Source organism: Hirundo rustica, chromosome 4 (assembly GCF_015227805.2).
Source record: "Hirundo rustica isolate bHirRus1 chromosome 4, bHirRus1.pri.v3, whole genome shotgun sequence".
In the NCBI taxonomy this organism is placed as follows: Eukaryota; Metazoa; Chordata; class Aves; order Passeriformes; family Hirundinidae; genus Hirundo; species Hirundo rustica.
The window spans coordinates 61,561,490-61,632,329 of NC_053453.1; the positions used below are offsets into that span (position 1 = coordinate 61,561,490).

The window sequence follows — 70,840 nt, forward strand, 5'->3', positions numbered from 1 at the left end:
TTTCTCTTGGGCTTTGTCTGTCTGTTTTGGTTTTGTCCATCTTCTTAACAAAGTTTAAACAGGCTGTGTGTGCATGTGACTGTAGTTATGCCCCAGTGGAAGTGTCACTGGGTGATTCCAAGCTCTTGGCGATGATTGTTAAGGGATGCTGTAAGTGGCCAGCAGCTCCTAAACCCTCCCCAGGTTTTCCACAGTTTTGAAGGCCCCCCTCAATTGTCACAACTCCTCCTGTTCCTCATTGCACTCATCTTACCCTTTGGAATTAGTGACTGAAAAATTTCGTTGTTTGTCATATCTCAGTTATCCCTTTGTGTCTCTGTGCATTTTTCTTTCTATTTTTCCCTTTATTATCAACTTTCATAGAATCATAGATTCACAGAGTGGTTTGGGTTGGAAGAGACCTTAAAGATCATTTTGTTCCAATCCATGTCATGGGCCAGGGACTCCTTCCACTGTCCCAGGCTACTCAGAGCACCATCCAACCTGCCCTTGGACACTTCCAGGGATGGGGCAGCCACAGCTGCTCAGAGCATCCTGTGCCAGGGCCTCAGCACCCTCACAGGGAACAATTTCTTCCCAAGATCCTAGCTAACCCTCCTCTCTGTCAGTGTGAAGCCATTGCCCCCTGTCCTGTCACTCCAGGCCCTTGTCAAGACTCTTTTTGCATTGAAAGGGTCCTTGATGGGGATGCCTTAAAGAAGCAGAAGCTTTCTCCTTCCACATACCCTTACACGGGATATAAGGCACTGACCATTTCCTGGGCCCCTTAGAAAACCTTGCACCACCAGCTAAAAACATCAGAGGTGCCACTGGCAGCATGTACAACCTGCTCTTAGCCAGGACTCCTTGCAAGGGCATTCTGGACTTCAGTTAAAATAATTTTAAGTAATTTTCCTCTCTGTACGTTTGGAAGTGCTGGATGGGCATCCAGATGTAGAGGCACCAAATGCCACAGCAGAATTCTCAGGAATCTTGTCATTTTGGAAGCAATGCCTTTCTCTTGCATGGAAGCGGAGCTTCGTTGAAGTATTGGGGTTTTGGTGTGAGCCGAAGTTAAATCAAAGGATCGGGAGCAGAAGGAACTGGGAAAAGAGGAAGGATAGAACAGCAAACTGGAAAGGCTGGGAGAAGATAGAAAATGGGAAGGAGGATGGGACATGGACAAGGAGCTGAGGCCCAGGATGGAAGGATGAACACTTGGGACCACCTGAGGGCCTCTAGAATGGAAATAAATTAAAGAGTGGAAATTGAATGTTGGAGTGCAGGAGCAAAAGGGGTTGAACAGACCCACAAGAGGACAAAGTCCAGCCTAAGCGTGAACAGAGCTGTCAAAGCAGTTGCACCTGATGCTACAAAAGAGTATTTGTACACCTCAGTCATTTTAAGCTGCCTAGCAAAGAGTTGTGAAGCCCTCCATGTTTCCCTGGTGAGGGGTCTGCACAATGCTGTCACTGTCTGTCACACTCATTCATTTGTTCACACACCACAGGGTTGTGTTGTGAACCTAAAAACTATGACAGGACAGAATGTTTTTCCTCCTGTGATAAACAGAAACATGAAGTCCCTGAAATACATCTACAATGTCTCTCTGGGAAAGGACATCTGAAAAAACCAAAACAAACCACCCCAACATATTTACACAAGGGATTTTTTAAAAAAAAAGTTTAAATGTTATTCATCCATAGACAGAAATTTTGGGGGAAAACCCAAGACAAACACAGTAATAAAGGCACTTCAGATTAACAGAAGTACTTGAAAGCTAGGAAATATTTGTGTGAAAATTTCTGGTACAACCTGTTTCATCTTCCCCCCTCTTCCATTAATCCCAGTATTGTGACAAAATCTTTACTTATACCGTTATATATTTTTGCCAGTGGAAGTACCTGTCCTCACTCAACACACAGAAAGGTCAGTGTTCCAGGAACATTCCAGGTTGATCCAGGGAATGGGACCGTCACCTTCACTTCATGGAAGTGCACTTCTTCCTCCATCAGTCAGCCGTGGCACAAGCACCCTTTCCAGAAGGCTGGATAGAGGCTGCTCAAGGCCTGGCTGCATGGGGCTCTGAGCAAGCTGGGCTAGGGGAACATGTCCCCCCTATCCCTGGCAGGGCTTTGGAAGAGGATCGTTTTTAAAATCCCTTCCAACTCCGGCCATTCTGTGATTCTAGGACTGGGATGGATGGTTTCCCATCAGAGAACAATCAGGGATACATCTATATTGGAGAAAACTGGTAATTTTTATCCCTGGTTATTGTGGTGATGCATGAAGTCATGATGGATACGTGGGCATTGTTAGATGCCCCAACCCTTCTCACCTTGTTTCCATCTGGAGCTTTGAGAACTGCAGCTATACAAATTGAGAAATCTTTGTGCATTTTCTTCCCTGTTGGAGTGCAAGACAAACAGGAAAGCCAAGGTTTCATTGCCCATATGCAGTGAAATCACTGCTCTTTCCAATCCTAAGTGAGTCTGGCATTCTGTGAGATGCAGAGCAATGTTTCAAACCCGGCTCTTCACTTGGGCTAGAACAAAGGGGCTGAAGGCACTCAGGGATCCGACCACGAACATTTGATGCCACAGCAGTGGATTCTCTGATGCCTTCAAGGATGTTAATAAACATCCTTCAGGTTTCTCCTACTTTCCTGTGAGAGAACAAACCTGAACTCCTGTTTCCGAGCGGTACGCCTAACAGCTCCAGGGCTAAAGCTAATTCTGCTTCCCTACCCTGTTCAGCACTCTCATTTATAGATTTATGGCTCTGAGTAAGAAGGGAAGTATGAAACTGGCTGTAATTGGTACTGTGCGTAAGTGTAAATTACCATTTCAAATGGGGATGCACTGCCAGCTATTGCTTTTTTTTTTTTTTTTTTTTTTTTTTTTAAATTTTCCCTGTCTATTGCTCTTTTTAGACTGTGGGGATTTGTTTGATGTGTGGAATATTTTGGCTCCTGGGAAATGAATCCTACCCCAGGGCCTCCAGCCTGTGGGAGGTTCTGTTGTGCCTCGCAGGCTGTGCATGAAGCTGTTGACGGATGATTTTAGAGGTGCATTGATTGTGAAAGTATACTGCAGGTATGGAAGGTGTTCTTCCTCTTTTTTCATTTGGTGAGGGTGAGTGTTACAAGATGTCAGATGAGCAAAGCACGTCAAGCTGTTCTGCTGAAGGCCCAGTGGTCAGACAGCATCTCCAGCACTTATGGGGCAGATTCCAGTCCCAAAAGGAGTTTCTAAAAGGGATAGGAAAAGTATCTTGCTACTGGGCTGCAAGCAAGTGAAGAAACTATAGTAGGGTTATAGGGACGAGAAGCTCCGTAACTGGGAGAAGTGCCTAAATGTGGGAAGGAAAAGATAGGGGTAGCACAGGAGCTGTGGAGGAGGGAATTGGAAAGTCTAGGAGACAATGGGGTGTGGTGTCTCTCTCTTGGAGCCCCCTGGCTCCGTTTTTGCCTCGGCTAGCTTGAGAGACAAACCACAGTTGGAAGGATTTTTCCTCAGGGCCCTAAAGATCCCAGAGCGGCTGTGAACCTTTTCCTTTAGAGAGAACAGGTTTCTGTCATTGGCAAAAGGAAAGAGTCTGCACTTGATTCGGGGGAAATCAGGGCTTTATTCAGTCTTTCTCCTGTGGTTCTGCCCCCACCTGGGTCAGGAGCCCAGTCCCTGTCCCAGAGCCAAGAGACATTCCATGTGCTTTTCTTGGCTTATATCCAGGGGGAAGAGCTAGAGGTGGGGACAAGCCATTACCCAGGCAGGGATAAAGTGGGAGTGGAACAGAATTGGATTATATTCCAGTGTGGGAGGATCGGCGGGGAAAAGGAGAAGGGAAAAGCCTTGTGATGATACATTTTCCAGGGGAACAGGAGAGTACAGAAGAAACCATTACAAAACCCAATATAAAAATGAAATACAATATAAACCCAAATAATACACAACAACAATGGGGTAACTGGGAAATGCAGGAAGACAAGGATGTGGCTAAGAACTTTTGCATGCCCTAGCCTCAAACCTGGATTCCCACTTGGGATATCTTAGTTTTGGAGCAAGGGTCTCTGGGTTTGGCTTTCCTGATAAAATGCTACATAGACACGACTTTTTGGCAGCTGCAGTGCTGATCACATCAAATTCTGCAAAAGGGAGCTAGAAGAAATCCAAAGGGTGGCAGTGTTACCCAAAATGCTGAGACACATTTGGGGGTGCATCCAAGGGAATGGCTGAAACTGAACTCCCGTGCTGCAGATTGGCAGTGCCTGTGTGGGCCAGGCCTGGAAGGACAATGTCCCTCCAGTTTTTGGAGCAGTACGAGGGCCCAGAACTGGGTGTCCTGTGCTAGTCAGAACGATTTTCCCCATGAATCCCTGAAGGGATTTTTGTGCACCTTGGCATAAATAACCAATACAGCCTCCAGGAGGATGCGGTCATCATAAACTCTTGAAGCACAGCGAGGTGCCAGACCTGGGTTCAGAGATGTGATCACAGCCACAGCCTCGAAGAGGAGCTTAGTGGCACCCTGAGGTGGCACTGGCCTCGTGGTGTTGGCTTCTGAGCCAGCACCCAAATCTCTCTCTCGAGAGCATTATGGCGCAGCAGCGTGGCTTCTGGGAACTGCTTGGGGACTGTTCTTGTCCCTCCCGACATCTCCGGCTCTCCCTTGCCTCCAGCTCTGCAAATTGTGTGCCATGGGGAGCTGCTGGCCCAGCAGGATCCGCACGGAGGCTGGATTGTGGCAGCTGGCATCGCCTCTTAATATAGAAGTGAGGGGTGTGGCCGCACAGGCACCGCGGTGCAGAGCAGGCTGCGTGCCGAAGAGAGTCGTGCTGCACACTGCGAGGGCTTCTGGCTTTAATACCGAGCCCGAGGAAGGGCAGCGGCTGCGGAAGGGCTGTCAGGAGCGAGCCCGGGCGCTGCAGAGCAGCCCGAGAGCCTGCTCGGAGCTGGGCTGTGGCAGGAGGCTGGGGAGGGACGGGATGCGGGGAGCACCGGGCTGTCTGGAGCGATGCTCGCCCGGGTAACGGGGAGCCCGGAGCTGTGGCAGCGTGGAATGTTCTGTGTGGGCTGGAAAATGGTCCTGCACACCGTGCTGGAGCTGCACGCTGCCTCTGCTGCGCTGAGCGAAGCTTGCTCCTTCAAACCCCGCGTAGGGTGAGCTCCATCATGCAGACGTGCCCTGTGTGTCCTCTTGGAAAACTCGGGAGCTTTCCCATCCCCCCCAAAGCTGTTTTGAAGGGACTTCTCCATAGTTAACCCTGCGAATGAATAAATCATAATTATGATTCAAGTAATCCCGGGAATGAATAATTCATTGTAATAATTGAAAAAGAAATTTCAGCAAGAAGCATTTTACTATTACAAAACCAAACATCCACTAATTTTTTTTTTTTTTTTTTTTTTTTTCAAATAATAGGTATATTCTCCAGCAAAGTCTTTTTCATCTGGCTACCATACCCCAATTATGTATAGCATGAAAGAAAAATGCGCTTCCTCGTGTGACAGTCATCACCCCATTAAAAAAAAAAAAAAAAAAAAAAAGCGCTTTCTTTTGCAACAGCCGTCTTCAATGCTAATGAGTAAGAAAGGAAAGGGGATTAAGTGACATTTAAATCACATTCACCTCCGTCCTGAGAACAGGGCCAAAGAAAGCAGCCAAAGTCAGCTGGTCAAAATGTCCAGAGCCTGAACCAGAACTCGCCAGCTAGTTAGGAGGGAGGGGTAGAAACGGGAATGTTTTCCTCTAGATCCGTGCTGCTAAGAGATGGTGTAGGTTAAGCACATGGCTTGCAGCCAGCAAGACATCAGATGCTGCGATGATAAAAGCCTGGTTAATAACATTTAGCACCGACAAAGGGCTTTCAAGGGAAAGACAGGCTTTTGTCCTGGGCAGGATGGAAGCGGAGTCGCCTGTTAGCCCCATTTTCGGGTTGTTTCAGGAGAAAGTGCAGTTTGTGAGTTTCTCTGCGCTTTCGAATGCCGAGGGTGGCAGGGACGGGGCAAGCCACAGGTTTCTAAAGCCCGAAGAGCTGGTAGTCTGATTGCTTGTGAAACGCAGATTGTGATTTTGAAGGGACTTAGTGCTGTGTGCTGTGTGGCGGTGGACCAAAAAAAAGAAAGAGCAAGCTCACGTGTTTGGTATGTGGTAAAAGAGGCAGACTCGATCCACCCCAAATGAGGAGAGAAACTGCGTTTACCTGTGTCTTTTCCCGGTTGCACTCTTTACCGTGACAGGTTGTCTCCGTCTGTGGATGGTCCGATGCCGCCGTCGTGCTTGCATCATGGCAGTGACATTTATAAATGGAGGTCCGCGAGCCACAGGCATGGAGTGACTGCCTCAAGGTCAACTCCAGCCTGCGGCGGGGACGGGAACAACACCGAGGTCAGCCCGGTCCCACGGCCGAGCTCTGAGCCGTGCCCGGAGCCGGCGGTGCTGGGCAGCCCCCGGCAGGGGCTCGCCTGAAGGGACAAGGGCAGGATTCCAGGGGAGAGGTGGGCGAAAGGAGGGCGGCGGCGGTGCCGCCCTTTAGACCGGCTGTTGCGAACCTCCTGGTCGGAGAGCTGATCTCCCAGCGGCTTCCCCTCGGGGGTCTCCCCCAAAAAGCCGGCGCCCCTGGGCTGGGGCTGCCGCGTCCTCCGCGGCGGGGGGAGAGGTGGGGCGAGCATCCCCCGTCGGCGGGTGCGCGCATCCGTCTGTAGCTGAGCGTGTCGGCGCTGGCGCGGCGTGCGTGTCTGTGTCTCCGTGTCTCCGTGCGGGTGCCTGCGTGTGGCTGCGTGTGCCGCTCTCCCCGCGTGTGACACCGTGCGCGTGTGCTGGTACACTTTCCTCCCCCGCGTGTCTGCGTGTCTGTCTGTGTCCGCGTGTGCGCGGGGAGCGCAGCCGGGCTCGGCGGCAGCGCGGTGCCCCGAGCCCCGCGGCCGGAGGAGGAGCGGCGCCGGGAGCCCCGCGGAGCCGCCGGGCGAGCGCGGCCGCAGCGAGGCGCAACAGGCGGATGGCGGCGGGCGGCGGGCGCTGAAGGCGAGCGGGGCGAGGCGGAGGGACAGGGAAGGGCAGGCGGGGAAGGGCAGCGCCGGGCAGAGCGGGCGGGATGCGGGCGGAAGAGCCGCTGGCGCTGGCGGCCCCGCGGGCGGGCGGCGAGGCGGAGGCGGAGGCGCCGGGCGAGGAGCGGAGCGGCGGCAGCTGCTGCAGCAGCGAGCGCCTGGTGATCAACATCTCGGGGCTGCGCTTCGAGACGCAGCTGCGGACCCTCTCCATCTTCCCCGACACGCTGCTGGGCGACCCCAGCCGCCGGGTGCGCTACTTCGACCCGCTCCGCAACGAGTACTTCTTCGACCGCAACCGGCCCAGCTTCGACGCCATCCTCTACTATTACCAGTCCGGGGGGCGGCTGCGCCGGCCGGTGCATGTGCCCCTCGACATCTTCCTGGAGGAGATCCGCTTCTACCAGCTGGGCCAGGAGGCTATCGAGACCTTCCGGGAGGACGAGGGCTTCATCCAAGAGGAGGAGAAGCCCCTGCCCCAGCACCACTTCCAGCGCCAGGTCTGGCTGCTCTTTGAGTACCCCGAGAGCTCCGGGCCGGCCCGGGCCATCGCCATAGTCTCGGTGCTGGTCATCCTCATCTCCATCGTCATCTTCTGCCTGGAGACCCTGCCCGAGTTCCGCCAGGAGCCCAAGGGCCCCCAGCCTGGGTTCGGGGAGGCCGCGCAGCTCGGGGACGAGGCGCTGCTGCTGCTGCCACCGCTGCCACCGCCGAGCGGGACCCCCCCGCCCCTGCGTCCTGCCGCCGGCTCCGGCCCCTTCTTCACAGACCCCTTCTTCCTCATCGAGACCCTGTGCATCATTTGGTTCTCCTTCGAGCTCCTCGTGCGCTTCTTCGCCTGCCCCAGCAAGCCCGAGTTCTCCCGCAACATCATGAACATCATCGACATCGTGGCCATCATCCCCTACTTCATCACCCTGGGCACCGAGCTGGCCCAGCAGCAGCAGCAGAAGCAGCAGCCCGGGAGCAGCAGCAACAACGGGGGCCAGCAGCAAGCCATGTCCCTGGCCATTCTCAGAGTCATCCGCCTGGTCAGAGTCTTCAGGATCTTCAAGCTCTCCAGGCACTCCAAGGGGCTGCAGATCTTAGGGAAGACTCTCCAGGCCAGCATGAGGGAGCTGGGCCTCCTCATCTTCTTCCTCTTCATCGGGGTGATCCTCTTCTCCAGTGCTGTCTACTTTGCAGAGACTGATGACCCTGACTCGCTGTTCACCAGCATCCCTGATGCTTTCTGGTGGGCGGTGGTGTCCATGACCACCGTGGGCTATGGGGACATGTATCCCATGACCATCGGGGGCAAGATTGTGGGCTCCTTGTGCGCCATCGCGGGTGTGCTCACCATTGCCCTGCCCGTCCCTGTCATCGTCTCCAACTTCAACTACTTCTACCACCGAGAGACTGACCACGAAGAGCAGTGCCAGTACACCCACGTCACCTGTGGCCAGCAGCAGTCACCCTTCTCTGAGCCCAAGAAGGGGGACAGTAACCAGTCCCTCAGCAAATCTGAATTCCTGGAAGCGGAAGACCTGGAGTCCATGAAGTACTCCAACTTCATTCCTCCTAATAACCAGGGATATAAAGAGAAGAAAATGCTGACAGAGGTGTGATGGGTTTTGTTGTCCTGGGTCCAGACACAGAGCTGCAAGCTGCTGTTACAGTTGTCTTCCTACAAGCAGCTGGATCTATTCAGCATTTCCATGCCAGACTGTGAATTGTGATACCGTAAACAGAATGATTGTGATAATGGGCTCTTCTGGCCTGATTTGCTGTTTCTCATTACTGCGTGCAGCCAGAAATGTTCTTGCTTTATTCCGTGGAGTGCTAGCTGTCATCCCAACTCCCTTGTGCTTTTCTTTCTCTGCTGTTGATGACTGCTTTAATCCAACATTTGCTCCGAAACCAAGTCTTGTTACTCCACTAGCAGAGAAGCCCTTGCCACTACTTCAGCAGAAGCATTCAGCGGAGTAAACAGTTAAAGGGGCTCCAAACATCTGGCTGGAGCTGTGCTCTCAGTCCCTGTGCCAGCGCTGTGCCCTTGGCTGTGGCATCAGTCACGCCTGCCATGCCATTGCCTTTGAATAATGGAAACGCTGCAGCCAGGATCACAGGGAGCTCTGCAGCTGTAGGGGAAAGCCAGCAAGCAGATGCCTGCCTTCTTTGCAACACTTGGCATGCTAAAAGATCCTCCTGGTTTGTGTTTCAAAAAAAAAAAAAAAAAAGGTGCATAAATCCAAAACCTTTTCGCTATTTGTGACCATACATCGTGTATCAAAAACAGGCTTAAAGCAATCAACAGGCTTGGTGAAGATTCTCTGTGTTTTGAGCTTATCTCAGCCTTATTTATGCCAGTGCCCTGATGTTAATTGGCTTTTATAGTACCAACATAATCTTCATAGTGGTAAGTGCCTTCTGATGCAAGGCATGTTTGAGTAAATTCATTTGTTATCTGCAGAGTTCATCTTCACACAATAGCATTTAATGAGATGTGCTTTGTGCTTCAGAGACCCAGCTCTGTATTCGGGCATGTGAGAGCAGTTGACTCCACTGCTTTTTTTGATTGGGCATTTGTGTAGCTGAGGGGAGTTTGCATGCTGGCGTTTTGTTGACGTGGCAGAAAAATCCCGTCCACAGACAGCTCTGCACCTGTGCTGTGTGAGGATCGTGCTGGTTTAGCAAGTCACAGGCATAAAATGCCCCAGGGGGAGCGTGTCAACATTTGAAACTGAGACTGGCACAGACATAAACTTCCCTAAGCTGTCTGTGTAAAGCCAGCAGCATCCTCCAGACCCTTTGAAAGAGGGGAGAAACAGCGAGCCCTGAAGAGATGCTTTTGCTGTATTTATTGCTGGCCAAGCCAGTTCCTGGTATTTCATGGATAGGAGGGACAGCAGTGTTTTTGCACTTGGTTTTATGAGAGCGATTTGTGCCAGCCATTCAAAATATTCATAGCTTGGCCCGCAGTGCCGGGTTTGCCAAGGGACCAGAGATTTATATCTTCAAATACACGTTTTGCTTCCCAGATAATTTCATTAGTTTCAGTCAGCTCTGCCTTATACCTAACTTTAAAAATGTTTCAAGCTCTGCCAGCAGGTGAGAAAGGGAAATGGATGCTTTCAGATTCCACTGGCAGACTTTTCCTGCAAGGAGAAGTCCTCCTTGTTTTAATTCCAAGTGTTTATTCTGCATTCACACATCTGCATGTGTACGAAAGCAAAGGCAGCCATTAATGCCTTGCATCATACTGTAATAAATGCATATTGGAATGTACTACGTATTGCATGGGACACGCAAATTACATAAAGCAGACGTAATGCCAAGGTGCAAAAATACAGAGGATAGACTTTGTGTATATGTATATATTGTGTTTTTCAGCCATAAGACTAAGAATGCTACAGGCATATTATAGAATCATAGAGTGATCTGGGTTGGAAGGGACCTTAAAGGTCATCTCTTTCCAAAGAGGGACACCTTCTTCCACTGGACCAGGTTGCTCAGAGCCCCATGCTTTAATCTAGTAAAATATAGGTATAGAACTGGTTGTGAGGTGGGATCTGTTTGCATCCTTGTTACCCTGCCTGTGTTCAGCTGTCTTGAGGTATGGCTCCATGCCTAGAGTGCTTTTATCGTGGCCTCTCTCCATCCTGGCTCTGCTCTTGTGGTAGAAGTTGTTTGTGCAAATCCTAGCTACTCCATTTCTCCAGAGTCCCGTTGCCTTCTCAGATGTTTTTAGTGTGCAGGGCTCTCCCTTGAGGTCAGCACACAACCATTATATTAAAACCTCTGCTCTCTCTCTCTCTCTTGTTGAAATCAGTAGGAAAACGCCACTTGTCTCAGGCTGGGAGACACAAGTTTGATGTGGTGAGGGCTTATAGCTCAGAAGGGTTTGCCTGAATGAAGCCTAATTTCTCTTTGCTTCACGGGGCTGAGGCAAAGGTTTGTGAATGTCTGAGCCTTGGGGACCGTTCTGCATCCCTTGACACATGTAATCAGCTGGTGGGTAAATTGTCCTGGTGAATGAGTGGGACTGAGGGGCATGGTGGCATCTCTGTTGATTTTGAGTAAAATTTGTCCGGGTCTTAGTGTGTCTTAATCTTGGTGGTGTTCTTAGTTGTGTTTTGTGGTCACCTTAATGAAATCTTTACTGTGAGGTCAAGAGAGGGACTGGTCTTCAAATTTTGTGTTGCTAGAAACTAGCAAAAGAAGCTGCTGTTTAAGAGGGTTGCTTTGAGGCTGCAGCCCTCTCCCAGCAGAATGCCCATGTTTGGGGATATTTTATGCCTGAATCTATCAGCGGATAAAAGTTCCCCCTAAGTATGATATAAAAAACTCAGGTTGAACACAAGTTCAGGAGGAGTCATGAGACACGCTGAGCCTACGTCAGAAAATTCCTGTGCTCGTTTTCTCCCCCTGGGCCTGGCCCTGTTGGCCCTGCCAGGCAGGAGCCCTCCCTGCCCAGAACAGGTTGTTCTCCTGACCAGCACGACAGATTCCAGCAAGAAAAAAAGATGTGAGGCTGATCACCGGTAGCACAATCCTAGCATGTCTTACACAGATCCTCTTGCAAAGAGGTGTCCTGACCTTGGGTGGGATCCAGCAGTGAGTTTCCAGGTGGAATCCAGCAGTGACTTTCTAGTGGGTTTTGGAATCTCCCGCCTGCAGATCGCAGCCAAGGTGCGAAGGAATTCTGTGGTGAGCAAAGCAGCTCTGTGCAGTTTTTGTGAGCCATGTTTGTCAGTTCTGAAAAGAAAAGTGCATGTAAAAAAGCAGGAGTGGTGCTTGCTCCCTGGGTTTCCTGTGTTGGCTCTAAGAGAGATACAGAGCGCCTACATAAGTGTGGAAACTGTAACTTTGGGACTCATTTGGGGCATGTAAATCCTTCTCTAAGCACCTCCTGAAAAGCAGTGAAGTCCCAGAGTCATCAGTAATGCTACATGTTACAGAACTTGTGGAATTTGACCTTTTTTAAGGAGCCTTCAGATTTTTTTTTTTTTTTTTTTTTCATGTGACTGAAATGACACTGGGGCACCTGTGCCATTGACTTTACCGGAGGTCTCGTGCCACCGTATCACAGAGAAGCTTTCAAAAACCTTACCTCACGATCTCAGCCCTTAGCTCTCAAAATGCAAATCCGTTTCCTTCTGAAGGTAGAGCACATCCCTGTGAAGCCAAGTAGGTACCTCCAGGGACTCGTTTCCATAACAACCTCCCGGACTGTTTCTCTCCGTGCTGTGACTGTGGCTACAAGCAAAAAGCGCTCGCTGGATGTTTTGTGTTCGGATATCAGCACCTTATCTTTACAGATGTTTTCTTTGCTTATTAGAGCTGATCCCATCACCTTATATAGTGTACAGCTGCCCTGTCCAACTTGAGGTGAGCAGTCTCCAGCTTTTGAAAACAGGGAGTGCAAACCCGGAGATGGGAAGAGATTTTATTTGTCCATCCTTGCACGCACAGGGCTGGAGAGTGTGGAGGACAATGTGAGCACACAGCCAGGGAGCTGTGGATGTAGAGTCATCTGGGTACCTGGTGACAAGGAATGCAAGCTGAAGCCTTACATTTAAGACCCAGAAATTCCCTGGCAGCAATCTCACTAGGAATTAGTTTTGCAGTGGAAGACTATTGCTCCTTCCAGATCTCATGGCTGGTTTGTGAGAGTTGGTTCCCCTGATAATTTTCCCACAGGATGTTTTGCACCAAAGCAGGACAGGGCAGAAATCATCGCCTTGGAGGTGGGGAAGGAATGGGAGAATTTTACTGAGGACACCAATTTTTTATCCACACAAAGGACTGGAAGCATGAAAGGCATGAAGAAGACCTGTCCTGTGGTGTTTTACTGGTGGATTCCTGCTCTTACCTCCAAGATGAAATTCCTGTTCCTCTCCTTCTTGGAAAATGTTAGAATTTGGGATTTTTGAGTAATTTTCTGCTTGAGCCTTTTGATCCAGCTTTCATGGATAAAAATTCACTGCTACAGACACCATGGGGAAGAAGGTGACTGGACTTAGTCTTTTCTCCTGGGTCCTCTCATTCAGAGATCCCTATGGGATAAAGAAGAGTGAGTATAAAGAAAATTCAGGGCAGCAAGAGACTGCTTGGTAAGGGTAAGGACTGAAGTGTCTTCCACACAGTGATGGAAAGAACAACATCAACCATAAAAGCAAAGGAACAAACAGCTCCAGCATCTGCTGCTATTGCAGAAACAGGTAAGGTTTCTTTTTGTTCTGGGAGATTAACGACCAAGAGTTTCTTGAAATTAATGAGGAAGGATTTCCTAATTAAGATTTGCAGCCTAAAGGGAGAATCTGGTTCTAGGTGAAGAAAGAAAGATAATTATAAACTAAAGAAATGTAGTATGAGCCAGATCCTCACCATCTGCTGATTCAAGCTGGCAAAACTCCTTTTAGTAAAACTACCTTGGATTATATGAGACTCCAGCTTCAATCTTCTGCATCAAATCCAAGCATATGTACTGTTTGTTAAATTGCTTCTTCTTGTTTGTTCTTTTCTTGAGGTCCTGTTTACATCAGGGAAAGATCTGCAGATTACAGCAGGAGTCAACCACAGCTTTCCCAAAAGCTCTCATCTGACTCGAGTCCAAGTAAGTCCTACCAAACTTGGCAGAGCTAAGCTTAACTTTAAGTTTATACTGACAGAAATTAAGAGCAGCAGCATTTTATGCATTTATTTCTCAGTGGTGGAACGATATGGACAGATTCACGGGGAATTGGAAGATCCTGCCCTCCCTGGCAGCTCTGTGAGCACAGGATAGCCCTGCTTGTGCTGCTGTAACCAAAAGCACGGCCTTGAGCCCTCCATCGTTGCTCTTTGAAGTTTGCACTAGGGACAGATCCCTTCTAAAGACATTTACAGCCATGGTATCAGCAGGTTCGCAGGAGAACGCCTGAATTGCAGGCACCTGCTTTAGGCATAAGGAGGAGAGCAGGTGTTGGCAGGATGAAAAGACTTAATCCCTTGATGAAAGGAACCAGGGGATGCTGCTGAGTGTCCTTAGCTGCCACCAAAGAGCGGCTGAGGAAATTGCCTGCCAGTTTCAAGGAGCTCTCCTTGTTTCAGGCTGGGGTCCTACATAACACAAGACCCTATCCAGGGAGATAAATACAGAAAAATGTTTTTGGGGAAAGCAGACAGGAACTGTGCTAGTTAACAGGGCAGCATATGCTGTTAGTACATGTTAATTCCACTTGCTTTTCCCTCTTTGGGTGGGTTTTCCCTTGCTCCAGGGAAGTCTGTCTGGGGCTCGCTGGCTGGCACAAAAAGTTTGAATATCATAACATGGCTTTTCATTTTGGGAAGCTCATAGCTGAGGTCAGGGTGGGTTTTAAGTTCCTACAGCAGTCACTGATTAATCCTCACCACTGGAAATATCCAGGTTGTCTGTAGTGCAATTAATAGGAGAGAGCACAAGAGATAACAGAGCTTTGCTGTGTAAAACTTCTTAGTGAAAGGAAAGAAAGGATTTGCAGGAGGGAAAGTGCTCATCAATTTCTGTGTTCACTATTCACTGGAGACAAGAATTAGGGGAAACTTTTGTCTTCACACAAAATATCCTTGAAAATTCAGCAAGTTCTTCTTTGGCTTCATTTTCACTAAGTTAATATGAAGATTTTTTTTTTTTTTAGTGGTATAAAATTTTGGAACACCCTTAGTCCAAAAGTGCCATAAGTCACAAATTTGTCAATTTAATTACCAAATCTAGCCATTGTCTGTTTACCGAAATGAGGGGCCTCGATTCTGCTCTCTACCCAAGGTTAGATAAATGTTTCCTTAGGATTTTGGATGGCATGACTCCTTATTTAAAGGAGTGTGAGAGGAGAATCAGGCCCAAAGGAGAGGGCTGTGAATGCACATGACTAGACTGGATCGCTTTGGGGTGCTGCAGGTGCACATTGGTCCATTGACCTAAAAGGTTGTATACAATTTTACACCAACAAAAGGTTTAGCTTTTAGAGTACATATCAGTTGATTCTCTTACATTCTCTGGAGGGAAATCAAATGATATTTTACAAGAAAACTGGAACATTACCATCCCTTCTTGCTGCTCCTTGATGCATCTGTTGTTTTCAATTAGCTTGATGGCATCCATTTTCAGAAAGCAGATGCTGCCCTCTTTTACACTGGTGCAATTCTGGAATAACTCCACTGACGTCAGTGAAGTGACTCCAAATTTATCCCCGGCAAAAGCAGAATTGGACCACAGTCTCTTTGTCTGCCTCTCTGCTCTGGAGCCCTGGGGACAACGTGCCACTGCCACACCATAAGGTGAGGGCGAGTGCCTGTCTGCTGTGCTGTGCTTGGCATTTTTGTGTCCTTGACACCCCCACTCACGTGCCTGGCTGGAGCAGGAGCCAGGCTGGCCTGGGGCGTGCCTGGCCACCAAATTCCGCCTGCTGAATGAGCCCTTGCTGGCTCTGGATTCCTGACCGCTCTCCATCTTAGCTTCCTCTTGCCTGGACATGTTTCCCAAGGAGTTTTTTAAGCTGAAGAAATGTAGTTGCAATTCTTAAGTTGTAGAACAACAGAAGAGTGGCAGAGGTAGATGTGGAGACAAGCTCTGTGCTTCCTACATTTTTTTTTTTTTTTTGCTGTTAGGGCCATGTGAAAATCTTTGCAGTCCTGTTTTGTTGACTCTACATCAGCTGGTTTCAAAGTCTCCATTTGCAGGGAATTCTAGGTTGGAAAAAGTGGGGCTTTCCTGCTCTAACTCTTCTGATCTCAGTCCTGCCTTCCCAGAAAGTAGACAGAAAGCCTCGTGTAAAATCATCAGTTTGCTGTAAGGGAAAATACCACCGGAGATGGGACAGATCAGGGTGAATAGAAGGAATAGTTGTGGGATCATGGAATGGCCAGGGTTAGAAGGGACCTTTAAAGACCATCTCATTCCAACCCCCTGCCTTGGGCAGGGACACTTTGATCGCTCAGAGCCCCACCCAGTCTGGTATTGAGTGCCCCAGGGATGGGGCAGCCACAGCTTCTCTGGGAAACCTGTTCCAAGGCCTCATCACCCTCACTGGGAACAATTTCTTCCTGATTTCCAATCTCAACCTCCTCTCTGTCAGTGTGAAGCCATTGCCCCTTGTTCTGTCACTCCAGGCCCTTGTCAAGAGTCTTTTTCCATCTTTCCTGTGGGCTCCCTTCAGGCTCTGCAAGGCCACAGTGAGGTCACCCCAAAGCCTTCTCCTCTCCAGGCTGAACCATCCCAATTCCCTCAGCCTTTCCTCCCAGCAGAGCTGCTCCATCCCTCTGATCCCCTTGCTGTCCCTGCTCTGGCTCCAGCGGCTCCCTGTCCTTCACTCTGCCAGAATGCCAGTGTCACTGACTGAGCCACCAGAGTATTGCAGCCCTAAAAATCAAGGTGCAAGTCTTGGAAAATCTCAGGACAAACACATTCACTAACACCTGGGAAATGTTAACTCTGCAAGGCGTAATCTGGAATGCTGTGTGCACTGTTGATGACCTAAATTTGGTCAGCCAGGATGCACAGAAAAGCAGTAAGAATGATCAGGTGGATGGAAAGTGCTTTGCCAGTGGAAGCTGGAAGAGCCTGACTTTTCTAGGCCAGCCAAAGACTGACAAGACCTGTAGTTGGGAAACTACTTGGGGCCAAAATAACCAAAAAGGAGGAGAATAGGAGAGATTTTAACATCTTCCCACATTTCTTATGTCTCCCTGATAGTTTGCCATACCGGCACATTTGCCTACAAAACACCAAATCCTGGTGATTTTGCTATTAAATACTTCGGGTTTGTGGGTAGGGGGGAGGGTAGGAGAGGAATTGTGAGTCTTGGGACGTTTGGGTTTGTTTTTTTTCTGGAACTGAGGCGAGAGAGAGAAGAAAGTCCTAGGAGAGGGGTAGAATGGTGCAAGCGGTACCACAGCCCTCCAGGAGCTGGTCTGGAGGCAGAGAGCAAACTGACACCCTTTAAAAAACCCACCAAACTCTGTTCACTGCTCTTCCCCTCAACATGGAATGGCTGCTCACCTTGTCCAGTCCTTTCTCCCTATCCAGAGCTCTCCAGCTCTTTGCTGAGCTTCCTCTTTCCTCGAGTCTGTGGTCATTCCTCACTCCCATGAGCTCCCTGGAATCACTGGAACCACGCATTGCATCTAATGTCGGGGAAAGCCTTGACCCAGCTCTGCTGCAGCTCAGTTAGATTATCTGATTTAAGCAAGCTGCTCTGGTGGAAGGTGTTCCTGCCCTTCTGGTGGGAGAGTTGGAGTGAGGTGATCCTTAAGGTCCTTTCCAGCCCAAATCAGTCTGTGATTCTGTGTTTTGTTGCAGAAATAAGCAGTGAAGCATGGTCTTCAAGAGCTGCTGCTCACAGAATCATTGGAAAGATCAAGTCCAGCCTTCAGTGGAATATCATCATGCCCAGAAACCATATAATGGAGTGCTGTGTCCACTCATTCTTTGAATAGTTCCAGGGCTGGTGACTCCAGCATTTCCTTGGGCAGTCTGTTCTAATGCTTAATTGCTCTTTCAGTAAAAAAAAAAAAAAAAAAAAATCCTAATATCCAACCTGAACCTTTCCCGATGTGACTTCAGGTTCTTTCCTGTTGTCCTGTCCCTTGTTCCCTTGGAGAAGAGGCTGGCCAAACCCTCCTGTCAGGGAGTTGTTGGGAGCAGCCTTGTTGGGTAGGAGGTCAGAGCAGTGGATCCCGATGGCCACTCTGACCTGAAGAGATGAGCAGAATAATTTCCTATTGTATGCGCTGTTCTGACATAGAACAAAATTTCACATGTCCTCTCTTACCTCTCTCAAATCGTTTCTCCTTGTGGAGGTGAAGATCCCTTTAAGCTCAGGAGGCAGAAAAAATATTGACCAAAGTGGGAGCTTCATCCATTCAGCCAACTCTGTGTCACAGAAGTGCCAGGATGGAGCTGTCCTTAGACTTTATCCTTGAGCTTTCCTGGTCCTTGATGCTCTTTGTTCATTTCAGTGAGGAAACCATTGTCGTGCCATTTCCATCTCTGTTTTGGCTAACCAATTCTGCTCTTTAGCTTTTCTCCTGTGAGTAGAAAGATGGTGAAGGGCCTGGAGGTGAAGCCACATGAGGAGTGGCTGATGTCACTTGGTCTGTTCAGCTGGAGGAGACTGAGGCCAGAGCTCACAGCAGTTCTGCAGCTTCCTCACAAGGAGGAGGGGCAGACCCTGAGCTCTGCTCTGTGTGACCAGGGACAGGACCCAGGCACAGCTGGAGCTGTGCCAGGGGAGGGTCAGGGTGGATATCAGAAAATGTTCTCCCCCCAGAGGGTGCTGGGGCACTGAACAGGTTCCCAAGGAATGGTCAGAGCCCCAAGGCTGCCAGAGCTCCAGCAGAGTTTGGACAACGCTCTCAGGCACAGGGTGGGATTGTTGGGGTGTCTGTGCAGAGCCAGGAGTTGGACTCAAAGATCCCTGTGGTCCCTTCCTACAAAGGCTGTTCTGTGATTCTGTGATTCAGTGAGGAAAAAAAGAAAAGCAAGGCAATGGAAATGTTGTGAATATCCACACACATCACAAAAGCCTGTGAATATGGACACCACTTGTCTCTATCAGTGGCATTGGCAGGATGGTGCACACAAGTCTGGTGGCCCCTAAGATGTCTTAAAAACCTGTCCCAAGAACTTGGCATCATTTGAGTTATGGCTACAAGGCACATTAGAAAGGAGATGTAAGAAACACAGATGTAAACCAAGGAGTTTGATTTGAGCCATGAACACAATGTTGCATTTCTTTCTGATCTCAGTTTACTCACAGAATTATGGAATAGCCCAAGCTGGAAGAGACTTTTAGCAGTGTGTAGTTCCCAGGCTCTGAATTATTCTCATATTTTAGCGTGTCAGAAATAGCACTGTCTGGCACATTCCTTTGAGAACTGTGGTCTATGGCTTTTCATGCTTATGACAAAGCAATTGATCTTTGTAGTCTGTCCTTGGAAGTGACTTTCAGAAACGTTTTGGAGAGTATTCACTGCCTCATTAGCCTGGTATTTGATGATCTGCTACAGTTTTCAGCAGTGGACTGCAAACATTTAGTATTTCCCTCAAAAGGTGCCCCTTCCTCAAAATCAGCAATATTTGTGAGAGAAGTTTCATTCCAGTTCATTTTGGTATTCTTTACGAAAGGCACCTTTGGAAAATTTTATAATGTGCACGATCCCTTCCTTAATATTCTAAATATTTTTTCCTTTTTCTTTTTGTAAAGAAAATGCATTTAAATGAGGTAAAATACAAAAATTTGCCTTTTTTTTCCCCCTTGGTTTGATTTTTTTTTTTTTTTTTTTTTTTTGCAGGGGGGGGTGGTTTGTTTTTTTTTTTTCCTATCTTTGATCTGGAATGAAATATATAACATGCATTTGGGGTTTGTCTTTTTTTTTTTTTTGAAAGAGAGAGGATTCTCCTTGGTTTGGGGGAGCTTATTTTTAATAAACTTTTTGTTGTTGTTGTTGTTGTTTGTTTGTTTTCTTTTTTTCTTTTTAGCAGTGTAGTGGTAGACATTGGTTGTTCGTCTTCTTTACCAGTGTGGCTCCAGTGTCAGCTCCAATACTTCCTTGAATTCAGTTATGTGATAGTCAAACTCTCCAGAAGAGATGGGATGACAGCCCAAACCTCATGGATACTACAGCATGTATTCCCAGTGACAGAAGGGATGTTCCAGTGCTTTGGCTATGGCTGAGCCAAGCCAGTTGTTCTTTTCTGCAGCTGCAACACCTGTCCAGGTGAGAAAGCTTTTTTTGATGAGACCGAGCTGCTTTTCCAGTGCTGTCTGACTTGTCAGAACATGTCATTCTGGATTGTGAGCAACTCCTCTTCCCACTCAGCTGGTCAGCTTTTAGGATCTGTCTACTTCAAGATTATGTAATTTAAAAAAAAAAAAAAAAAAGTTAAAAAAGCTACAAAAAACTTGTTACCAAAATCTTCTGGGTGAAATGAGAATGGGAGGAGAAGGTGTTATCTACAGAGGACTGTAGCTTCCCCATTACTTACTTTTTTCTTGGCTCTTTAAAAACCAAACCTTTGCAGATCTGTGAGCTGCCACTAACACTTAGCTAAGGGGATTTCAGAGATGAGTTGGGAGTTCCTTGCACAGTAACCACTAATCAGCATCCCCATAGAAGAGGTCTGAATACATTTTGATCAAGCCAGCTGCAGCTGGGAGGGGTTCTGGAGGCTGATGCAGCTTTCCTTTCCATCCTCCACCATCAGTCATGGAAACTGTAGAAAAACCACCCACTGGTACTTCTGGCCCTGGCATTTCTGCTTGTTGTAATTACATCAAAAGGTTGTGTGGGGTTTTTTGATAGTTAAGAGACTACTTAGGAAGGAAGGTGATTAAATGCTGGGCTTGGAGTCAAGGGGAGAGTCCCCACTACTGTCACTTATCCTTTGGATGTCCCCCTCATCTCAGTGCCTCAGCAATAAGATGGGGGAGTATAAAGCCATTGATTTCCTTCTTTTCCCTAAACCTTTTAGACAGGGGGAGCTTTCTGAGTGTTCCTCGTCTCCTCCCTGACACCTGGATAATGTCAGGCACAGCTGGGGACCTCTCCTCCCTCAGGACACGGTGTTGTGCCACTGTCACAACAGCTGTAGCAAACAGATGGGCAGTGAGGATGCAAAAAAACCCAGGAAAATGTTCATCCCTGTGCATGGGGCTCATGGAATACCCAAACGCTGACAAGTCCTGCTGTCACCTGGCTCTGTGTTGGGCTTGGCTGATCTGACCCCTGTTTTCCAGGCTCAGGCACAACACACTCAGAGCAGGCTCCTCGTTTGTGACTCTCCCTTCCCTTGCAGGCTGCCTGATAATTAAAAGTGTGCAAAAATATTTCTGTCTGACAAAGCCCAGAGCTGACTTAACTGCAAGGTAAATTGAAAGCTCCTGGAATGCATGCTCCATGGAGATAAGAGGCTGACATCACTTTTCACAGCTAGTCCAGAGGAAGGGAATTGAAGCAAGTTCTCCTCTCCTACCCCCTGAGTTCCCCTCAGGGACCAAGGTGTTAAAACAGCAGAAGAAAAATAAGCTGGAGGTAGAAGGAGTTCACCATCTCTTTCAGAGATTTGTGTCACCTCTCCAAGAGTGAAGGACTGGTACTGAGCAAACAAATCTGCACTTTGAACCTGTCAGGATTTTTTTTTTTTTTTTTTTTTTCTTCCAGATTTTCACTGGCATTGTTAGGAACTAATCCTCCTAAATGATTTGGTAGATTTTCTTTCTTTATGGTATTTCAGAGGGATATGAGGGTACATTGAATAGCAATTACAGCTCTTCATGGTTTATATTTAGTCATATATTGGTGATTCAGAAGCAAGCATATGCAAAAAGGCCCAGATGAATCCTCTTGCAAATTCCTTCCTGTGCTACAGCACATTTAGGTGCTGGAGCCTTACAAGCAATGCATGAGTTTTACACAAACCTTATGTTTTTGGAGAGGGAATCTTGCCACGTCTTTGTGTCCACCATGATGCATGAAGACTTTTTTTTTTTTGGTTTTTTTTTTTGATGGCTGGAATGTTTTAGCAGCCCTCCTGATAAAGAGACTTGGTTTCAGGCAAATGGAGCCAAATTCTCAGCTGGTGTTTGTACATCAGCACATTTTTCTTGTGATGCCAACCATGCAGTGTGGTACAGTGTGCTTTACAAAGCTTTTTTTACCATTTAGGGTTGTGGGGGTCCATTTAGTGTATTATTGGGAAGTAAGACCCATTTAACTTGAAAATTCAATGTTTTGAAGTGTAACTACAATTCCCATTTGAATGTTTTTTGAGTTCTGACTGCCGGATGTGCCACAGCACCACACCAATCTATGGACAGACTGATGCTCACAGGCACATTCTGGGTCAGGATCTGGGATGGAGCTAACATTTCATTTTTCCTGTATCTTGATTCCTCTGACTCTGGAAGAAAAATAACATTTTTCTCTCCTCAGCATGCAGTTGGGTGTTTATCAGTGGTGAAGTTCTAGGTACACTCATTTGTCTTCAGATAATGCAAATGGCCATTTTTTTCCTGCGGGGAATCACAAGCAGATGGTGTGAAGCAGGCTTGGGAAATCAGAATCTTAGAATTACAGAATGCCTTGGGTTGGAAGGTACCTTAAAGATCATTTCATTCCAGTGCCCCTGCCATGGGCAGGGACACCTTCCACTAGCGCCCCATCCAGCCTGGCCTTGGACACTTCCAGGGATGGAGATTGAACCTAGATGTGGAGCTGGGGCAGGTGCTTACTGTCAGATCTTCAAGGAGCTTCTCTGATCTGTTCGTGATTTCACATGGTTGTAACTTCGGTAAAGGATATAGTTACTTTCACAGCTGGGAACAGGATAAATGGAACGTTGACCCTCTTTACTTGCTTTAGTAATGTCACTGCCATTAATAAGTTTTTTTAGGAAGAAATTGTTCCCTGTTTGGGTGCTGAGGCCCTGGCACAGGTTTTCCAGAGAAGCTGTGGCTGCCCCATCCCTGGAAGTGTCCAAGGCCAGGCTGCATGGGGCTGAGGGCAGCCTGGGATAGTGGAAGGTGTCCCTGCCCATGACATGGTTTTGAACCAATTGATCTTTAGGATCCTTTCCAATCCAGGCCATTCTGTGAATCTTGGAATATTTCCCTGTGCCCCTACATCCCTTTTCATACTTTCTGTCAATAATTGGAAACCTCACTACTGTGTCTTCAGGCACCTATAGTGGGAGTATAAATGGTTAACTAAGCACCCAGGCAATCAGGAGATACCATAAATTCCAACTTCCAGAACTTTGATAGAAGGTGGCATTTAAAAAAAATGCCTAAACACACCATGGAAATTTTTTCTAGTGACTTTAGTAAAACAGGGTTGGAGCAAAGCAAGTGCATTTGAAAATCCTACCTCTTGGTCCAAGCAGCAGGTCAGGGAGTGATCCTGCCCCTCTGCCCAGCCCTGGGAGGCACATCTGGAGAGCTGTGTCCAGCCCTGGGAGGCACATCTGGAGAGCTGTGTCCAGCCCTGGGAGGCACATCTGGAGAGCTGTGCCCAGCCATGGGAGGCACATCTGGAGAGCTGTGTCCAGCTCTGGGATCCTCAGCACAGGAGGCACAGGGAGCTCCTGGAGCGGGGCCAGCAGAGGCTGCAGAGATGATTCAGGGCCTGGAGCAGCTGTGACAGGGAAAGGCTGAGGGAGCTGGGGCTGCCCATCCTGGAGAGGAGCCCCAGCTGAGAGGGGCCCTCATCCCTGTGTGTCCCTGTGAGCAGGGAGGGCTCAGAGCAGGGCCCAGGCTCTGCTCCGGGGGGCCCAGCAATGGCACCAGAGGAACGGGCAGGAGCTGAGCCCAGGAGGTTCCACCTGGACAGGAGGCAGAACTTCCCTGGGCAGTGACTGAGTCTCCTTCACAGAAGACATGAACTTGCTGCTTGTATTCCCATTTTGATCACAGAGGAGCCCTAGAGACCCTTGGGACGAGGGGAGGGGTAAGGAGTAGAGATGACTATGGCCACTGCCACAAACATGGCAGGAATTTCCTCGTCCCTAAGCCCCTTTCCCACATTTCTTGGTAGCAGCTGCCATCCTGGCTTCCCAGGGCTGGGGTGGAAGCAGAGCAGGCGGCAGGACCATGGCTGTTTGGCTGTTGTCCTTAGCAACTGCTGTTTTGCCTCTGCTGCAGAGGGATATTCCAGACCTTGTGGCTCAGTACATAGAGTGGGGGAAGAAGAGGAAAAAGAAAGGTATGTTCAGGGTTTGCTTGGGTGGGATTCTGTGCGCTGGTTCCCTTGGGATATTTCAGAAAGGGGTTTAAAACAGCAGTGAAGAGAAGGGAGATGAGGATTTCATGAGGGCTAGCAATGAGGTTAAAGCTGATGAAGGAGGTTGGATTCAAGTTGAGTAGAACTCTGGTTGCTTCATCTTCTCAGCTGCTTTAAGGTGAAAACATTGACCTTTATGGTCCTTTCCAAAAATTTAATAAGGACAAACGTATCTTGTTGAATTTTAACTTAAAGTCATTGACTCTGCAGTTCTCCCAAAATATTGCTCGCGAAGGGATACTTTGTGAGCCAAGGGAGAAATCCAAGCCCTGTGTCACCAGCACTGGTGAGAAGGCTTTGAAATCTGCACAGCCCAAATTTTAACGTCTGTGGTTTGGCTGCACCTTTGACCCATAAATGGGAAAGGACTGGAAATGTGGGTGCTGTACCAGTTGAACAAGAGCTTATGTGCCAGGTGTGTCCGTGCACGTGAAGCTGTGGTGGATGTCAGCGCTGGAAAGCTGTAGGCTCCCCAAACTTCAAGGTGTTTGCAGTGATCTTAAGTAAAATGCAAAAGGGGGTGTGGTAAATAGCAAAATTGCAAAGTGAATTTGGTTTTGTGCAATACTTTGAAGCATGTTGGAAGCGATAGCTGGTCATAGAGAGTAATTAAGGCTGGGATAATCCCCAAGATCATCAAGTCCAGCTGAAGTCCAAGTCCAGCTGTCTGATTCCCACCTTGTCCCCAGACCATGGCACTGAGTGTCCTGTCCAGTCATTCCCTGGACGCCTCCAGGAATGGAGACTTCACCCCTTCCCTGGACAGCCTCTTCCAAAGCCTGAGCACCCTTTCCATGAAGAAATTCCTCCTGATGTCCAACCTGAGCCTCCCCTGGCACAGTTTGAGGCCATTTCCTCTCATCCTGTCCCTTGTTCCCTGGGAGCAGAGCCCGACCCCCCCGGCTGTCCCCTCCTGTCAGGAGTTGTGCAGAGCCAGAAGTTTCCCCCTGAGCCTCCTTTTCTCCAGGCTCAGCCCCCACAGCTCCCTCAGGTGCTCCTCATTGGACTGGCTCTCCAGACCCTTCCTTGTTATTAGTTAATCTCAGGGTTTATTGAATACAATTTCTCAGCAGCAAGATGTGGTAGTTTTTCTGGAGGGTTGGCGTGTAGCTTCCGATGGACCTTTTTCTGGGGGGAAGATCACTGACGTTTATTCCAGCAAAATGCCCACAGGAGGGGTGATCTTTCTGGGCAAAGACATGCACCGGCATGGGAGATTCTGCGGAACTCTACTGAATTCCGAAAAGCCTGAAAATGCAAAGGAAATTCGAGTAGCAGCGGGGGGGAAGTCTGACTTTGGGCAAGATGCTGGCTGTTGCTGTCAGGAAGGGCGCCGAGGTCCTGGGAGGAGTTTGTGGGGTGTTGCAGCGCTGTCCTGTGGGCCAGGGAGGTGTGAGGCAGGGGACACCTGCACAGGTGCAGGAAGGGTAAAACCTGGAAAACCCCTCGGCGGGGATAAAGGCAGTTTTATAGGGAAAGGAAGAGCAGTGCGCACAAGCAAAGCAGAAGAAGGAGTTAATTCCCTGCTTGTCATGGGCAGGCAGGTGCTCGGCCATCCCCAGGGGAGCAGGTCCCCATCACACTGAAGGGTGACGTGGGAAGACAAAGGCCATCACCCTGAACATCCATCCCTGTCCTTCTTCTTCCCCCACGTTACACACTGATGATGGCGTGGTAAGGTCTGGAATGTCCCTTTGGTCACTTGGGGTCACCTGTCCCTCCTGCCACGTGCCCCCAGCCCCCTTGGCCGTGTAGGAAAACCAGCTGGGTCTGTGTCAGCACAGCCCAAATCACCCCTGTGTTATCAACCCCGTGCTCAGTACAAACCCAAAACACAGCCCCTGGGGAGGAAATTAACTCTACCCCAGCCAAAACCAGCCCAGCCACAAAGGCTCTGCTCACATGAGCAGCGCTGTGTGCCTCAGCATTTATTAATCCATTTCCTTTTATGTAGACAAACTCAGGATTTTCTATGGTTTTTTTGTCTCAAGGGTTAGCTGTGAAGGAGCTGCTTTGATGGCAGCCGAGGACAAGCGCTTAGCCTTGGGATGGATTTAGGGGAGGGATGTGGGACTTGCCACATGGTGCATTTTCTGCAGCCAGTCAGTGTAGTCTTTGCACAATGTCATTAAACCAAACAACATCGTTTTAATGTCAGAATTGAACACAACATGTGCTGGAAAGTCAGGATTCCCCAAGGGAGTCCCAGATGGCTCCCAGGGAGAGAAGTGTGAGCTGCATATGGCCAGCGCTGTGTGGGGTTAAACTGGGGGATTAATTTGGAGAAGGATGGTGCAGCGTTGGGAATTTCCTTGAAATTTTTGGTTCCTTCAGTCAGGCTAAAACAACCAATCTCACATGAGGCTGTGCTGGATCTTTCCACTTAGTTATGCCAGCTGATTGGATGTGTCCTTTGCTACAGAGAAACACTGGAAGGAGTTCATCCTCTCGTTAGGAACAGAGCTACTCCCTTCACAATCCTGCTGCTCTTTTCTGCTTCTCTGCTTTAAGATGGGCACTATAAATACATTGGATCTGGTCTGTTTAATCACCTCTCTCTTATCTCTGCACAGTGTGATAGCCTGGCTGCCACAGGGGTCTGTCCAAATGAAAGTGAGTAAAATTTGCTTCAGTGGAGTTACATCCACTTGAAGTAACTTTCCCTACATTTTTGCCATACCCAGGGAGATTCAAAGCCTGAAATTATTCTCAGCTAACTCGCTAGAAGTTGCTTCCGTCTGTAGATCTTCTTACTTGCTTATATAGTCTGAATGGGATCGCATCTCTCACCAGTGAGGGGGATTCCAAGACCTTTCATGGTAGCAGGAGGCACCACTTGGGTTCAGACATGAATGTTACTCCTTGTTTTTTATTCACAAATGTAGAAGGTGTCTGAAATGTGGCTGAAAATTTACCTGGGTGAGTTTAGATACCATTCCAGAGCATAGTCCAATTTTTCATGTCTCTGGTCTCAGAAAACTTCACCAAGGAGTGTTGAGCTATTTATTATGAATTGAGGCATCAGTATCAGGCTCTCAAAATTAGGGATTTATTAGACAATAAAGGATAGAGAAATGGGTGTTCAGAATTAACCCCCCTGCAACCCTCTACACATAAATGTGGTCCACCTTGTAAAAAACAAACAGCAGTGTAGTAGGTTTTATCTCTGTACAAGACCTGCATTCTGCTTTCTGGAACTCAGCCCCTTTAGACTTCAAGCTGAGCATCCAATGTCATTCACCACGTGGGAAATTCTTGGTTTAGTTTTGTGCTTTAAATAGTATTTAAAAGTAACTAAGCAATAACTGAGTAATGAGTAAGTCCTAGGCAAGGAGTACTTTGATATTTTGTTTCTCCTACGCTTCACATTTGCCTTCATGCCCATTCCTTTTAGGTGCTTTATTATTTTTGTATTTATAGAGTTATAGAGATAGAAAAATCTTTGGTCCACCTTCCACTCTTCTGGTCCAGTACAAACCCTTCCTGTTGCTTTCTTTGTGTGAGTGAAAGTAATCATTATTTTGATGGTGCTTTCCAGCAGTGTCATAAATTTGGGTATAGGATGGTTTCCTACCAGTCTCTCTCTCTGCTGTGCTGTGCTGGCTAAACTCTGGCTTAGTGGACAAATTTAGAACTTGAGGCTTGCTGGCCACAACTGGTTGGGTTTTTCCCAATATTTCCAGCGTTGAATGATTGTTTGTTCTGCTGTCACTGAATAAAACAGCTCAGTTGTGCTTTCTAAGCTGTTTGCAGAGATCTGCTTGAGGATGCAGTGTTTGATCCCTGCAGATGCCTTGTTTCTACAATGGCTGATGAAAGTCTGTCCAGAAAAATTTAGACTTGGACTTTTCAATTTACAGGTAATTTAAGAAAATCCTTCCTGCTAAATTCAAAAACCTGATTATAAATTTCATTACCTTTTTATTTACTGGGACTATTTCTTTTGCTTTGAACAGGGAGGTAACATTACACACCTTAAGCATGCAGCACTTCCAGTTCAAGAGGAGTCGCATTTGCTCCAGAGAGTTTTCCTAAATGAATTTACAAACCGTAAAGGAGCAGGAATTTTCTCCCTGCAGGTCAGAAACAAGCTGTAAGAGAGCATATTTTAGAATTTCTAAGCATTTTTTACATTTTATTTTTAATATACACAATGGATAAAAAAGAGATCCTGGACATCAGATATTGACTATTTAGAGTCTCATCCTCTCCTCTTTCCCAGTGGAACATCTCTATTACCTTTGGGGAAGATCCATGTCATATATGCAAGTGTAGAACTAGAATCAGACCAAACCACCACTGTGATTGCTCACTCTGCTGGGAAATCCAGGGATTTGTCAAGGTTCAATTAATGCAGCTGCTGCAGACATACCTTTCTGCCTCTGAATTGTCTGATGGGGTCTCTGCCTTACCAAACTTCAGACAATCACTGGGATTCAATTATTGCTGCTCCGAATCTGTTGAAAACTGTGAGCTGGCCTCAGCATCTCAATTTGTTCAGCCCCTGTAATCTCTGGAGTAAAAACTCTCCAACATATAAATCCATAGTGGCGAACTCAAAGCAAGCAAGTTGTGCATTTTGTTGGCAGACCTGGCTTTTCTTTGTCTTAGAAAACTTTTTGAAGAGCAGATGCAAATGTGTTGGTGTGTATTTATATTTATGCAAGGATGCATATTTATATATTTTTTGTGCTGCTGACATTTTCTCCTTTCAGAACCTGAGCAGAGCTCTTGACAAATCTTGTTCACTTTGTAGGCTTCTCCCATCTCTGATGTTTCTCCCACTTCTTTCTCCTCCTTTGGGTTTTGGCAGTGTGACAAACAACCTTCTGGTCCGGGGCTTTCTCACTGCCACACTTTTACAGCCTGTTCTTTTTCTTTTTCTGGCTACTTGAATCATTGCCAAGCAGTAGTGGGAGCTGTGGGAGCTCAGGGACTCGAAAGTGTATGGTTTTCATAGTAGAACAAGCTGCTTTCAACCCCCTGCACTGAGTGGGAAAGGGAATTGTGGTAGAAAATGCTGTGCAAAAACATAAATGGTGTAAAAACATAAATGGTGCAAACTCCTTGCACTGCAAGTCTTGAGCTGCTCAGCATTTTGGCAGGCACAAGCTGAACTTCTCTAAACTCCAACCCTGCTCACACAACAAAGTCTGGACCTCAGAGTTTTGTTTAGCACTCAGGATTCCCAAAATTATGAATTTAAGATCACATCTCATCCATGTCCCTGTGGTGGGTTAACCCTGGCTGGATGCCAGGTGCCCCCAAAGCCATGCTGCTGCTTTCCATCCTCAGCTCCACGTGGGAGAGAAAATACCATTAAAGAGTCCTCACGCTCTTCCTCTGGTCCAGTGTGGGGCTCCTCCCATGGGAGTCAGTCCTCCAGGAACTTCTGCAGCGTGAGCCTTTCCCATGGGCTGCAGTTCTTCATGATCTGTCCAGTGTCCACCCTTCCACAGGCTGCAGGCCTTCATTTATTCCAGTCACTTCTTTTTTCTCCTTCTTTTGTTGTGGAAGACTGCTGATACTTTTAATAACTTAATAATAGCCCTGCAGATTTCATGAGTCACCAGCACAGGTGCAGCTGGAATGGACTGCACAAAAGTGTGACAATGGAGAAGTCCCTAAGGAAAGATAAGTTCTTGAAGGCCAGACTTTTTTTTGTTCTGCTGCCTCATAAATTGTTTCAGATCTAATTTAAATAAAATAAAATAAAATAAATTAAATTCCCGTATTTGATTTGATAGATTTTCCTGCCCCTGGCACAGAGGGAGGGGCTATAAGCCAAATTGTCATTACAGATCTGTCCTAAAAGGACCTAAAATTAGATGCCATGCAAATGGCTCTGGGAATTCCCAAAGTCCCAGTCACAGTAAGAATCAGACCTCGTGTCTCTGTCCTTGAAGAGCGCAGCATTGCAATGCATCCTAACCAACCTTGCAACCTTCTAATAAACATATTTCACCTCATACAAGAAGACAGGTGTGTAATTCCCAGGAGCTGCAAGGAAAAATTGACCCCAAAGCCAGTCCCAGTAGGCATCAAGGTAAGCAAAGAAATGTAGCACTTTCCATCTTAGCCAGCCGCAGCTGACAACAGATTTCAAATTCAGCTCCTTCAGACATTCTCATGAAGAAATGAACCCTTATGTTGTTGTGGCTTTACTGTGATACATGTAAAATAACACCTTTTTCTTGTGCATTTTTTTAACACAACACTTTTTTGGGGTTTTTTTTAGGCTGGATTCTGCATGCTGCGAGGCTGTCGTGTCAGGACGCTGCACAAGAGGTTGTTGCATCTTCTTTCTGTAAAGCTGGTGGAGTTTCTCTCTGTGCAGGGAGTACAACCTTTATGGTCAGGAGACTGTTTCCCTTGCTCTGTGGTTTTCTTGTTGCTGTTGCTTTTAAAGGGGTCAACACTCTTAATTCCAGGAAACTGAAACTAAGTGTGAACAGGGACTGGAGGAAGGAAGCAGGGAGAATCCCCTACAAGATTCCAATGTGTCTTAATTCTGGAAAAGCTAAGTAAAGCAAGATTCAGCTGCCAGTGGCTAAATAGCAGCAGTTTATAAGCTGCTCCTCAAAAGCCCCAGACAAGCACCAAGCCCTGTGGAAAGCTGGAGATTGACACAGGACACCTCCAGAGGAGTCTGCTGTTGAAACTTCCTTTAAGCCTTTTTTTTCAAGTGGAGCATCCAGACCTGGCAAATGCATAAGGCCAGCCCTTAAAAGAGCAAAGAGCTCTCTCCAAGAAAATCAAATGAGTGGCCGAAGTCTGTCCATTTGTCTGCCTGTCTTTTTGGCCTTGGATTGCTGTGCTTTTCAAAGCTGTGCTTCTGTAACTCTGATTAAAAGGTAGATGTTTCATATAGCCCTACAAGTAGTAATCATCCTATTCATGCAAAATATCTGCTGCCTAAGGGATGGGCCCAAACCAGAGGTGTTTCTCATTTGCCTACAAAGCGTCTGGCTTTAGCATCTGTGCAGTTAGTTTTTGTGAACACGTGAGTCCGTTGCCTGCTCTGTCGGAGTTACTGACTTCTTTTCAGTGGTCATAGAGAGTTTCACTGAAATAGCACTGTTTGTAGTCTATTGTGTGACTTAGGAGACACAGCAGCCAGACAATTCTGCAGTTGTAATATAATTGTACGTGGCTTTCCCAGAAAATGCTCTGAAGCCTTCTCCCGTTGCACCATTGTGATAAAAACCTCCGCTGCTTTTCAAGCTCCACAAGTCCACGCTGTGCTGTGCTGAAAGTGAAAGAAAAGCCAATTAGCTCTGAAAAGTGAAGGGCAGAGAGGGGTGCTCTGGCCTGGAATTTCCCTCCCTTTGGCAGCAGCAAAGGTCAGCTGTGCAGCCAAATTTCCGTGACCACGTATGTGTGTGTTGCCAGCTCTCTGCACAGGAGGGTGGAGGGGGTTAGGAAGAATTGATTCTGGAAGGGGAGAGCCTGACAGGAAGAGTGGAGTTAAATGTGACAGCTGGGATTTTCAGAAGGTAGTTTGATGGATGCTGGGCATCCAGCTTCCTTAGAACTCTTTATTAGTAGCACCTTCTGTATCTTCCTGAGTGACTTTTAGCCTGTCTAGCAGTTTTCAGCATCAGTGTGTGAAGGAAAAGAGGTGGGAGGCAGCTCTCTCTGGTTTGGCAGGTGTGGGACTGCAATACCTCCTTGTGGCTGCTGGCTGAGGGTCTGGATCTCTGGGGAGCTTCCTGACTCTCCGTGGCTCCCACAGGCTTGTAGTACTGGGCTTAGAGAAACCCCGAGCTGCCAGATGGAGGCTGCTTCTGGTGCAGCTCTTCTGAGTAGTGCTGGTCATGGATGTGAGCCTGTAGTCCTTGGGAGGCAAAATGCACTCCACAGTCCCAAGGGACCTGCTCTGTCTCTCGGTGCAGGCCAGCTGTGGGAATCCCTTTCTCCTGGTGTGTGTGTCAAGGCCATGTGGCTGACCACGGGTGACCAGAGCTGCCATGGACCCTTCTTGCAAGAGCAGTCGTTTTCAGAATCAGGGTAGGTGCAGGCTGCCTTTGGAAAAGTGTGAATATCCGAGGGAAATCCATGGTGCAGAAACCATGGGCCATACTGTGTGCCCACACCACAGCAGGGATGATGTTGACAGAGGTGCTTTGCTTTTGGTGTGAAACCTTGCTCTCATGCATCATTCCAAGGAAAACAGCTAGAATCTGCAGGTCAGATCATGTGGTGAGTTAAGTAATTCCAGCTCCCTTACTGGAGCTGATTTATACAGGTCAGAGGAATTGTTGATGGTGGGGGCTTTTTTTGTTTGTTTCACTGAAAACTTGAAATCTTTCAAATAAGCAACGTGAGGCATAGGGAATTTTTAGCTGGCGTATGTGTTTCAGGATGTTTGCTGAATTCGGGCATTGAGAGCACAAATTCTCTGCAGACAATCCCACACACAGTGGTAGATGAGGTTACTGGGCTTGGAAGTGCACCGGGGAGATGGGACTCGAGTGAGCTTTGAAGAGCAATCATTGTCATTAGTGGTGGTGCCATAAAATGTGCTTGACTCAAATCCAGCATTGCACAGACGAGAACCTGATGAAACCTCGTAACTCGATATTTGTGGTTGTTTCTGCCAGTGTGATCCACTGTTGAATAGGCTAGACATGAATAAAATCGGTATTTTTTAAAGGGTTGTGTCTGGGTTTTTAATGTCAAAATGGCTGGTTGCCCTCTTGGACTTTGCTGTGTTCATATGAAATGTTTGATCTGGAGTTAATACAGCTCTGCAGCTTTTTTAGGACAGCCCACATTCCCTTGCAGAATTTCACCTTCCCTTCCTCAGAGGTGGATGCTGCGGTGCTGCGCTGAACTCCTGCCACAGGGCAAGGCAAGAGGTGAAGATAATTTGTCATGTCCCCCTGCTGGTCCTGCAGGGGTGGTTCCTCTGTGCTGTGACAGCTCTGCCATCGCGATCTCCCGCCTGGAGGTCAGTGTAGTGCTGGTGAGGGATGTGTCTGACTCCATCCCAGCCCTTGCTCAAGGAAAGGTGTTTTTGGAGGTGCTTTTCCATCTCCTAGATTACGTACCTGGTTGGATGCCAAGACAAAACAGAGCCAACTTGGGCGCTCCCCGGAGTGTTCCCACCTTCCAACAGCTGTCCTGCTCCATTGTGGGCACTGCATGTGGGAATGCTCAGTGGAAATCTCCAAATTACTCCTCACTCAGCTTTTGCTTGTTTCTGGACTCAGGAGTCACAAAGGTAAGCCCATGTACATGGCATTTATCCATGTATCTGCCTCACAGTCACACTGGAAGAGGGCAAGGAGACAACAGCCAAGGAAAAAGCCTTGTTTCCCCACTGGATGCAGGAGTCTGTGTCTTGTTGAAGGGCAATGGTTCCCACACAGATTTGTTTTCGTTTTTCTTCTCCCCTGCCACTGTTGTCACTGGTGAGTACATGTGCTTGTCTGCTCACTGTCACTTACCCTAAGCCTTCACTGCCTCTAAATTTGAGCCCTGGACACATTTGCACATTTGAATTAATCCATATCTTTTGTTTGTTTTACAAAGTTTTTTTGTTCTCTCACGCTCGCTTACTTTACTTCATCTCTTTCTCTTCTTCATCCAGCCCAGATGATTCTTGACACCCCTTCTGGAGGGAAGTTGCTGTCCCAAACCACACTGTGTTAAAGTGAGTGGCACAAATGCCACCGAGGAGCTGTGTTTTGGATCCCATCAGTACAGACCCCGTCACTGCGCTCCTGCATCAGCAGCGCTCCAAACCTGCAGCTACGTTTGTAGAATTGAGATTGCTCATCACTGCCAAAACATTTGACAGCTGGACATATCATGTCCAGGCAATATCACATCATCTTTTCACCCCCCCAAAAATTAGTCAGATTTGGGTTACAGTGATGCAAACCCCTTTATCTTCCTATCACCACCACCTCTCACTCTTTTGTGTTTATTAAGTAAAACTCAAAATGCTTTTATCATTTTTTTTCCTATGAAAATGTCCTTTTAATCTAGCAGGCAGCAATGCTCTGAAGGGAGGAGTGCTCATCTCACCTGCCTCAGGCTGCTGCAGAGGGTCACTCATCAGAACTGTAAATGGGTGATGGAGATAAGAGCATTTCTGGTCAGGTTGCAAGCACAGCCATGACCTCCACTCTTGTAAATACTCATTTCATGGCTTCCTTCTCAAATCTGGGATTTAGGGAGTCCCAGCAAAAGGTGAGGCCACTCCAGGGCTGTGTCTGTGAGTCCCAGGAATCTGTCCTCCTACATTTTCTCAGTCCCTTGCATGGTGTCAAATTCTGTGACACCCTCTTCAGTCTGACTTAGTGCAGATAAGATAGAGAGGGTTTTTTAACCAATCAGGCTTAGGGTGAGTTTGGGAGAAGGTTTGTAGAGGGTGAATTATGAAGGCATAAGCTGTGCAAGGCTGACCAATTGAGCTGCATCTGCCATAAGGGCCCAAGGAGTATTAAACTGCATTTGTGGCAATACAGGTATAAAAGAAATGTCAGGAAGAAGGAGCAGCAGAGAGGAGTATAAATGTATTCATTTTGAGTGCAGCATTTGTATTTGCTGTCGTAATTGGTCTGTTAAAATGATTTTCCTAGAAGTGAATTAGCGATCCCAGTAGAGAATACAATTTGGAGAGTCATTGAATTAGAAGAAATGAAATCAAAGACAGAGTAGCATCTCTTCTATTAAATAACTGTGGCAGAAACTGTGTTGCAGACAGATTGAATGCTGACAGATCATCAGAACTGAATGATATTCACTCTTCACTTTCAAAGGAAATAGTGGAATTACATGAAGTACTTCATTCACCTAATCCTCCATTGTTTCCTGAAGCCTGCAGAGTAACAAAGGTGGTGGTTTTCTTTAAAATAGTTTCCACAAGTGTATCTAAAGTACTGCAGTCTGGTAAATTTATCTTCTGTAGGAGAAAAATTAATTGTGTAACAAGGAATGGAATTAATGAATGCCTGATGAATACAAAAAATGTCCTTCATAAAAGTCACTGCATTTTCTGTTATGGTAGGTTTTGTTCTAGGACACTGATTTCTTTGGAGGGATTAAACAAGCACAGTGGTAATGGTGAGTCTCTTTGATTAGGTCAGAAGGATTTAGAGGGAAACATCCAGTCGTGGGATCAAAAGAGAAAATCCTGGCATGGTTAAAAATGGGAAACAGTGAGCTTGTAGGTTTAGGTGGTCTGCTTGTGGTCATTCTTCAAACTTTAATATTCATGCAGAAGATTGGCAGAAACAGGAAACTTATGTCTAGACGAAAATCAGTTCAGCTTCTACAGTAAATGGTATTAACTGGTGTTATATAGCTTTGACCCTTTGGAGAGGTCTGGATCTGACCTTTCCCAAGCTCTGATGGAGTAAAATAACTGTTTCCCAGTCTTTTATTTGCAGATACTCTAAATATTGTTGCTGGGGATGAGAATAGCAGTACAGTAAATACCAGCTTGCTGACAACCAATTATTTTTTCTTGTGACCTTTATAGACTCCTTAAAACTTGTCCACAGACCCTTAAAGAGTCTTGAACCATAGCTTGATGGACATTGACTGCACTGTGGAGGATTCATCCCTAATTTTCAAATTTATTGCAGGCAGCAGGCATCCACTCCTGGAAAAGGAGCAAGTAGTCACAAGAGTGAGAGTCTGAAGGTCTTGAATAAAGAAGAGGTGAAGTTCTCACCAGAGAAACATGACAATCCTGTTGTTACCGAGACACACAAAGCAGTCACACGGAGAGACATTGTCCAGCGCAGAGGTTCAAGGCTGAGTCCAGGCGGAGAGAGAGCCTCTTTGTTTATTTCTTACTTTTTATACATTTGTGGGTCTAGCAGAAGATTGGTTTCTGGGGTTTTTCACCTTTCAGCCAAGTGGCTAAACTAACTGTCAGTTACAATTGTTTTCAGGTTAGAAATATGCAAACAAAGGACAGAGAATGAAAAACAAAGGATTTGTTTATGTTACATATGTAGGGAAAAGGTAGAACTGCTTTTAATATTATACAGTAACTAAAAAGATCTGACTCCATTTTATGAAAATTCAAAAGGCTATAAAAAACTCAGAAAAACCAGGGTAACATCCTGTGTCCATTTCTCTTTGTGACCTGACCAAGTTTGTATGAAGTGTTGAGGTTCTTGGTGACACCATCAGGTCTGCACAACATACTATCTTTCCAAAGGAGGAAATGATATTCCATACCAGTCCAAGCCAGTGTGGCTGCTGTGTTTGCCTTTGAGTGGAGCAGACAAACTGCCTGGTATTTGTGCACATTAACAGCTCCCCATAGCCCAGGGTGTTTCCTGAGTAGTGATTTGCATAGTCATAGGGGAATAATTTTCTTCGTTATTATTAGAAAAATTCACCCTTTCCAGTATGCTTGATACTGTGTTTCAGGAAGTCACTTCCTACCCTAAACTTGTTATGCAGGGATGTACAGCTGAAGCTTCTTCCAGATCTACCAGGTGCTGTTTGCCTCCTGCAGCTGCTCACTTTGTGTCTTCTGATTGCTCAGCACACCCAGTACAGTCCTGCCATTCCTTTACACATCCACATGGGAACCAAACTTGGGAATCACAGAAGGAGGAAAGAAAGCTCCTGGGACTTTTCATCCGCACCACGCACCCCTCCTGACCGAGCTGTGGTTCCAGACTGGGGGCAGCACCAGGTGTCAGAGGTACAAATACACTGTGCTGCAAAGGGCTGAATCTCAGTGATACCTTTGCCCTGTGCATCCCCAGAAGTGGGGATGGCCATTCCAGCATCTGCTGATCTGCTCCTCCTCTGAGTATCCCTGAAGCAGAGGCCGGGAGGAGGTTTGCAAGGATGCCTTGCATTTGCTGCACAGTGTTTTGTTGGGACATCAGAGAGGACCATGAAACTTCCTGGGAAAGTGGCTGCAGTGAGTTGAGCAGCACAGGTGGAGGTGGAACCTCCCCAGAGGCTGTGCAGGCAGTGCCCTTCATCTATACCATGATTTGACCTGTGCTTGGAGAAAAGATTGGCACCATTCTCAGGCATGCCAGAGATTTCTGATTAAGTTTTTAGTCAGCCTGGCATTTCAAATTCCCCTCTGCCATAGTGTCCAAATTTTGGGGTTTGGTCTTTGCTGTGAAGTGAGCTGAGACCGTCCCAAATCCCTTTGTCCATCCATCCCCCTCTGGACACCGTGTAGGGAGCAAGATCAACCCCCCTCCCCGGCCCTCCCCCCCCTTACCTACTGTATAGTGCTTCTTTTTCCCCTCATGAGTAGCCTTTACATTGCATTATATCCCTTGAGTTTTCTCCCTCCTCCCTGGCCCCTGCCTGTTCCCAGCTCTGACCTCCCCGTGGCACTCCCGTGTTCCGTTCATCCCGCCCTGGCTGGGCTGGGATGAGCACAGCGCTCCAGCAGAGGGCGCGGGATCCATTCGGGAATAAGCTGTTAAAGCCTGAATAACAATTTTTTTTTCTTTCTTTTTTTTTTTTTTTTTTTTCCCCTCTGCAGTGCTGTTTCAGGTGTGTGAATACTTCCCCCTCCAGACTCTACCCCTAGGACAGTCTCTAGGTTTTTCTCTCTCCCTTTGCTGATAGAAGTGTTTGCCTGCCAAGGTTATTCCATTAGGGTGCTTTAGAATCATAGAATCATTGAATAACAGAATCATTCAGGTTGGAAAAGACCTTTAAGATCATGGAGCCCAACCTGTGACCAAAGACCACCGTGTCACCCAGCCCAGAGCCCTGAGTGCCACATCCAGGCATTCCTTGAACTCTTCCAGGGATGGGGAGTCCAAACCTCCCTGGGCAGCCCCTTCCAATGCCTGAGCACCCTTTCTATGAAGAAATTCCTCCTGATGTCCAACCTGAACCTCTCCTGGCACAGCTTGAGGCTGTTTCCTCTCATCCTGTTCCCTGGGAGCAGAGCCCGACCCCCCCGGCTGTCCCCTCCTGTCAGGGAGTTGTGCAGAGCCAGAAATTCCCCCCTGAGCCTCCTTTTATCCAGGCTGAGCCCCCACAGCTCCCTCAGCCCCTCCTGGTGCTCCAAACCCTTCCCCAGCTCCGTTCCCTTCCCTGGACACGCTCCAGCCCCTCAGTGTCTCTCCTGTCCTGCGGTTCCCAGAAGTGCCCCAGGATCTGAGGTGTGGCCCCAGCAGTGCCCAGCACAGGGGACAGTCACTGCCCTGGCCCTGCTGCCACGCCATGGCCGGCACAGCCCAGGTGCCACTGGCCTCTTGCCCACCTGGGCTCCTGTCCAGCCGCTGTCCCAGCACCCCCAGGGCCTTTCCCGGCTTTCCAGCCCCTCTGCCCAGCCTGGAGCTGCAGGGGGTTGGTGTGACCCAAGGGCAGCACCCAGGACCTGGCCTTGTTGACCCTCAGACCTCTGTCCTGGGCCCATGGATCCAGCCTGTCCAGATCCCTCTGCAGAGCCCTCCTGCCCTCCAGCAGAGCCACACTCCCACTCAGCTGGGTGTCATCTGAGAAATGATTGAAGGTGCTCTCCATCCCCTCATTCAGGTTGTCATTTTAAAGAGAACTGACCCCAACACTGAGCCCTGGGGAGCACCTCTGGATGTATGGGCCACCACCTGGATGTAATTCCATTCACTACCACTCCCTAGGCATGGCCATCCAGACGGTTTTAACACAATGAAGACTGGATTTTAATTTCTGGATTTAAACTTGCAAGTTTAGAGGATGGGGAAGGTGCAGTGGGAGAAGCGCCAGCTTCATTACAGAGCTGCTCTGCCAGTAAGTTTAGATTCCACTGTTCCTTTTTCTAGGTACAATACATGATCATAGCAATCTGTCCTGGCTTTAAAATTGATGGCAGATGTACTCCCCAGATAATGAGTCTCATAAAAAAACTCTATGAAATCTCCTGTTGAATTTGATAGCAGAGATGCTGTTCCAATTTAAAGGTTACAGGATGACACAAAAAAATAAGAGCTAAAGAAAGGTTATCCTTTTCCATTCAGCCTCTGGAACCTGGGTTATTACAGAGTTGACTTTACCAACACCAAAGGAGATGCTTTTGGATGACTGAAAGCTCTCTGTGGACAAGGAAATGCAGGAATGTTCCCCATGTGTGAAGTGCATAGAACTGCAGAGGGCCAAGAGCTGTGCCACCATGATTTGTCACCAAGCTTTTCATGGCAGAGCAGTGACACCTAAAGTTTCTCTGAAAGAAAATGAAAAAATCCTTTTTGTTTTCAAACTGGAAGTATTCTATCACATGGCATCACAGAATTTTTAAATTATTGTTAATTTTGGTGGTAAGTATTAAAATAAAATAATGGCAGTACTGTCATGCTGTCAACCCTTTTTAATTATTAGATATGAAGCCATCCCATAGACAGGCCTGTAGCTTAGAGATTTGGCAGCAGCTGCTCTTCTGCTTCTTCTACACCAAAGTCTTCACTCCTCTTATCAGTGAAGGATGGGATGACTCCATGGACCAGCTTGACAAAAAAAGGCTGGATGTGGCATGGTTTAGTTGATAAGGTGGTGTTAGATCATGAACTTCAAGGCCTTTTCCAATTTAGCTGATTCTGTTAATTCTCTAAATCTGTGACCAAAGCCCTGCTCTGACCTCGGTGCCACAGTGGAGCTGCCTCTTTTCCTTGAGGCAGTGGCAGCAGCAGCAGATGCCTTTGTTCTGGCGTGTGACAACTCTTTGGTCCTATGCTCACACAGCTGTCTGAACACAAACATTCTTGTTAAAAGTCTCAAACACAAGTGTGGCTGAGGCTTGTATACAGCAAGAGAGCACAGAGCCTTTGTGTCTTAACATACCTGGAGTCAAAAGGCTTTTTTTTTTTTTCTTTTCTTGTGGCTACCACAGCTGAAATGATCCCAAATTTGGGATTGTGAGGGATGCTGAGGAGCACAGCAAAGCAGATTCAGGGGAGGGAGGATATTTGCTGGCATGGGAAGGGTGGGAGATCTTACAGACATCCAGGTTTTAGTGACTGAAATCCCATTTCGTGCCACTAGAGGATACTCAAACTGTTGCCAGCGTGTAAGAAACAGCTCCTTTATCGCTGCTTCTCTGGAAATCAATTGCTAGGAGAAGGAAACGTCTTTGAGAGGAATAAAGGGAGTAGATGTTTAGGCACATCGAAAATCTTTCTCCTAGGTTTCAGTGGGAGTTCAGTGAATAGAATCACGTGCACACAAATTGAAGCAGTGAGTGACAGCAAATGGAGCTGATGAGCTGCCTGTATGTAAAAGCTGCAGCTTTCTCTGCATCAGAAAGTGGCTGGTTCCTGGGAGATAGAACTGCTGGAGCAGCCATGTCCTCTTGTGAGAGAGGCTGGAAAAGCTGGTATGGGAGAGAGAAGGAGGTACAGAGAGGCTTAGAGAAGGTGCTGCTGGGACGTGTGTGGATTTTGTTCTGGTTGGACAGCTGGGATCTGCTGCAAGCCAGAGACATGGCCTTGATTCGAGTTCACATTGTAGAGTCAGAGGAGCAGAGCAAATGCACAGCATTCACTGCAGGACTCACTTCTGAGGTGGATTGCAATGGGGGCCTTACGTGGGGATCCAGGTGTTGTTTAACTCCTCCAGAAAAATCAAACTATTTCAGACAGGGCGGGGCCCAACACTGCGATGAGCTTCTCAAGGAACTAACAAGAAATCACTGCTATCTGACTCCAAAAGTCAGAGCAAGCAGGGCTTAAAACTTTTTCTTACATTGGCCAAGCTTGGCTGCATCAAACACACCAGCAGTGCTGCTGCTGAGTCGGACAGTGTCGCCACAAATCCTCCTATTTGGGTGGATGCAGGGAAAAAATTCCCCTCTGACCTCTAGTAACATTCCCTGCCCAGCAGGATCTCAGTTCTAGAGGACTGTGATAGGGATGGTTATCCTGTTACAGTCTGATTTGCATCTTTTGGGGATGGTTAAACTGCCAAAGGTGCTTAATCTGCCAATTAGAGCAACACAGAGCTCTTTGCTGCTAGTCAAAGAATTTGTACTCCTCTTAAGACCCATGGCAGAGCTCTGTCTTGGTAAAGTCACTCTCCAGCATACCTGCCCAACACATGCAGGATTAATGCTCAGAATTCATTCTGGGCCTGTTTTTCCAGTCTGTGTCTTCCCTTTAAAGACTGCAGTAGTGAGAATGGGATACATGCCAGGGAAAATGTCTCCAAACAATTCCCTCCAGGGACTGGAGATAACTTTTTTCACATAGAGTGGTCAGGAATGCAGCAAAAGATCCCAGTCCAAAAGGGCATGCTCTCGGATGGAGCTGCTGGAGCCTGGCCAGAGCAGGGACACCAAGGGCAGCACAGGGATGGAGCAGCTCTGCTGGGAGGAAAGGCTGAGGGAATTGGGATGGTTCAGCCTGGAGAGGAGAAGGCTTTGGGGTGCCCTCATTGTGGCCTTGCAGAGCCTGAAGGGAGCCCACAGGAAAGATGGAGAGAGACTCTTGACAAGGGCCTGGAGTGACAGGACAAGGGGCAATGGCTTCACACTGACAGAGAGCAAGGTTAGATTGGATATTGGAAAGAAATTGTTCCCTGTGAGGGTGGTGAGACCCTGGCACAGGTTTCCCAGAGAAGCTGTGGCTGCCCCATCCCTGGCAGTGTTCCAGGCTAGGGTGGATGGGGCTCTGAGCAACCTGGGATAGTGGGGGGTGTCCCTGCCCATGGAAGGGAGTGGAATTGGATGGTCTTTACGATCTCTTCCAACCCAAACCGTTCCATGATAGCAGGATTATAAATTAACGTCATCTTCCTTGCTGACCAAGGTCAGACAGACACTCTTTTTCCCTTGGTCCTGGTGACAAGAATTTCCTGTCTATCTATTTCTCAGTATTGTCGTACCTCCCCACCTGGATATCATCTGTATGCTGCTGGCACGAGGACCTGTTTCTGCTCTCCTGAGAGCTGTACATCAGGGTTGAATAGTGCAGCCAGAGGTCTCTAGAGCTCGTGTCCTGCAAGTCATTAAGCTGTATAGACTGGCTCCATTCATGGTGAACAAGCTGTTCTTTATAAAACACTGATTTATTGTCTCGGATGGCAGTAAATTCTGCCCTATAAAACCAGAGTACCTCCAGTTTGCATGGAGACTGTTTTAAGGCACCTAAAGACACTTTAATTACTCACTTGGTTAAATTGTGGTAATTTCTCCTCCCTGTCATCTTGATCTCAAAGCAGTATATAACACACCTTAACATCTTTTTTTCTGGGTGATTGGGATGCTTTTTCACCCGTAGAAAGTTTCTCCAGCTGTACCTTTGTAGTCTTTCAAAATTTCTTCCACAGTTCCTTTTTCTTTTTCACCTGTTCGATCTTCTCCTTTTTTCTTATGAACTGTGACAAATGCTTCTTAGAGTTCTTCCAAATGAAGACACCCATTTCATTCTGCTGATGGATTGCAGCAGAGTGATTTTTTTTTTTTTCCTTTGCAGTAGCCCTCCCAGATAGAAGTGATAATTTTAATGCTGTTTGTGGATAGGGCTGTTGAGGGATCCTTACTTTTGCTCACTGATGTCTCGGGATTGAGATACCTGTGGTGGGAAAGAAGAAAAGAATGGACAAGTGAATTTGCTTGCTAACATTCTTTTTGCTCTTGAGTTTTCATCTGTAGAAAACTATACAGGCTCATAACTCTGCAAAACTGCATTTCTAGAGGTTTTCCCATTATTTTCCATTGCTTCTCCCATTTTAAGTATATTGAAGTTTCTGGGGAATAATTCAGCTCATACTTTTTATATCTTGGGTTGTTTTTTTTAATGGCATCTCTGCATTCAGCTTGATTTTGAAGGTCCATGAGAGAATATCTAACATGGGCTGGCTGAAAGGTTAATCTCCCTGGCATCAAAAAATGCCAGCTGAGTATATCATCCTGGTGTCCGGAAGCTCTGCGGAATGGAGCATTCCTTCACTGTCAGCATCTATGGGTGGGCAGGGAAATGGGACTGGAACCTTGTGGGGAGAGCCTGCTCCATGCTTGGTGAAGTTTCCTGTTTCTCTGGGGGGTTTCTCCCAGGAGCAAAGAGAGCTGGGGCAGGGTCAAGGTTTATGCAGCCTGTGAGGGAGGAGGACTGTGTCATGGCATTTCTCAGCTGGAGAAACCCAGAGCAGCCTGGATCTGCTGCTTAGAGTGTGCCCACCCTGTGAGGAGGGCACTGACAATCTGGAGACTGCATGGCACTTCCATGACTCCAGAGGTAACTCAATTTCTTTGTCGTTTTGGGGAAAAAATCAAAACTAGGGTGATCAAAGTTAAACAAAGGAAACCCTAGATAAGAAAACCTGCTTTCTTTTGCAACAGAGAGCACCTGGCTAAGAGGGTCACGGGAACAGGATAATCCCAAAAGGAAAGTGCTGTCACACCTTCAGGATCCACCATTAGGAGACCCGGGGAATGAGACACACACACAAGGCTCAGCTTCTGCTGAATCCACTCCTTGGCAAATAACACAAACCTGGAGGAAAAAGAAGTACATCTGATCTAGCAAACAAAACATCTACACTGAGCAGTTGTTTGTAAGGCAGCTGCCTATAGCACAGGCACAGCTTTCTTTGGCTGAATTTGGTGCCTACCTTACAGGAAGAGAACTCCTTGGAGGTTCACAGCTGTCCTCCAAGGTGGCAGAGTGGCATTTCTGGGGTGCCTGACCCGTGGCTGTGCCAGTGGCTTGCCTTTCCATTGCACTCCTGTCAGAAACTCGGGCTAGACCTTTTCCTCCCTTGCTCCTCTTTAAGGGAAATCAGGTTATTCCCAACATGTGACCATGGCCATTTTAAGTGGCTCCCCATTTTCATCGGTGTCTTGTCCACTAGTGATGCCAGGATTTCAACCCATGGGATACCACAGTCCTCACCTGTGTCTGTCCCAGTGACTGCAGCTATCCAGCCCTTCCCAAACCAGTTGATGGCTGGCTCCAAGTTAAAGCAGGGCAGCTAACTTGGAGTCCATCTCTGGTTAGCCTCCAGCAAGGTTACTGGTGTGCTTTTGGCCACTGGAGGGCTCTGGTGGTATTTCATAACTGTGAGAGAATGATACTAAAAACTACCAGTGTTGTGGGCCAAAAGGAGGGTCTAAACTCCTGCAGAACCCTCATGCCTTATCCTGATACTTTGGGCATAAAAATTGAAAATGGGATGTCCAGCTTGCTGCATCACAAATAACCAAGAATCTGGGACGCCTGCTTGCAATTATTTGGGTTATTACAATGATTTTCTCCGTCTCCTGAGGTCTGTCTCTGTGCCAGTGCAGCAGATATGTGCTCACAAAATCTGTTTTTGCAGGAAGGAGCACTGGCACTGGAGAACAGAATCAGGAGTGTGTGTGGAGGGAGAAGCAAAGGTAGATCCACACCACTTCTGGGAGATATTTTTATCGAGGGCTGGTTGGGGGTAGGAAGGAGGGGAAACCCTTGATTGTACCTACTTGAATTTGCTAAAATTCTGCTTTTTCCTTCTTCCCCTCTCATTGAGAAACCGGTGCAGCACAGGAAAAACTCAGAGAGGGAGCTTTCATTCATTGCAGAGCACTGCAATGCATTCATTGTGTGTCCTTGAAGGAACCTCACATTTTGCCGCTGACCCTGAGCTTTAGCATCAGGAAAGCTTTTTTTTTTCCTCCTGTTTTTGTTTTTGTTTTTTTTTTCTTTTTTCTTTTTGACCTTCCTCAGCTCTAGTCCTATTTTTAGAACCTGTCGTTTTCTCAGGGGCTTCACAGTCTATTTTTAAAAAGACTTTGCAGGCTGCCAAACCATTGTTATTTTCTCTAGGGTGATGTCAACCGAGTGCCTATAGTAGATGTGCCTGGCATTTACCATAGGTGATGCTTTAGAACAGATAAACATGAATGCTGAGGGTGAAAAATGCTTTTGCAAGCAGAGCCCCACTGTGAAGTGTTTAATTTCCACAGAGCATCCTTTTGCTTGCCTCGTGTCTTTCCCCTTTTCTGAAACACTGTTGGTCTGACCGTCAAATTGCTCACTGCTGCGTGAACCTGATCTGTACATTATTAGATCATCTAGAGTGACTGTAAATCAGGTTTGGCCCAAGTCTTGCAGCATGTTTAGTGTTTTTACAAAGCTTTCTTCTTCCTTTCCTTTTGTATTGGGAATGAATTTAACAGCCCAGCTCTGAAAGAAACATGGAGAAGAGTTTAAAGGGCTTAAAATATGAACAGCAGCAAATATTGTTAATAATCATCGTGGTATCATCAATTTTGGTGAAATTTCTCAAATGAATCCAGCATAATAACAGCTTCTTTTTACCTGTGGGAAGGGGAAAAAAAAAGAAAAAAAAAAAAAAAAAAAAAAAAAGGAAAATTCAGAAACAGTTATGTAAAGACGAAAGATGTGGGAGCAGATGTACTGCTGGTGTAAGCTGGCACTGCTCCACTCATGTCAGTCAAAGTAGTTGATGTGGGGGAACATTTGTCTGCAAGGGAAGCAAGATTTATCACTGAGCACTGGTGGCTCCATAGAAATCACAGAATGGCCTGGCTTGGAAGGGACATCGAGGTTCATGTGGCTCTACCCCCCTGCCATGGGGCCATCCACTCTCCCAGATTGCTCAGAGCCCCATCCAGCCTGGCCTGGAACACTTCCACAGCTGCTCTGGACATCCTGTGTCAGGGCCTCACCACCCTTACAGAGGATGATCACACCTCAGGTCAATGTAGAATTTGCCCATGTCATGCTCTGATCCACTCACAAACGTGAGGTATGATGTCTGAATTCAGTCTTTTAATGGATGGTGAAGCCAGTGTCTCTTCTACCCTTCCTGCTGTAGACAACACTGCCCAAGAGGACAAATCCTGCCCTTCAGCCAGGTAGATTTTTTTTTTCCCTGGGCTGTACTAGCTCAGCTGTGCCTTTGAACATTGATTTTACAGACCATGGACACATGGGGAGCACCTCCTCCATCAGCCACTTGTGTGAATGTCATGGGAGGACTGAGCAAAAGTCTCTGTGGGAGGTGGTGAGCCACGCTTCTGCAGAATCACAAAGGCATAGAAACTTAAACTCCCTTGTTTCAGTAAAGCTTGAATTGTAAATACTTTTGCGCTTTTGAACCCTGAGTGCTGGTCAAGGCAATAATGCAGTACAGGAATGACTCTTTGTGCTGTTCTTGCTCTGAGTCCATTCTCTGAATCCAGAAAACATCCAGAAGCTTCACAAGTTGGTGGAATTTATTTCAAATATAAACCTCCAAGGGGTTTCTCTTCTGTGAGTTTGACCAGCTGAACCCTTGTAAACAGCTACCATCCACAGCATTCCTGCAGCAAGGAGTCCAAAGCCAGGTTGGATGGAGCTCTGAGCCACCTGGGACAGCGGACAGTGTCCCTGCCCCAGGCACGGGATATGGAAATGGATGGCCTTTTAGGTCCCTTCCCACCCAGCCATTCTCTGATTTTAAGATTCCTATCCCTCCTGTCCCAACTCTTCAACTCCCGTCAGATTTTCAGATTCCTACAAGCCACTCCTTTGGGACAGCAGTGCTCCAAACTGCTGATACACAGTTTGCAGTGGAAGTACAGCAGTGACCTGGGGCTGCTGACTGGATACTCAGCCCTCCCAAAGAGAGAGTCACCACCTCTTGCACAAACCTGTCCCTTTTTTTTGTTGCCTCCTCACTCGTATCTTGATCTCAAAGTGTTGCTCAGGGCTCTAAATTTCTCAGCATCCAGTTCTGGTTCTCAGAAGGCCCATTTCAAGTTCACCAGGAGACATTTGAACTTTTATGAACCTAATCTGAGACTCACATTTGTAATGAAACCTGGGTTTTTTTTTCCCTAGGTTTGCATTTCATCGCAGGTGCCTTGCACTCTTCTTACACTTCTTGCCACTGGACAAAGGACAACCATTTGGAAGCCCCCAGGAAAACCGCCTGGCTTCAAGTTCTGCTGGCAGCAGCCCCCCTGCTCTGAGAAGGCACCGGTTCTGCTTCATGCTGCTGGCAGCTGAGCTGGTTGGCTGCCTCTGAAGGTACAACTGCCACAGCAGATGGCTGGGAGGTTAGCAGGGAATTTATTCAGAACTCCACACAAATGAGCCTGCCTTTCTTCTGAGAGATCGGCAGCCGAGAGCACGCTCACATCCCCACCCACATCTGCACGGTGACACGCAGGAGCTCCGTGGTGACCCAGCAGTGGAGGAGCCAGCCTGTCTGTCACACACCAACTCCTCTGCACTGCTCCAGCCCACAGTCTGTGCCAGCTCAGCGGGGCCGTGGGCTCCGTCTGCACCGCTGAGCAGTGGAGGTGTTCCAGCAAGAGCTGAACCCACTCTGTTCATGGGGGAATGGAGCAGAGCCTCCGTCTCAGGGACATCCTTTCAGACACCCTTCGTGTCCCATGCCCAGTCAGCAGTCCCAGGTCACTGCTGTACTTCCACTGCAAACTGTGTATCAGCAGTTTGGAGCACTGCTGTCCCAAAGGATTGGCTTGTAGGAATCTGAAAATCTGATGGGAGTTGAAGAGTTGGGACAGGAGGGATAGGAATCTTAAAATCATAGAATGGCTGTGAGCGAAGGGACCTAAAAGACCATCCATTTCCAAATCCCATGCCTGGGGCAGGGACACCTTCCACTAGACCTGAGCTCCATAAACCTGTTCTTGGACACTTCCAGGGATGGGACATCCACAGCTGCTCTGGGCAGCCTGTGCCAGGGCCTCACCACACTCACAGGAGAGAATTTCTTCCTGATATCCAATTCTTCTCTGTCAGTGTGAAGCCATTCCCCCTTGTTCTGTACCCCTCTTTCCAAGATTCTCTCTCCGTCTTTCAGGCACTGGAAGGCTGCATGCCCAAAGCTTTTCTTTTCCAGTCACAACAATCCCAATTCCCTCAGCCTTTCCTCACAGCAGAGCTGCTCCATCCCTCTGATGGCCTTGGTGTCCCTGCTCTTCGCCAGCTCCAGCAGCTCCATGTCCTTTCTGTGCTGGTATCCCAGGGCTTGAGGCACCTCTGCAGGTGGGGTCTCACCTGAGCAGGGCAGAAGGACAGAATCCCCCCTTCTCCTGTTGCCGACACAGGCTCAGCCCAGCACACACAGCCAGGGCAGGGTCAGCTCTCACCCACAGCACCCCCAGGCCCTTTCTGGTAAAAATTCCCTCTGTTTTCTTGAGGGATAATATGATGCTAGATGCTGGTGTTGCAGTGAAGATGGCTGAACAGAAGGAAAGCTGCAAACCCTCAAAAAGTTTCCCCTTCTGGTAGCGCCTGTTTGCAAGGGTTAAGCACCTCCACCATGAGCTGAACCAGATGTGAAAGGCCCTTGGTCAGCCTGCTTGCAAAGATACCCACAGGTAATGGGATTTGAGCTGCCAGTTCCTTGACTTCTCTCTCTGTCCCTAGAGCATCTGCATTAATTTTTATCTTTAAACACTCCTGCTATGCAAATAAATCCCCACTGATGTTACCACCTCTGAGTCATGCCAGAAAATTTGTATGCTGGTGTATTTTAGAAGCAAAGCTGCTGGAGTTCGATAAGTGTAAAGCAGGACTTGATAAGCGAGGTAGTAGCAGGCTATTTAGATAAAGGGAAGGAGGTGTGGTGTGCTGTCAGTAAGTACTTGGGACCTTGCAGTATTGATCCCAAATGAGTTTGGCCCAGGCTGTCTCTCAGTCCCTGGATTTTCTGCGGGTCAAATTCCTTTCCTCAGGCTTGGAGGACGTATCAGTGTTAGCAGCCTGATAGATCACAGAATATGGAATTGTAGAACCTCCTGAGCTGAAAGGGACCCACAGGGATCACTGAGGCCAGCCCTTATCCCTCCACAGCACAGCTCCATGAAGATACACTGTCCTTTGCTGCAGATCTGTTCTTAGTACTACAGGCACTTGAAGAGCTTAACTGCTAAGTGATAAAACTCATGTATCACATCTCTTCTCTTCTCTTCTCTTCTCTTCTCTTCTCTTCTCTTCTCTTCTCTTCTCTTCTCTTCTCTTCTCTTCTCTTCTCTTCTCTTCTCTTCTCTTCTCTGGCTGGTGCACAACTAATGACCACTGATATGGGATTAAAGCAGTGTTGGATCATCCAGCAGTACCACTGGCCTGTTCCTCATATTTCTGCTGCACTGGATAGCACACATAGGAGCTGCTCACCACAGCTGCAGGAAGAACAGCACCTGCTCTGACATAAGGCCTGGTGGGACAGACTTATTCTTCTACTTTTTGGGCTGCATTTTAATGGATGCTGTATGTCCTTTTGCTCTGTGACTGCACCATATTTGCTTTAGCAACAGAAGTCCTCAAAGGAGTTTGCGGTGTCCCTTCATGGGGTGTAGACTCTTGCTGTGTCCTGTTCCTGTGCCTGTACCACAGTGGGTGTGTAACCAAGATCTGAAATGTGGGTGGAAACCTGTGTGACATCCCTGGACCCACAGTGCCCTGGAGATGTACTGGACCATGCAAACATGGCTCCCCAACTTCCTAGCTGCTTTATTCCAAAGAAATGGTCATCACAGAATCATAGAATGGTCTGGGTTGGAAGAGCAGTGAAGTTCATCTCGTTCCACCCCGCTGCCATTGGCAGGGACACCTCCATTAGCCCAGGTTGCTCAGAGCCCCATCCACCCTTGCCTTGATCCCAGAGATCAGATCAGGGCTTTGCCTTTTCAGTCCTATCCCAGAAACCCACCTGCTCCCCTGAAATACAGGACAGAGCCCTTCATTCAGTCTCTACCCCTGAAATACAGGACAGCAGCCTTTCATTCAGTCTCTATCCCTGAAATACAGGACAGCAGCCTTTCATTCAGTCTCTATCCCTGAAATACAGGACAGCAGCCTTTCATTCAGTCTCTATCCCTGAAATACAGGACAGCAGCCTTTCATTCAGTCTCTAACCGAGCTCCTTGCTCAGACCTGCATGCAGACAAGCCCTGCTTGTCAGGCTGTGGATTCTGGGTTGCTGCTCTGCAAAGCCCTTGCTGCTGTTCCAGGGGAATTGGCTGGCTTCAAGGTGATGGGTTACCTCTTTGCCTCCAGCTGCTAGAGAGCACAGCAAGAAGCTAAAAATATCTCTGAGCCAACACCTAATGTCACTTCTCCTCACGAGGGGTTTCTGCAGTTGCCACGGGGATCTTAAGCAATTGCACAGGGGAGGGGATAAATCTCTTTATTTTTGTGAATAGAGGGGGAGGCGCTCAGGAGAAAAATCCCTCTATGAAAAAGCTGTGCAGCCGCGTGCTTTGATGCCTGGATTGAAAAAGCTAAATGTCCACGGATTTAGACCAGCCAATAGTGTGTGAGTGCTATTTTTGGAAAGCACAGTGCGGAATTATGGCACATGCATCACATGTGAATTGGGAAAGTGCAAGTTATTTTTGGAGCTTGTTTGCATATGTGCTGAGTCAAGGTTTGCACACAGAGCAGGGCTGAACCTAGCATCTCCTAAATCTGCTTTAGCAAGATTATTAGCTTGCAAGCAAGCTCTGGGTCCCAAAAAAATCCTTTCTCCCTCTGATTTTAGTAGCATCGCAGCATTGCAGGGAGATAAACTAGAAAAGACAAAAAAATTAAGGGCAAAAGGGGAAGCTCAAGGAAAGGGGAAGCAATTTAGAGTTGAAGGGGGATGGGTTCTGAAAAGGTTTTACCTAGGTAAGTACAGAACGACCAGAGTAGCATAAAAAAAAAATAAGGAAAGGTGAGAGGGGCTGGTAAAGAAGGTGGGAAATATACACCTTGTGCTATTATTGCTGAAGGAAGCCTATTTACAGGAAGCAACCCCTGGAGAAAAAAAAAAAATTAGGGAAGGAAATTGGAGCAGCATTGCATGAATTATAGCCAGCCCTTGTGCTCGTTTGAAAACAAACTAACCAAGTCAGACCCTGTTGGTCAGGGTCATGGTAGCAGTCTGATTAAATGGTGGCTGCAGTTCTCTCGAAGTGACAGGTGTGGTTCTGTTGAAGCGGTGTTCCTGTAGAAGGGTCTGGTCTTCCTCTGAAGGTCCAGTGGTGGTTATGTAGCTCTTGTCCTCTGGGAATGCAGTGGATAAGGCTGCCCGTGGTGTTCCAAGCCTCAGATTATATCCAGGTAGGAATGCTTGGTTCCTCCCCATGGGTGGAGCATCTCACAATGGGATGATGTAATTTATGAGTCATGCAGTGAGACTCAATGGCCCATTAACAGAAGATCGCCCCTGGAGTTATCGGGAATGAGTCATGAAGGAGGTAAGGAACACTGCCTCTCCTGCTTTAACAGCTTGTGAAGGTGCTGGAATGCATACTTTTGGTTACATCTTACACTGTGACCTAAGACAGCCCTGGATTTGGGGGCAGGGAAGAAAAGCCCCTAGCATGCATGGCAATGGGATGCCAGCTGAAAACAACACAAGACTGACGGGCTGGTCTCAGTGGGTGGATTCTGTTCCCAGAGGACAGCCTTTTGCAGGCTGCCTTCTGGAGCAGTGCTGGCTGTCCTCACAGATGATGGACATGCAGACAGAGTTCCCTGTATGGCTGGAGATGTTGCCTTAGCAAGGGATCTCTCTTATCATCTGTTTCCAGGAGGCAAAGGCCTCAAAGATAGGAGACAATTAGGCTGCTGTGCACATTAGGGGAGACTTGAGGTTCAACCAGGCCAAGTGCTGGGTCCAACATCTTCCTGCTCAGTACTCCAGTCTGGGGCAGAATAGCTGGAAAGGGAAAGGGCCTGGGCATGCTGGTGCCAGTGGCTGAATGTGACCCAATGTGTGGGCAAGAAGGCCAATGGCACCCAGGTGGGATCAGCAATGATGTGTCCAGCAGGATCAGAGCAGTGATTGTCCCCTTGTACCAAGCACTGGTGAGGCCACACCTCAAATCCTGTGTCCAGTTCTGCATCTGTCACTGTAAGATGGACATTGAGGGGCTGGAGCGTGTCCAGAGAAGGGAATGGAACTGGGGAAGGGGCTAGAGCCTGAGTCCTATGAGGAGCAGCTGAGGGAGCTGGGAAAGGGGCTCAGCCTTGAGAAAAAGAGTCTCTTCTGGCTCTGCACAACTCCCTCACAGCAGGGTGCAGCCAGGTGCTCCCGTGGAACAAGGGACAAGATGAGAGGAAACAGCCTTAGGTTCATCAGGGGAGGTTCAGATTGGACATTAGGAAGAATTGCTTTACTGAAAGGATGATTAAATATTGGAAGGGGCTGTCTAGGGTGGTGCTGGTGTTCCCATCCCCTGAAGTGTTTAAGGAAAGACTGGACATGGCACTGGGTGCCGTGGTCTGGTGTTTGGTCACAGGTTGGACTTGATGATCTCAGAGGTCTTTTCCAACCTGAATGATTCTGTGATTCTGTGACTCGGGTGTTCTCCTGTGCCACAGTTTGCCCAAATCTGCAGAGTGGGTGGGAGTGGGGCAGATGGGAGGCTCAGTCCATTCGTCCAGCTGTGGCACTGGAGAACCTTCTTGGTCTGGTGTGTACAGAAATAGGCTTGCAGAATGGAGAAAACAGTGCTGGCACAGCAGCAGTCCCACCAAGCAGACAGGAAGGGAGCAGGAAGGTCCCTGGGAGCTCTGGGAGAACAGGAGTGTTTTTAAACTACACGAGTTGAGAAGCAGAGCAAGATCAGCCTGAGCACTGGCTTGTTGGTGGAGGTCCAGATGAGGTCCAGAGCAGAAACATTCTGTATTGTTCACACCAAGTGCAGTCCTGAAGAGCTTGTAGGGGTGTTTCAAAGCCCTTAAAATCCTTGTGAGGTTGGCTGTAGAGATTGACCCCAGGTGAAAGAGGAAAAGGGAGCAGCAGTACCTGGACACAGATAAACATCCTGTTATGCTGATAATACCATGACATGCAGCAGGACACAAAAAAGAAGTGTGAGTCGTGCTGACCTCTCTAGGGGGGCAATCTTGACTCAGTTTATTATTTCAGCTCATAGAGACACAGATATCAGGATCAGACCAGACACACACCTGTAGGACACAGCATGAGCACCCCTGGCACACTGCCTCCTCTGTTTGCCCTTCTGGAGGCTTTAATCCTAATAGAACCAGGCCTATGTGGTCCTTTCTGGGCCCTTATCTGCCTAGGTATGTGTGATTCAGGAGTTTGATAAAATGACACCTGTTCTCTTTTTCCTCTTTCAATCAGAGAAAATGAAAGATGAAATCAATTCTGGTGAAAGAAAAAAAAAAAAAAAAAAAAAAAAAAAAAATTTAAAATACATGTGGGGTCTCAAATCCTTGTCTTTAAGGTAAGCCTGAGAATGGGTTAAAACAAGAATAAAAAATGCAAATATTGATGTAATTTCCCAATTTGGAAAGCAGACACAAGCCAAAAAAATGCCAGTGTAACAATGCCCACAAAACAAACCAAATCAGAATTCCCTTCCAGTTTCCATCTTGAACAAGGATCCAAAATCTGAGGAGAAGCAGAGGAAAATTGTGCAGGACCCCACCACTTTTAAGCAGGGTTTTTTTTGTTGTTTTTTTTTTTGTGTGTGTGTGTGTATGTGGTTTGTTTGTTTTGGTTTTGGTTTTGGTTTGTTTGTTGTTGTTTTGTTTTGTTTTGTTTTGTTTTGTTTTGTTTTGTTTTGTTTTTGCTTTGACACCATTTTATTCGTCATATAACCAGATAATAGAAAGCAGCACTTTTCCAGATCTTAGTTTGGGGTTGTTTCCAGTTAAAACCATTTAGGTTCATCACTTTCCTTTCTGCAACCGTAGATCCCCAGCCTGAGAGCTGAGCTTCAGTCCAAACACGACTTGGAGCTGCTGGAAATCTGAGCGCTTATTTCACTCAATACCCAGCTCCCATCCTGGAACTTTGATGAACCCAACCTGGGATTTGTGATTGTAAGCAAACCTAAGCAGAGATCAGTTTTACCTGGGTTTTAGTTTCAAGTAAGAAGGTGCCCACCTTCTTACCTGTCTTCACATTGCCCAGGCAGTGGGATGCCTGGCTATCTCCTTGCATATCATCAGTAGCTTTTCAGGATATATGATCAGCCTCCTTGGCCTGCAATTTGTAAACCACCCATTTGTGCTTCGTTGTCATAAAATCAGCTTATTCTGGGTTAGTGTCCCCTGCAGATAACATAGCCACAGAATCACAGAATATTCTGAGTTGGAAGGGACCCACAAGGATGATCCAGCCCAACTCACCCCAACAATCCTACTCTGAGCTGGGAGTGCTGTTCAAATGCTCCTGGAGCTGTGGCAGCCTTGACCATTCCCTGGCAAGCCTGTTCACCACCCTCTGGGGGAAGAACCTTTTCCTGATATCCACCCTGACCCTCCCCTGGCACAGCTCCAGCCGTTCCCTGGGTCCTGTCCCTGATCACACAGAGCAGAGCTCAGGGTCTGCCCCTCCTCCTTGTGAGGAAGCTGCAGAACTGCTGTGAGCTCTGGCCTCAGTCTGCTCTTCTCCAGCTGAACAGACCAAGTGCCCTCAGCTGCTTCTCCTGTGGCTTCACCTCCAGGCCCTTCCCCATCTCCATCTCCCTTCTCTGGACACTCTCTAACACCTTTAGATCTTTCTTACGTTGTGGCACCCAAAACTGCCCTCGCACTTGAGGTGAAGCCACCCCAGCCCAGAGCAGAGCAGGACAATCCCCTCCCTGGCCCAGCTGGCCCTGCCGGGCCTGGTGTCCCCAGGACAGGGATGACTCTCCAGGGTCCAGGCCACTGCTGGCTCACATTCAACTGGCCCCACCCCAGGACTCCCAGGTCCCTTTCCATGGCACTGCTCCCCAACATCTCCTCCCCCAGTCTGTCCGTTCACCCAGGCCGGCTCTGCTCTGGGAATGACTCTCTGCCCACATGGTAACAAGCCTGACAAGGACTTCCTTCAGGGCTGTGTACAAATGATGCCATCATGGATGGATCAGAGTCAACATCACCGTAATTGCCAACCCACACAGCCACCTCTGCACACCAGCATTCCAGCACTGTGTGGAAAACAGAATGCCTGCCTGACCCACACAAGCCTGCCGTGCCAACAACCCTCACCAGCTGTAAACAGAATCAGAGACAACACATCAGCAGCTTAATTCACACAGCACTTCTTTGTGGCAGCAGAATGGTCATTTTCCACTGGAGAAACTGAGCTACAGCAAATCAAAAATTCTTTGCGGAGGTCAGTCCTACACCCAGGAACAGTGACTGCACTATTGTACAAAGCGATGATCTTGTTATTTTGGTGTTTTCTATATTGCTTTGCAAAAATCACGTGAAAAAATCATTGTGTTTGCATTTTCTCTGCTCTCAGATTGTCTTAACTGTCTGACCCCTTGTGTCTGAAGAAATATGCAACAATCTCAGGGGATTATATAGTGCTCACAGATAGGTGGCTATCAATAAATTATTACTTAAAACCCCATTACGTTAGCCTGCATAGATCAGGTAAATAAATTGCAGTCTATTCTGTTTCTGGGTATCTGAATGTCAGATGCTTGGTGGTCTGGGAGAAATAGTCTCATCATCAATACCTTTAAAATAGGCTTCTTTTGGATGTTTTGAACAACCGACTTATATTCTGCTTCTTTCAACTCTCTGACCACTAGACTTTATTTTTTATAACAGATAACTTATTCACAAGGTTTAAATCTGTAGCCTAATAAATTTAATAAGCAATGATGTTCTTGGTACAGGATTTTTGATTTCAAAGCAAACACCACTCTTATTCATGTCAATGTCAGTGGTAAATGGGTCCCACTAGGCCCCTCTCTCTTGAGACCACTGAGCAAAAACCTCTGGTCCTTGACACAACCAACCCTTCTACAGCAACAAGGTCTGAAATAAATAAGCAGTGAGCTCCCTAGGGTATCCCAGAGGTGCTTGGGGAATTACAGCATGGACTGTGGCACTCTCCTGCAGCAGGAGCTGAAAGACAGAGCAGGCACATCCTCGTCAGCCTCAGATGGCATCAGATGTCCATGATTAAGCAACTGCTCTGAGCCATGGAGATCCCAATGATGGCCAACGGAGCCAAGAGAGAGCTCCTGCTTGTCTGAAGCAGTGTTGGCTGGTGATCAGCTGTGTCACTGGGCTGCAGGAGCCAGCACTGCCTGGATTTCCTGCGCCTGCAGACCCAACCCAAACAACCAGCCTGCAATATAGGCACTGCCACAGGCCTGGTTGGCATCTCGAGCTCAGCCTCTCCCCATGGCAAATGAGGCTGGGTAAATATAATGGTGTCCATGTTTTCACTGGTCAGAGATGGAAGAATGAATAGAAAGAAGAATGAGCTACACAGGCAGTCTGAGGAAGATGTTTTGGAGCATCACTGGTAGGCATTCCATGGAGATTGAAAATACTCGTTGGTACTTTGGTCAGATATGCACCTGGAATTTCATATATATAATAATGTCAGCTATAACAGACCACTTCCAAGACTAGGGCTAAAATAGACTCTGTGAATTTCTCTTGGCTGAATATGGGAATAATGTATCAACAATAACTAAGCTTTCGGGAGGATGCACAACTCTGACACTGGTCTTAATACTTGGAGTGGAAGCAGCCCTGCTGAAACTGATGAAAAACAAGTACTATTTGAACCTGGCTCAAAACATGCCTTCATCTCCCTTTGGGTGACAGGAATGGTGACCACCTCCACTGTGTGGCACCTGGGCAATTAAACACCCCGGTGCTTAAGGGCAGCAGAGTTGTTTATGGGCATGGATTCAGCAAAGAGTGCTTGAAATACATCAGGAGCATTGCTGACTTCATTAAGACTCCGCATGTTTAAACAGCTGCTTGAGAGCCCTGGTGGATGAACCTTTCCATGTCTTATAAAGAGCCCTGAAGGTCGAGGTTTGCCTCTGAAAGTAACTTTATTTGGTTTAAGCCATCCATCACGTTGAAATTGCTGTTGTTGGGTAGGAGACGCGACTATTTTTATGGCAGCGTGTAATATTTTCCGCTGTCACCAAAGTGCCTTTCTGAGTGATAAATGTGTAGATTTCCTGCTTCCCCGGGCCTGAAGAAGCAGAGGAGGGATGGTGGGATGCAGTGCCTTCTCCCTGTTTGTACAAGCAGTGCTGCTGGAATGGGGGAAGCGCCTGGGCTGGAAACTGGCGGTGCTGAGCCTGCAGATGCCCTCTGGCAGGAGGCACATCAGCAGGCTGATGCCGAACAGGAACTTCTTGTTTGTACAGCTCACCATCTGCATGGAATTGGCTCCATATGCCCATATCTGTGTGGAAATTGGAATTTGTTAAGCTGCACCTGCTTAACTCATTGTAGCCTTTGGAGAAACCGAAGGCCTCTCATTGTTCTGACATCACCTTTCTTTGTCCTGGAAGAGCTGCTGCAATCTGGGCCTGCATGACACAGTGGTAACCACTTAGTGCTGGAAAGACTATGGGAATTAGGCTATAAATTAGGAACTGAAGGACTCATCCCATGCTGTAACCTGCTGAAGATTCACTGAGGGAAGTTTCATAGAATTATAGAATGTCCTGAACTGGAAAGGAACCACAAGGATTATCCAGTCCAACTCCTGGCCCTGCACAGGGCAGCCAAAGAATTACCACGTGCCTGAGATTGTTTTCCAAGCACTTCTTGAGCTCTGTCTGGCTTTGTGCTGTGACCACTGCCTGGAGGAACCTGTTCAGTGTCCAGCCACTCTCTGGGGGAAGAACCTCTTCCTGAATCCAAAGTAACACTCCCCGACACAGCTCTGTAATAGTTTTACGCCTTTCTACTGTTGTGGCACCCAAAGCTGCCCCAGCGCTCGAGGTGAAGCTGCTGCAGCCCAGAGAAGAGCAGGACCATCCCTTCCCTGGCCTGGCAGGTAATGCTGGGTCGGATGCCCCCAGGACAGGGATGTCCCTGCTGGCTGTCAGGGCACAGCCAAGTGCCTTGTCCCTCCCTGAGGTTAAAAAGTGACCTTTATAATGGTTTCAGTGATGATATCTTCCTCAGGTCACATGTTAATGCTGCAGTTTTCCCAGCAAAGGCCTGTGCAATACTCTGATGGCTTCACAAGGAAATTTAATCTCCAGGCTGGAAAGGTGCATGGAGCAGTGTCTCCAGGTGAAGCCACACTTTGCCTAGCTATTGTTTTTTCCAAGTCAGTAGTGACAGAGGGGACTGTAAAGTGTGAATGCATGGTGCCTCCTCTGCCAGCTGAGCTGGAACTTCTTCAGTTTGGTCTCACATCTTTGTTTGCGAGGTGGGAGTTATGAAATTTACCCCCTTTTAAACCAGTTGAAACACCTCAGTTGTTTATCCCCCTCCGACAAGGAACAGGTCTAAAACACCCACACACATCTACTCTGAGGCAACCACGGTGGCACCTGAGAGTCCTCTCAGCAAAACTCTTCCCACTGCCTGCATCTGTGTGACATAGGAAGACGGGGGGACAAGTAGTTATTCTACATTGCACATCTAGATTAAATAAACTTTCCTTTTTTTCCCCTTACACCCACATTTCAAGACTCGAAACACTGCCACAGCTTCAGTGTTCCCCAGTGTGCTGAAATGCAAGAAAGATATTTTCTTGAACAAATTCTACCCTCTCTGCTGCTCCCTGACAAATGAAGTTCAGAGGTGTCTCTCCCCCTGCAAAAGAAGCAGTTCTTATTCTTTGTACTGGTGAGTGGGTTTATGTTAGGATTGCTCCCAGAGAAGACTGGCAAAGTCTTTGGGAGCGTGGCCCCACTTTCTGTTTCTGGAGGCTTACATCTCCTTTTAGAAGCAGTGATTTTATGTATCATGCCCTTAGCTTGACAGTTTGTTGGAGAAAGCAAGGCCCTGGCTCCATGGAGTGCCTCTGTCAGCACCCGTCGTGCCAGGCCTGTATTTGCAACCAGCCCTTCACAAAACCATGGCTGATTCCTTCTTGTGAGACTTCTGCTGCCACACAGGTCTGAGAAGCTGATGTAGATGACTCCCAAACCCACATTTAACACTACAGAGACCATCAGTAGGAGTAATGTGCAGAAACTCTGAGTGAGGGGGGGATCCTGCCCCTCTGCCTCCAGCTCTGGGATCCCAGCACAGGGAGCACAGGGAGCTGCTGGAGCCAGTCTGGACCAGGGACACCAAGGGCAGCACAGGGAAGGAGCAGCTCTGCTGGGAGGAAAGGCTGAGGGAATTGGGATGGTTCAGCCTGGGGAGGAGAAGGCTTTGGGGTGTCCTCATTGTGGCCTTGCAGTGCCTGAAGGGAGCCCACAGGAAAGATGGAGAGAGACTCTTGACAAGGGCCTGGAGTGACAGGACAAGGGGGAATGGCTTCACACTGACAGAGAGCAGGGTTAGATTGGATATTGGGAAGAAATTGTTCCCTGTGAGGGTGCTGAGGAGCTGGCACAGGTTTCCCAGAGCAGCTGTGGCTGCCCTATCTTTGGAAGTGTTCCAGGCCAGGCTGGATGGGGCTCTGAGCGACCTGGGATAGTGGAAGGTGTCCCTGCCCATGGCAGGGGATTGGAACTGGATGATCTGTAAGATCTCTTCCAGCCCAAGCCCAAGCCCAAGCCCAAGCCTTCCTGTGATTTTCTGCAGTGCAGAGTACAATGTTATGCAATCATGTGGTGCAGGTGATGTTCCTGTGCATGCCCGCACCAAACTCTTTACCCACCCTCAGCTCAGCATCAGCCTGAGCTGTTTATGTAGCAAAGGACCTTCCTGGAGTTGTGAAAAAAAAACATGCATCCCTTGTTTTCTTGTCCAGCTGCAAGGCAGATGAACTTTCTTATGGCAACAGTTTCACAACCACTTTTTGGAATATATGTAGACCTTGATGCACTGAGATTTCTTTCAGGTCATTTCATGTTTTAATTCCCACTCAGCACTTAGAGAGAAATGCCCTGAAGAACAGAAGGCAAACCAAAGTGCATCATGCTTGCATTGGGTCTAAGGGCTCCCAGCATTTGAGTTGTTGAAAACACACAGGTTTCTTTGTAGATTTTGGTTTTTGCTTAGTGGCAGGGGGCATGTATTTTACTTTATTGTGTGTTATTGTTTTAAGAAATACGTGATTTTAAACCATGGAAATTTTCAGTGGAAAACTTGGATTAAAATCCCACTTGAGTTCATATGTTTAACTGCCTTACTCTCGGTGGCTGGAAATGAATCAAAGGAACAATGGAATTTGGTTCACCCTATGGATATGCTTCTGTACCCACCAAGACTCAGCAGATACCCAAACATGATCCTGTCTAATTCTCCATTCAGTTTTGCAGGGACATGAAGGATGAGCTCAACCCACTGCAGAGAAAACACTTGTGAAGAAAAAAAATGTTTCCCTTTGAAGAGAGTAAAAAGGATTTTGTTTTCAATATACTTGTGAAAACCTATGGGAAGCCAGGATAAGTCCTGTGAAAAGTGGGAGCAGGTCACACAATCCTCATGCAGATACAGCTTAAGAAGCCAGCACAATCTTCGTGCACATTTCCACAGCTTAAAATAAAACCTGCTCGAGGTTTCTTACACTGGCAGAGTTTTTTAATCCATAGTGGGAGTTTGTTTACTTTTACACATTTGTAGAAGGTGCGAAAGAGCTTTTGTGGAAGAGATGCTGGTAGTGAGGTAATTCCAGACAGTGAGGAATGAGACAGTCCTGCCGTGCCTGCTGTCAGCCCTGGTTTCACGGCTGCATAGCACCTGTGCTTCCCACACCGACACCAAAGGCCTCCTGTCCATAATCCTCCTGTCCCCACACTCCTCAGACTCACTCCTGACCATCTCTCTGTTTCCCAGGCAGAATAAGAAATGGGAAGCACAGCCTGGGATTCCTGCAACTGCTCCTCTGTGCTCATCACTTCTTCCCTCCCAACCTGAGGGTGGGTACCTTTGCTTTGGTGGGCACCATCTTACTGTCTGCCACATTTTGCAGTGGAATTTGAAGGACTTGGGGGCTGATATGAGTGATATTATCCCTGATAATGCTGGAGAGCAGCAAGCAATGGACCTGGCTTGGCTGAGAGATGTTTGGCTGCAGGGGACTGGCCACACTCTGCTGTTGTGGTCTGAGAGTCTGATCCTCTCTGCTTGCAGTGGGAAGGCAGCTTGTGTGTGCTATTTACTTCTCCTTCATGCTCTAGCAGACCAGAAAGGCTTTGGAAGTGCCCCAAGAGTGTGTGTGTGTATTAGAGGACCAACCCAGCTGTGGAACTAAATATTCCACAGGGAGCACCTTGGGAGTAAGGCAAGAGGCAAGGTCCTTTGCAGCCAGTTCTAAGGCTAACTGAGAGCTAGGATGGGGAGCTGAAGTAAAGCTCTTCTCCCTTGTAGCCTGAGTTCTTCCCTGCTTCTGGGTAGCTGTGCCTGTACCTCACCAGTCTTGCCAGCTGTTTGAGACTGAGCTGATGGATGCAGGGTAAGGAAAATATTCCTTTGTGTCCCCAGGAATGAATGAATGAACGAATGTCTACTCTTTATCCATTTTATGACTGCAACTAACCTGTAACTCAGAGCTGCTGTCAGCTGAATCCAAACAGCTTCTGGTACTGCAGGTCCATCCCTTACCACCCTGAATGAACATCCTCCTATTGGAATCTCAGATTTTGGCCTTGGTCAGTGAAATTCAGTAACTCTAGATCATTTTCCTGTTTGGTCTTCGGAGTTTGCATGGAAATAGTGTTACTGTTTGCCTATTATTCCCTAGAAATTTAGTAGCACTATTATTCCATCCCCATAGCATTAAATTAGCTCCCCTTTTGCTCTGTGGAGAATCATTTTGCCCTAGCCATATTCCCTATTCCATATTCTACCAAAATCCAGAAACTTCCTTTAAAAAAATGCACAGCTTTTATTTCTAGCTTGCATTAGGGATAAGACCATGGAGAGAGGGAAGTGCCAGTGGTAGAATTCATGGCTTTGTTTTGACAGGCATCATTCTGAAAGAAGGTGCCCACAGGAGCTTGTGGTGGAAATGAATCCATGAAGGTGTCAGTAGCCAGACACTGAGACCAAAGCAGGCTTCTGAACAAAGTGTGAGGTACAAAGGTTGTTCTCTCAAAAAATAAGACACCCTTTCTCTCTGCTGCTGAGAATCCACTGCCAGAAATGTAATGAATATGCTCTTCCATCTGAGGAGGTCCCATGGATTTATTTTTCCCAAGCAAGAAGAACCTTTGTGCTCCTTATTCCAAGTCCTATGGTCAAATTAACGTGTGTGTCTTTTCCTGCTTCTCACTAAACTCTGCTTTCTAAACTTTGTTTTCCAAAGGAGTTGTTTGTACATCATTTTCCACCCCGTTGTCCTGTGTCAGCTGCACAGCAGCCTTTCTTTGACTCTAATGTGTTTTAAGCAAGTCTTTGATAAGCCAGAATAGCAGCTGTCAAGGGACTCACGTTTTTCCTTCTGCAGCACGAACCAAAAGTCAGAGAAGTGGCCCAAAGGAGAGCATTTGTGCTCAGTGCAGACACATAAAACCCCTCAACAAATAGAAAAATAAGTGGTGGCACAAGAGTTTCAGCCAACTTTCACTGCTCTCCAGGGTGGTTACAAATCAACTGGAAAAATACAGCCAAACATTGTCATCCCTGTTGGTGACAGATATGTTGAGCACAGGTCATTTGCAAATCTTCCTTTGTTTGCACTACTTAGGGGCATTTGCTGGACTGATTTTAATTTCTTCTCATTTTTCTCTCTTTAAATACCTACTGGCAGTGATTCACAAATAGCTTTAGATCCAGACAGCAGTAAGAGAAGGTAATTTATCACTTTTTTAAACTAACACCATGCTTGGACTGATGGCATTGAGGAATGCATGGAGAAGTAGTGGCTTTCATTAGGCCAGATGATAAAATTGTAAAAAAGAGGCAAGCTCTCTGTCACACAGTCCCCTCATCACACTGAGTGCTCAGTTTATTTTCGTGTTTCTCCCATGTAATACCACTGCAAATCTGCAGAAATCAATAGAGTTACATTAGCATAAAATTAGGGAGCCCCAGCAGTAAATCACGCCATGAGTTGTTGTTGATGAGCTCCGAAGCGGAGCTTTATTTCCTGCAAAGGTCAGGCTGATGGATTGTGCAACAAATTTTACCTCCTCTGCTACATGTTTATTGCTAAATGGCCTTTCACAAAGCAGCAAAATAGGACATATCTTACCCTTCCCCACAAGCTGGAGGTTTTCTGAATTGAGTAAGATAAAAGTGAGGTCCTTTATCCTGCTGGATTTGGCAATAAGGCTGGGTCTGTTGCATTAAAGCTGCGTGTGTCTGGGAGCATCCCTGGGAGCTGGAAGGTCACTGGCTGTGCTAGAAAAGAACTGGCATGGAACTGACCTTTCCTAACTAGTCCTGACTCCAGTCTGCAGGCAGTCATCTCCTGTTTAGGGGCAGGCTATCAGATCTGAGCCCTTCTTTAGCTCCTTTGAGCAAGAGCTGCCCCAGTCACTGACCAGATGGGAAGTTTGGGTGCCATTCCTCACTCATGCCCTTGCCCTGCCTTGAAGCAGAGCTATCACTGTCTGCCAAGAGTCCCTGATGGATAGCAACACCTTCAGTTTACACTCCTTGCTAAGTTAAGGAAGGTTTCAGCAAGCTGGAAGATGAGGAATCAGTGATATAAATATGCACAACCCATTTGCTCTAAGGAGAATTTTATGGTTTTGAAGGCATTTAGCCAGTGGAAGCTTTGAAGAGAACCAGTGTTTGCTGAAGTCTGCAGCCAGGGACACCTGTATTTGAGGGGGTGAGCGGCAAAGTTAGATCTGACATGCTTAAAGTCCACGCTGAGGAGTACAGTGGCCAAGCAAAAACAACCTGGGATGACTGTGTGATCCTAAGCAAGGATGAAGCTTTGGGATTTCAAATCATGAATTCTCTGACTTGGTGCAAACAGCAAGCATCAAAAGGGGGTGACAAACTGAAGGAGAGTAAAGGATTGGGAATGAAGTCCAGAGACACCATGAAATTCAGAAGTTCACCCCATCTGCCACATAATGTCCACTCCTTCCTCTGCGTGTGGACTTTTTGTGGAACAGCGAGCCTGAGCTCCTGGACTCCATGAGCAATGCCTGTAGGTGATAAACCAACACCTCTGTGGTGAGGCCTGAGAACATAATATTCATATTTCTTCAGAGAGGGTGTTTAATTTTTATAACCTCTTTTGCTGATCCTTAAGGACTTTGTAAGACACAGCTTGGGAGTGTTAGTCTGCGGAAATTGCTTCTGCAAGCCTGACCTCAAGCCTTACAACTGTCCAAACCAAATATAAACCCCATTAACCCCTTTTTTTTTTTTTTTTTCCTCAGCCACAGAAATACTCAGGAGCTCAGACCACTAAGCCCTGAAATCCAGGCTGAAAATACAGCAAACTATCCAGACTGCTTTCTTGAGAGGTCAGAGGGGAGACAGAAATATTTTAATATGTATTTTAAATATTTTTACCCTGTAAAAGAACACTAACACTGAAAAAGAGGTCTGAAAAGCTGAAAAATGCCAGAACTGGAGTAATTAGTACTACACAGAGTTTTTAAAACTTTTGTAGTGGGATAGGGGTAAGCTCTGAAGGTTTCCTTTCAGGTAACAGAGCAAGTGAGCCAGCCATGGGACAGTCACCAGGAATGTGGGAGACCTGGGGACAAGATCTTGCTCTGCCCTCTCCAACATGCCCTGCAAGTGCCCCAACTCCAGAGGCATTACTATTTCTCACTCATCCCTACTGCAGCTGCTTCGCTTTCCATAAATAATTCAATATTCATTGAGGCAGAGACCTGAACCTCAGTTTCCCACATCCTGTGTGAACGCCTGAACAACAGCGCTGTCAGATCAATCTCTTGCAAAACGCTCTCCTCTCTCAGCGAGTGTTTAAGTATTTATGCAGGTTAGATACATTCTAGCAGGGAAAACTGCGAAATACCTGCCCTGGCCTAGAAAGATCCCTTTGGATGTGGCTTTGCCTTTCTGAGTAGAGGAGGGACAGGAGACTCAGGATGAAGTTCCCTGCCTAATCCAGGTCCTGAGAGATAAACCCACTTGCTATACACAAGGAAAATAGACTCTTTGACACCACTTTTTATCAGGGTTTTCCTCCTGGACCCAGGGTTCCACATCCCCAGAGTTTTCACTGAACGAAAACATTGCCATGAAAGGTTTCTTTTTGCCGTGGCAATATTTTATAGCAGAAATTTTGCTGAAAACTCCTTAACAAACAAAACAAACAATGCAGCTTGGCACGCTGGTTAAATGAGCAGCAAGCATAAAACACAGACCAACCATCTTCTGCAGAAGCCTTCTGCAGGGAATAGAATTCTTCTTTTATTGGGGAAGGCGCAGGAAGAGGATCCCAGTTTTTATCTGCTAGATTTCATATCTATGGTGGGAAGAAAAGCAAGGCTTAAGAGCTAAAGCTGTGTTTGCAGACAGAGTGACCAAACCCAGACTGGGTGTCTCCTGAGAAACAAACCCAGCGGGAGTCAGCCCAATCCTGTCAGGGACTGGGTTAAATTTCCAGTTTCGCCTGTAATGAACTCATCTGCAAAGCTGGATGCTGCCTTCCTGACCCCTTCACGGAGTCATGGAATGGTTTGTGTTGGAAAGGACCTTTAAGATCACCCAGTTTCAACGCCCTGCCAGAGCAGGGACACCTTCCACTATCCCACATTGCTCAGGGCCCCATCCAACCTGGCCTTGGACACTCTCAGGGATGAGGCAGCCACAGCTTCTCTGGCCAACCTGTGCCAGGGCCTCAGCACCCTCACAAGGAAGAATTTCTTCCTTATATCCAACCTAAACCTCCTCTCTGTCAGTGTGAAGCCATTCCCACACAGGCCTGCCATCACCAAAGGTTTTGTAAATTGGCTGGGACGAAGAAAGGGAAGTAAGGAAATGAAAAGGAGGTGTTAGTGAGAGAAGATATTAGTGAAAGACACCCTAGTAACACACAGAGGGATGGCAGAAAAGAACAGAAACCCTTTAGCAAAGAGAGTTAAACTCTTTTATAGCTTTTCCCTCTGACACTGAAAGTTTAACCCACAATATGGAGCAGCCCAGGGGATGTTCCAATATTTTGGCCATGTATTTGGCCATGGATCCACTTCCGGACTTCTCACTGCAAATTAAAGAGACCCTGTCAGGACCAAGGAAACACTGAAAAAAAAAAAAAAAAAAAAAAAAAAAAAAAAGCGCCAGATTACCCTTGTTGTTGCCTGATTGCAAAGCTTGAAGATGCTTGTCTGAGGGCAGGGATGCCCTGTACTCCAGGCTGGAGTCTCAAGTCTTTACAGGAGCAAAACAGAGCCCAGACCCTGAGGTACCAGACATGCTCTTGGAGAGAACTCAGTTCACACAGCACCGTCTTGGGTTTCCTCCTTGGAGGTTCAGACCCTTCACAGGGATGTTTTGCACAGCCTGATGTTTGCCATGCTTGGACATGGCAGGGGGCACCTGTTGGATACCAGATATTGGTGTAGGAAGGCTTAAAGGTCATGGGAAAGGGGGATACAGGGAATACTGAGGGTACCTCTGAGGAGGGAAGGAAAGGATGCTGACAGTGTAAGCCCAGCTGATGGAACCAGAAAGGGGAAGCCAGGAGACAGAGAAGAAGGGTCTGCAGCAGGGTGGGGTATGGAGGAAAGTGAATTTGGATAAATAAAAACACAGTGAAGGGAAGGGCTGAGGTTGAGAACAGATTGAGAAAAGAGGGAGCATGCAGAGTTGACCTTTGTATGGTTAAATGAAGCACCTAGGAGTCGGAGAAAGACCTCAAAGAGAAATCCAGGGTGTGCAAAGATGGCAATATTGAAGCTTGCGGGGCAGGGGTGTTGCAGGGAAGGGGTGGATGCTGCTGTGTCAGGCACAGCACTTTTATTTCCATGAGAATGTAAAAATCCTAAGAGACAAGAGTCCTATCAGCTCTCTTCTGTAGGGAAATGCCTTTGAAACCTCCTGCTAAGGTGGTTGGCATATTCACCACCCAGGCTTTGGTGCTAGGAGATGAACACCTTCAGGCTGCCTTGTTCCTAGGGAGAGGGTGCTCTGGGGTGGGGACAGAAGGAGTGACTCAGTACAAATTAATTAGATCCCTCTTTCGCTTTATCCACTGGAGAATTTGGTCCCCGTATGGGAAAGCAGCATCCTAATACAACACAGAGCTACAAATCTCCCCTTCGCTGCTGTAACACAATCCATCCCATCCTCACTGGTTATCTATTACAGCTGCTTGTTAGTGGTGCTTAGTCCTTTTATTGGCATTAACTGCCCTGTGCAACAAGACATGCAAACCAGAGGCAAGAACAAAAGACTTCCTAACCCAGCCTGAATGTAAAACTGCTGCACATCGTCTTCTTCCCACTGGTGCCAGTGATAATTCTCTTGCTGATTTTAGTGGCAGCAGACTTCAGGCTTACTAAAAGTAACCTCAAGAAAAAACATCTTCAGAGAACATTTTTCTCTTCTCCTCCCTGTCATCCCCCCCACCAAAGTTGTTGTTCTTCAAGGACAAATACACAAAGTCATTAGGAAAAAATGCTGTGACAGTGTTTCAGAAGTTCAGTCTCCAGAAGGATGGTTAAATATATTTTCTGTGAGTCTCAGGCTACACGTCACCTTTAGAGAAAGGTGCAGGAGTAGGTACAACTCCCTGGGACACAAAGGTTGCTTGTTTATAAAATTCCTTTTAATTCTTCTTCAAAGGTGCCTTTGAGCCCTTGCTCTGAAATTCTCCTGCAGGTAGGACAAACCTGGAACCTCAGCAGGTGGGAGGCACCTGGTTGAGTGTCATCTGCACCATACAGCCCCATGGCTTCAGGTGAGGGGACCTTGTGGCAGGAGGTTCAGAGCCTCTCTTCAAACAGGCTGCAAGGGGTAGAGAGGGCAGCACTTCATTAATTCAGCGCTGAAGCTTTCTGCACATTTTTTTAATACGCTGATAATAATCTGCTAACATTTTCAAATTTCACCTCGGGGGTTTTAATGCTGTCAGGCTCTACACCCACTTTTTGCCAAAAGAAAAACTCATTATAGCTTTTTATGTTGAACTTGCATCCTCAGAAAGTAACACAGTAGCTCCCCTTTCCCCCGGGAATATTCTGCCTTTCGAAACCCAGTTTCTCTGTGACTAGCATGGTCAAAGGTTGCACTGATCAAAGGTTGGACTCGATGACCTTGGAAGTCTTTTCCAACTTAATTGATTCTGTGGCTTTTGATATTTTCTGTGTTTTTAATGTCTAATAATCCTGTATGATGGACAAAATTGTGGATCTTTTGGCATTCAAAGTGGTTGCAAGGCAGATGGGCTCCTTGTATTCCTATGAAAAACTTAACTTGGGCTCTCCCATCATCCATGGCTTTTTATTTGGGGATTTTTTGGGATATAGAAACATACCTTTGGAGAACCAAGGCATTCAGAGCTGGAATGAGTGGAAAGGAAGCATTTCCACATGGTGGGCTGGCTACAGCACGGCCAGGGTGGTGGCAGAGATACACCAAGTCACATTAGATCTTAATTCTTCATGTTTCGTATTGCACTGGGGAGGAATACAGGGGGAGAAAAGGGATTCACCATCCCTCACCCCTGTAACCCCATGCAAATCTACCCCCGTGTGCAAAAGTTGCATCTTTTCATGAGATGCTGCAGGAAAACAGAACATGATAGAACAAGTTTTCTGGTGCATGGGACAGAGCTGCCCTCAGGCACTGTTAACTTGTCTTACTGACATTTAAAATGGCCTAAATCAAGATGACAGAGATTTTAGTGCCATGATGTGAAGAATTGTTCTGTAGAGGAATGCGTTGTTCTTTAGAACAATTTATATTCAGCACAGAGAATTAAGAATAAGTGGGTTTAACATGAGGCTCACATGTCATCATTTTCCAGCTCTTATTATCTGTGGTGTGACTAATGCAGGATTACTCTTCATCTGTGCTCATGACTAACTTATCCCTGTCCTGTATCCTGCTTGTTCCAAATTGACACTCAGAACCTTGATTGTTGCTCCATCTCCCACAGAAACAAAGTGCCCAGGGGTGTGTCCAGTCTCTCTTTTCTCATCCTGGGACTGCATTTGGGCACTTCCCAGAGAGGGAGAGACCACAGATTCCCTTAGTGGGGAAATCCAGCTCAGGAGGAGCACTGTCTGCTGCTCTGCTCTTCTCAATCATTCTCTGCCCTGTGAGAGAGGGGCATCCTGTCCCTCTGCCCTGCTCTGCTGAGACCCCCCTGCAGAGCTGCATCCAGCACAGGGAGCACAGGGAGCTGCTGGAGCCAGGCCAGAGCAGGGACACCAAGGGCAGCACAGGGAAGGAGCAGCTCTGCTGGGAGGAAAGGCTGAGGGAATTGGGATGGTTCAGCCTGGAGAGGAGAAGGCTTTGGGGTGCCCTCATTGTGACCTTGCAGTGCCTGAAGGGAACCCACAGGAAAGATGGAGAGAGACTCTTGACAAGGGCCTGGAGTGACAGGACAAGGGGGAATGGCTTCACACTGACAGAGAGGAGAGTTAGATTGGATATTGGGAAGAAATTGTTCCCTGTGAGGGTGCTGAGGCCCTGGCACAGGCTGCCCAGAGAAGTTGTGGCTGCCCCATCCCTGGCAGTGTTCTAGTATGGATGAAGTTCCTAACCTGGTCCAGTGGAAGGTGTCCTTGCCCACACCAGGAGATTGGAAACTGGCTGATTTTAAGCTCCCTTCCAACCCTAACTGTTTTGTGATTCTGTGATCATTGTCGGAAAGCTTTAAAATTCCTCAGACAAGTGTCGAGGATGGGCACATTTGCTCCTGCATTTTATGTTGGATAAGAAAGCAGCTGATGAGACTGCATTGAACCTACAGAGTTGGACTGATTGGCTCAGTTGCCTGTTTTCCTTCTGCTCTGCACGTTAGCATCCCAGAAGATGCTGCAGAAACTGTAACTAGATAGATGGCAAATATGTTATTAAGTATGGTTCTTCACTGCTCCAGGACAGAAGTAGTGAATGAGCGCTGGACCATTTCCACACTCAATTTCATGATAAAAGGATATTTGTTCATTAAAAATTATATTCGGTGCCAAGGGAACGGACTTAAAACAAAGCTGGGAAAAATGTATTCTGAAGAAATAATAAAATTTTTGTTTCCACTTACTTTTGGAGAACTTCTGGCCAACTCAGGCCATTTTACAGGGAAAAATATTAGCATTTATTCCAACACGGAAATTTTGCAAATACCCTGAACAAATTCCTGGGAAAAACTGGGGCAAAAAAATCAGAAACATTTCTCATGAGAACTAGATTTAGATTTGTGGTTTAGTCAAATATTTATTATGCAATTTTTTAACCTTCACCATTTGAGCAGATATTACGTATCTTAACATTCATTGAACCACTTCAATCAGGTATGCTCCACTTAAGATCAGGTATGTTCTAAACCCTCCTTGTTATCAGAATCCATAGTCAGTCACTAATAAGCATGTTTCCAGTGGGGTTATCCAAATCCACCCAATTTCAGAACGTTTTTCCACAGAACAATTTGTTATCACTGTCACATTTAGTGCAAAGGTCTCATGATGGAGGATAATGTATTAGTTGTTGTTTAATCCCACTACTTCTTGATTAAAGTAAAAGTAGAGCCTTTAAAAATCTATCTGAAACATCAGAAAGCTGTTGTTTTTTTTTTTCTTTTTCCCTCCCACATGCACTAAAAGAGAGGCTTCCATTTGACCTGGAAAATCAACAATTAAAGGGAGGAACAAGGAGCTATTGTTCACATTTCCATTACCTTCTGTTTTCAAAGTAAAACGGCAAATAAATAAATTATTAATTAACAACATGATTTCAGACAAACCTGAGTAGGAGTTCCCTCTTTCTGTTTGGCAATTAAATTAATTGGCCCCTTATCTTGCAAAGCTTAATTGTGTGCCTGAGTCATGTGAGACTTGATATTCGTGCTGAAGGTTAAATTCACTTATTGGGGCTTGCAGTGCTGAGCTTTCTTGGGCAAAAACAAGGCAGCAGGCACACAGGCAGGGTTTAATGGGATGTTGGGAACAGCAGGATGATGAGAGAAGAGGTAAAAAATCACCAGCTGACAAAGACTGGGGAGTAGGTGGATGGCTGAGCTCAGCCTCCGAGTGAGCATGACTGGAAAGGAGGCTAATGACTTTCATTTGTCTGGCACAGTGCCTGTGCAGGATGGCAAAGGGTACAACTAAAAGTTGTGCATTGTCCCATCTCCCTGAAAAGCAAACGTTTCTAAGGCTCAGAGGACTGCAGAGGCTGAGAGGAGAG

The 70,840-nt window shown here is 47.2% G+C and overlaps 1 protein-coding gene across 11 annotated transcripts; it reads left to right on the top strand.

Annotated features, from left to right (window-relative positions):
- Positions 1-7,072: 7,072 nt before the first annotated feature.
- On the top strand, positions 7,073-32,443 carry KCNA6 (potassium voltage-gated channel subfamily A member 6). 11 transcript variants are annotated; one of them, XM_058420341.1, is made up of 6 exons: positions 7,073-13,228; positions 13,537-13,623; positions 19,507-19,745; positions 27,548-27,664; positions 27,761-27,883; positions 30,043-32,443. In XM_058420341.1, the coding sequence occupies exon 1, from the start codon at positions 7,073-7,075 to the stop codon at positions 8,630-8,632; it is 1,560 nt and encodes a 519-aa protein (XP_058276324.1). In that variant the 3' UTR covers positions 8,633-13,228; positions 13,537-13,623; positions 19,507-19,745; positions 27,548-27,664; positions 27,761-27,883; positions 30,043-32,443. The 11 variants fall into 11 exon arrangements, with proteins under 11 accessions (XP_058276324.1, XP_058276325.1, XP_058276319.1 ...); XM_058420342.1 differs by having other exon boundaries at positions 27,558-27,664; XM_058420336.1 differs by lacking the exons at positions 27,548-27,664; positions 27,761-27,883 and adding an exon at positions 15,115-15,305.
- Positions 32,444-70,840: the final 38,397 nt, after the last annotated feature.

Coding starts and splice junctions, on each gene's coding strand:
- KCNA6 (XM_058420336.1), top strand. CDS start 7,073: ATGCGGGCGGAAGAGCCGCTGGCGCTGGCGGCCCCGCGGGCGGGCGGC.